At 41.0% G+C, this 55,319-nt stretch overlaps 2 protein-coding genes across 2 annotated transcripts; both read right to left on the bottom strand.

Annotated features, from left to right (window-relative positions):
* Nucleotides 1-10,084: 10,084 nt before the first annotated feature.
* YLPM1 (YLP motif containing 1) lies at nucleotides 10,085-45,671 on the bottom strand. The gene is made up of 21 exons (XM_058806569.1): nucleotides 44,643-45,671; nucleotides 39,277-39,513; nucleotides 38,183-38,377; nucleotides 36,258-37,000; nucleotides 31,902-34,214; nucleotides 29,458-29,563; nucleotides 26,722-26,965; nucleotides 25,464-25,556; nucleotides 24,930-25,104; nucleotides 24,635-24,780; nucleotides 24,098-24,252; nucleotides 23,414-23,476; nucleotides 23,010-23,129; nucleotides 22,533-22,709; nucleotides 22,235-22,318; nucleotides 21,924-22,007; nucleotides 20,389-20,475; nucleotides 17,358-17,409; nucleotides 12,442-12,572; nucleotides 10,838-11,017; nucleotides 10,085-10,486 (listed from the first exon to the last, which is right to left on the bottom strand). The coding sequence occupies exons 1-20, from the start codon at nucleotides 45,669-45,671 to the stop codon at nucleotides 10,871-10,873; spliced, it is 6,381 nt and encodes a 2,126-aa protein (XP_058662552.1). The 3' UTR covers nucleotides 10,085-10,486; nucleotides 10,838-10,870.
* A 4,425-nt stretch (nucleotides 45,672-50,096) lies between these two features.
* On the bottom strand, nucleotides 50,097-55,030 carry FCF1 (FCF1 rRNA-processing protein). The gene is made up of 8 exons (XM_058807415.1): nucleotides 54,988-55,030; nucleotides 54,838-54,905; nucleotides 54,629-54,700; nucleotides 54,222-54,370; nucleotides 53,742-53,814; nucleotides 53,308-53,395; nucleotides 52,764-52,858; nucleotides 50,097-50,683 (listed from the first exon to the last, which is right to left on the bottom strand). Exons 1-8 carry the CDS (start codon nucleotides 54,988-54,990, stop codon nucleotides 50,635-50,637), a joined length of 597 nt encoding a protein of 198 aa, XP_058663398.1. The 5' UTR covers nucleotides 54,991-55,030; the 3' UTR covers nucleotides 50,097-50,634.
* Between the last annotated feature and the right edge of the window lie 289 nt (nucleotides 55,031-55,319).

The following is a 55,319-nucleotide window of genomic DNA, read 5'->3' as shown; positions in this document are numbered from 1 at the left end:
TTAAACACTGTTCTTGTTTTTGCTAATCCAGTAAAACAGGCACTACAGATGACCTACTAAGCAACTCTTAATGACACAGCATAAAGTCCAACTAGCATGAACTGAAGTGGCAGCTTCCCTCCTGGTGTTTATTGCCTTCAGATTAGTTGTTTTACTAGATTTAAAAGGATAATTTTAAAATGTGCCAGTCTGTACCCAACAGCTCAATCTTTTAATCTTACTACAATCATAGAAAATAACCAGCTAAAACTAAGTGGTGAAGTGAAAAGGTGAGTATATGAAAACTACAAATGGAAGAAAAAAAACATGACACTTCAAGGAAGATATTTTACTGGATTTCCCAAAGCACATTGGTGTCACCCACAGCTTTACACAAAGAAATGACAAAAAATACTTTGCATTATTTAAAAAATACCTAACATGTACACATATAAACATGTATCTATACATCTCAATAGAAAACCTCTCCTCATTTGGTTCTCAGAGAGCAAACACAGAATATACCACAACTTAAGTAATTGTTTTTTATGTCTAGTTTCCAGATTATTAAGAAAATTAACCATAAAGAGAATAATAAAAGCCACAAAGAATTCATGCTCAAGGGAAAAGTGAGGCCAGCCCTATAGATCTCTGCATGTACTGAATCCCTATTATTGGCATTGCAACCTGTGTTGAAATAAGAACAATTACAAAGGTTCGTTTTAGATAAAATGCTTTAGGGATAGTACCTACAGTTACAAAGAGGTAGTGCTGTAAAATGGTGTTTTTCAAACCCAGAGTGCTTGCCCCTCTTGCACAATCATTATAAAGCTGAACTATCACCTGTTCATGTTTCCCAATGTCCGAGGCTGCAGCTGTGAGCCCACAGATCTTCAGTTTGTTGGAAGGCTGTGCCCATAAAAAGGCATTTCCTTCTGAGCACAGAACACCAGGTGCTTTTTACTTGGCAGTGCTCTTCAAATAACCTCTTGGGAAAGCACAAGCTCCAGTGTAGCACCCAGAGTCACCGCTGCTGTCAGAGCTCCACTGCTCTGTGACTTCAAACAAAACATTTTTTATTTGACTTCAAACAAACCACTTATTCTGCAGCTATCTAACCCCCGAGCTTCACAGCAATCACCTCCATTTCTGACTAAACTTCTAGTAAGCAATGTTATCCAAAAGACCAGGGCAATTCTTACAGGAACTGGAAGCATCAGGAAGTAAGAAACATCATCTTAGTAATGGTCTTGTCAGTGACAGCATTCATGGCACAGTTCTTGGCTGTAATGAAGTTGTAGCGGACCAGGCCAAGGAGGGAGTGTGTGATCTGGTGAGAAATGTTCTGCTTCAAAAACTTCACGTAGCTTTGATTATTTATTGAAATGTACAGGAGTGACAATACTATACTCACCCATGTGTCAGCATGCAACTGGAGACATGTCCATTAACACTGTATGACTTGCTTGTGTAAGCATCTTCCAAACTGCAGTGTAACCATGCTGCTGGCAATGTTTTCTGCATTTGAATAGTCATACTGACCAGGGAAACAAAATCCTTGCAGGTCCTGGGCTTACTCATAAAGATGACTGCACGTCATTTTTTAGAAAGGGCCACCTCATGCTAGGAGGAATTACCTTTGGATTGGTGTTACTTGACAAGCCACACTGGAGAAGATTGCAGTGGCACAGAGCATCTGTTTGGTGCAGAACAAATTGTTGTTGTGTGAACTCTTGAGTAGCTAAGACAAAACTACAGAATCATCTTTCTCTTGAGCTCCTGTAAGGCTGTTTCTGTAAAACTGCTTTGGGTATGTCAAGGAAGAAAAACAAGCAATTTCTTTCCTTTACACCCTCAGCAACACCAATGACTATCCCATTCCCTGGTATCTAGTGGTATTGATACACTCCAAACACCACATCACCCTTGGTGATGATTTGCCTCCAAATTTATTGCCAATGAAAAGCTAGTTTAGCTCTTCACTGTGTCATGAATCACAGGCCAACACTTACGTGGGAATACTCTAACTTGACAAATAACGAGTATGAAGGCCTCAGTCAGTAACCACAGTTATCAATACAAGATCTTACCTCTCTTAATATTACTGTGTGGCCTGTTATGTCAGCCACAGCCAACCATCCACCTCAGGGCCATCCAACTGCTTTTTTCTGCAGAGGCTGTTCTCTGGCAAATAGTGGCAGTAGTAGTCCTTTGCAGAGCAGCTTCTTATTGTAAACGATGCTGGAACCAGTGTGGGAGGTGTTCTTTGGGAGCATTGCACTGACATCTCCTGAAAGCAATATGTAGTGCCCCAAAGGCCCTTTTAGAAAAGTTTACTGTGCCTTGCATCATCCCTGAGACATAGTCATGATCCAAAGATCTTGCTGCTTCAGCAGTTCACAAAACAGCTCACCATTTGTCAAAGCGGCTCCTATAAGCCTTTTGTGCCAGTTCAATTGTCTTTATTCAGTCTATTATTGAATGGAATTCAGTCTATTATTGAATATGTTTGCAACCATTCAGTGACTTTTTCCACGGGAAATAAACCATAGAATTGCAAGTCCACACCCAAAACATAACATCTCTAGCACACTGAAAGCTAAAGCCGAGGAAGGATTCTCAGACTTAGGAAATAATAATTAAGAAATCTGGGGGAGAAGAAGGTAGAGAGGATAGAGAAATGCAAGCACTGTTGATGTAACTCAGATATCATGCAGGTGTAAAACAGAAATCTGTAGAAGTAATGAAGTAATGACAAGGTAAGTATGGCGTTCCAAAAAATCCGGTCCTACCTGGGAAAGCTCTACATGTGATAGCTCTAAATCCTGTTACAAATAAAGGAGCACTGAGAATTAACAGGGAGGAAGGTTTTGTGCAGATGCCTCTCCAATGTCTGTTTTTCCCCAATAAGATATTTAAACACAGCTGTAGCACTGGGAAAGTGTCCTGCCATGACAACTGATTTCTGCACTGATAAGACTGAGCACACAGTTATGTTATCAATACACTTGACCATAGCATGCCTTCAGACATTGGGCATGCCTCAGCACATGAATCCACATCCCACACAATTCCAAATGACAAGACACTCATCCACCATCCTGCATGAAGATGGAGCATTCCCCCAAATGCAAAATGGAAGAGGGAGATCCAAAACATCAGTAAAATAATTGCTTTAAAGGCATCTGAATATTCTTCTCAAGCTACATTTGAACCACATACACTGCAACAAGACTACCACAGGTAGGCTTTGGAGTAAAAATGAGGCTGTTTATGCCCAAGTTAACTTCAGGGCCATCCCTTCAGCCTTACAGCAGACTTTCTCTGGCTATTGAGAGAAGGGAAAGGAGATACAAATAGTTATATTCTTAATAAAGCAACATGTAGATTGCCAACTTCTTGGAAAAGAATATTCATGTTCCTCCCTAACTGTAAAGCACCTCCTGCAAACTGTGCAGCACTCATACTGCACATTGTGCAAACCTATTTGAACAGCTGGCATTACAGCTGCAAGTTTGTTCCATTGTGACAGATCTCCGTAGTGCCTCTGGATCCAGCTGAAGTTCTGAGTCTTCTTAGCAGAGAAAAGTTAGCAGGTTCTTCTACAAGAAGTATCCTTGGTGTTTTGGCTTGGATATTTATCCTTATTTTTCTTCACACCAAGAAGAAAAAATCCAAAACCAAAACCCACAAAAGATGCAATAAGAAACTCTGGAAGGCTTCAGAAGCATTATTTCTTACTACAATATATTTAAAGACTTAACACTCCAAAAGCAGGTATTAGAAAGTTAAAATCCATTTTCCATTAGAAGTCAAGCTTTGTAAAGGTTTTTAGGAGGATATATACGACCGTTCAATTTTGATGCCTCTTATTATAGCAGAAGAAAGATCTTGTTCCATGTTTATACTCAGCAGGTTCAATGAAGCACAAAATCTTGACTGTGACCTGCAAGAGGTACTCTACACAGTAGTACAATGTTAATCACTGATTTTTTTTTTCATAGAAAAGTAGCCTTTCCTTCATGAAGTAGAAGTTACTGGTTTATAACTGTATCAGGCAATATGAAACCAGAAAAATCAAATTATTCTGTAATCATAGCATGTTTTTTTCCCCCGATTTAATCCTAACATGAATTCAATGCTTTAGTGCCATCTGATTGTCATTACCTGAAAAATCTTGATTTCTGGGTGACTAATTGAGGAGATCTGGTATCAGACTAGTTGATCCGTCCACGCCTTCAAACAAAAGAATTAGGCAACTGTAGTTCAAGGGAAATAGGACCTCAAAGCATAGCAGTAAAGACTCATTACTTGCACAAGTTTTGAGCATCCACAGATGAATACATTGAAACAATGTGGGTGTTTGTCTGCAAGGTTTTCTGGCCTTCAAACAGTGATATAGTCTTCTCAAAAAACCAGAAGCCACATACATACAAAGGCTTGTACATGGGTCAGTAACAGCAGTCAAATAAAACTTTTATTACTATTTGCATCAAACTGACCAAAACAGAAAAAAAAACCAACCCTGAACTGCTGTTTAAGATATCTTGTCATCCACATACAGTGTATGTCACCACTGAAGTAATTTTCAATAGAAATATTTAGAGTTTCTGCAATTAAAGGCTATTTACACTCTGACATGGAAGAGTTGCTGCTCTGTTCCCTTCCTGTGCTAATCCCAGAGAATTAACATCTTACAAGATTTAAACACAAAACATTTTAGATTTCAAAGACTTTTTTCTTTCCTTTGGTAATGTTTCAGTTTACATGTAACCCTTCAAAAGCTTCTTCAAGACAAACTGCTTTCTAAATCTGCTTGCTCAACTATACTCTTGACCTGTAGGCAAAAAAATGGCAGGGATTAATTTAAGATTCTCCTCCATAAACATATATGCAGCCAGTAGCTAAATCAGACATCTCAGACAGTGGAGCTGCTAGCACATTCTACCCACACAAGACAGATTCCAGCTCTGATAATTAGAGTAAAAGTACATGAACTCTTTTTCCTTCTTTGGGTTTGGTTTCCCCCCCCCAAGGACCACTGCAGTTATAATTTCTCTCCAAAGACAGCAACATCACAGGAATTGATGATGACAACCTTGCAGTCTTCAGGTATTTTTAAGAGTACTAACTGTTCAAACAGTAACTTCATATAGGAATATACTGGTCCCAGCAGACAGTTCAGATGCCCTCCTAAAGCATAGCATGAGGAATTTCTGGTGTAAAGCTGAACATCCATTCATACAGGTGTACATTGACCAGCTATGGAAACAAAAGTTGTCCCTGTACACACATACAAGGGAAACAATATAGAGAAACACTTGACTGACAGACACTCCAGAGACAAGCTGTAGGGAGAGGTCTCCCCCCGCAAAAAGATTCAATCCAAGAGTTCCATGAGGTAGAAAAATCTTAGGAAAAAATGAAACCGTGACATTTTCACCAAGACAACTTTACATCTTTGGTTTTGCATATTGAAATACTAAATCCTACAATTCAAAGAGACTAGAGCCTTCTGTCAAGAAACCTGACACAGAATAGAAAATATAAGCAACTTCAAAACACTTTTGCCTCTCCATTTGCACTAACTTGCTGTGCCTTTGTTTGGTAACAGTACTTCAGCTTACCTGATTTAAGCAAAATTGTGAATAAAAATACATTCTTCTTCCAAAGAGTATTAATCAGCTAGAAGGTGATAATTTACCTGAATGGAATATTGTTGTTACTAATTTTCCAATTTACATTCAAGAGGAAGACGTAAGGCTCCAGGCTACAGATTCAGTACCATGCAAATTTGGAAGAGAAATCGCAGTTGCTGGAACACTCCAGAGGTAAGAATAAAACAAAGCAGTTTCATAATGAAGAAGTAAGTGATTAATCCTGAGCAGAAATAGTAAGTGTTCCTTGGAGTAAACAGTCCTTTAGTTTGTTGAAGGATTCTGACTCACGCATGTAGAAATAGATGAACAGAAGAGAAAACAATTCTGATTTAAGTTTTACAAGAGAATAAAGATGATTGTCCTAGAGGCTCAAAACCAGAAATGTGCCATTCATATTTTAAATTCTATGAAACTTTTGTTCTTTGTCTTCTCATTTCTCTTATGACAAGAAAACTAAGTATAACCACAGTTTAAGAATAGCTGATGCTGCAAGTGCACAGATCTCAAGTGAGATGGCCACCTCTGCTCCTCAAATTTTACCTCATAGTATGCAAGCTGTCCTGCTGCAGTTTGATCACAAATTGTCAGTGGACCTAAGATCAGAATTTAGAACTCATTTTCCAGAAGTTATCTGGGAAACAATAAACAGGAAGAGAGACATAACAGAAAGAAACCATGTATCTATTATTATTTAGCTTCCTGAGGATGCATGCCATGCAAACATTCCATAAGCAAAGAAAACGCAGTACTGTTTCTCCTTTCCAGTCCTTGAATGCTGAATTACAATACTCCTAGGAGAGTTCCAGGCCTTCAGTTCAGTCAGCTCACAGCTACCTAGCTGCATGCTGCCAGAGACAGCGTGAACTTCATAGCAAAAAAGCATCTTTTGCTTCCAAACCCAGCTCAACTACATTTCTTCAAATCCCAAGGTCTGTCCAGTATTGCATGGGTGGCAACAACATGAGATGGCACAGTCTGCTAAGGGAAATTGTCTCCTAAGGGCTCAAAAAATGATTCACCATGACAGCTGCATTTATATAAATGAACAAAATATTTTTTCTTCTGGTAATAATAAATTTGTTTAGATGACAGCAAGGTGTCCCACAAGCAGAATTACTTTATTCCTTTAAAAAGGATTCTCAAAGTGTCCTGATGATGTTGAAATCTCAAACTGGGAAAAACTGATTTTGGCTGGTGAGGTCATGCTCTTCTCTCTCATTTGAAAGCACACTACCAACAGACTATACTTCTGTAGGAATCACACTTTCTAATGTGACTTGCAACTTACAGTTCTATGATAATTTTTAACTATTCAACTGCATTAGACATGGGCTTTTTGGGGATAGGTTCATATTTGCTTCAGTGTAATGTCACAACTCTATTTTTCCGATTCAATCCTTTCAGAAAAGATTCTACTGAAATCTTCTCAGTATCCCCATGGTTACCTGAACAGTTGCTCAGAGATTAAAAGGCTTCTGAAAATATTTAAAACAACGCCTTACAAAGAGAAAAGAGCAGTGATGTATTCTATGTATCAACAGACAGGCAAGGAAAAACTAATGGACAGGGTTAACAAAGATGATTGAAGCAAAGTCCAAAAAATGCCAAACTCAACTTGATGTGTGAAAAGTAAAACTAACTTGTACCAATACCAATTCTTCCCTTCAAAAGACTCAGAACTAATAATGCAAAGTAAGTTATTTATCTTTGTTGATGTAAAAATTCAAGGAAAACAAAAAAGCAAATTTCTAGAACTGACCTGATACTCTCAGCTATTATTTTACTCTTTCTTACCATAATCAGACCATAACACTTAAAAAGCAATCCTACAGTAAAACACAAGGAGACTGAGGATGACAACTGTGCTCTATTCACATAGCACAGCATGTTGCACATTCCCTTGCAAAAAAACACATGTACTTATCTCATGAGACAGGGTAGCTTCAATATTAAAAAAGCAAACTGACTTGAAAAAAACCTGAAGTGTCATAAGAAACTATAATTCACAGAAAATACTGTTTTAACAGTCAACTTTGCTGAGAAGGTAGCAACTCCATTCTGCAGTAGCTGATATTTTTTTCAGAGCTGAATTTTTCAATATGATGCACAGAAACAGCTCAACTTAGAGTTAGCACAATTGCATGCATGGTCAAAGATTGATCATTACATGAGAGTGCTAGATGCATATCTTCCTATTTAGATACCAATGAAAGCTGAAATTCATTCTGCTCAGTGCTGTGAAGGGTTCTACTGACAATTTCAGCAAGCATAAGAGTAAGAGCTAAATCAGGATCAGGACAATGTATTCTGTACTTAAGGACTTCCCAGACAAAAGCAAAATCACTAATTACCAAACTCTGGTTAGAAGCCAAGCAAGGGATTAGCTAGCTATTCTCAATTCTGCCAGCATCAATGATGAATTTTTCCTTTTTGCTTGTTTTCTTCAGTCACTGAATGTCTGGAGTATGTAGAATCTGCTATAGGTTGTAGTTCTGGCGTAAGTTATTTTCTTTCAGAGCCACTTCCCATCAAGAAGTTGAAGAGTGGTCTGCTAAGCATTCAAACCAACTGAAACAAATGGCAAAGATTATGGATACATTGATATTTTTGTACTAAAGAAGAGGAAAACAACTGAACTTCAGGAAAACAACAAAACCCAAGCCTTTCAGACTTTTCTGGTCAAACAGTCCGACAACAGTCTACAATGGTATGTTTTCATAAGTGAATTTTGCTTTAAACTTCAAGACTGATATATTTTCTGCCAGTTCTTATCAGAGTAAAATATAATTTTATGAATATTCTCTGCTCATTTTTCTTTAGTTCTACATGCACCACAGAATAAACAGCATGACATAACCTCTCAGTATTATCTGCTAAAATAATATAAAAATTTGTAAAACCAGTAAAACATTATAACTTCTGACAGACACTATCCATTTGAATGCTCCAGAAGTACTCTTTAGTCTGAAAAGAAAAATGTTAGAAAAGGATCTGGGTACAGTTGTATTACCAAAAATATAGGCAAAATCACTATCAGTTCTTAAGAGTCAAGAAGCAGCATCAACTCATGGTGTGCCATGAGAACTTCAGTTTTGTTATGAAAAACTGAGTATAGACTGAAATCCATTTTACACATACCTGAGAGTAACTTCTCCAAAGTGAAGCTCACCTGATTTCCACAGCAATACACAGTACTCATTTCTTGTTAGCTATTAGTTTTCTTTTGCCAACAATTCTCCGTCACAATTCAAAGAGTACTTACTGAGCAACATTTTAGAAGCATATATGCTATGTAAAGTAAGTGTATGCAGAAGATGTACATTTAATACCTTCTATTTTAAAAATGCTGCATTCAGGGAGCTCAATTTTCTTGTATTAAACATATTCGGGGCATAATACAAGTTCAGCTATTCCCCTTGTTTACTGAAGAACTTTTAATCATGCACCACAGAGAAGGCTGAGAAGCAGCCAATAAACCAAAACATTAGAATGGTAAACAAACCCATCTATTACAACCATGCTCTCCTTTAACAACCTAAACTACACCATCACACCAGAACAAGCTGATTTACCAACCTAGATGCAAAGCACAATGTAATCACACAACAGAGAAGGAAAATTCAGGACTTCATTTTCTTTCCTCAGAAAGATCAGGAGGAAAATTCAATTCAATATTAAAACAGCAATTATTTTCAAATTTAAACATACTTCCTGATATGACATCGTAAATGCAAAGCATTTGCTTTGAAACCTGTGAGGACATAAGAAAGTTTTCATCAGCAAACTCAATGCTCTGCAGAAGCGATATCCCAGCATCTATGAAGAATCTGTACCACTTTTAGTAGTGTGGACTGTTACTCACTCATCTTTTTTTTCATCAAGCTTAACACATTTATCAAAGGTAAAGAAGGGTACAACTTCTGGTCTTTGTCACTTCTTTTAATGATGTATCTCTATGACTCAGTAGACTTATGAATGGAATTAAATACACTGATAGGGATTAGTGTTGAATAAAAGACATAAGAAGACCAAAACAAATTTTCTAGGCTGCCCCTCAGAAAACTCTATAGTACCTGTTTTCATATTGAGCATTAAAGACAAGTTTTTCATACACTGCTACCTTGAACATTACATAACCACCCAAGAGAATTCATACTCACGTAGTAACGAAAATTTGACATAACTGAGAAACTAGGATCCAAACATAATGATATTCCTGCTTTCCAGGAACATGAACTCCTAAAGGCCAGCAAGACCTGGGGTCTTAATGGATCTGTCTATGAGAAAAGAGCAGGTGAAAAACCTAGAAGACAGGACACATTCCAGAGTATCAGCACAGTATGTCTTCCAGGTAAGTATGGTTCTGAGCACTAACATGTGAACACAGACCACATTCAAAATGTCAAACAAAAACCATACTACATGGTCCACCAAGAACACTGAGTTTATAGTGAAATTTATTGTTCTGCTTCCTAATACAATAAGCTACAAGGTACATACAGTATAAAACGAGAACATCCACAGAGCAAAGGTGATAAACATTCTGTGATGGTACAGTGGAGGTAACATCTGTCTAATCCTTCCACTTTATCCCACAAAGAGCAGCTAAAACTACTGACCCTCCCCCTCCCTCCCTCCCCTTCAAAAATATTAAGAAGTAAACTTTCTCTCTCACTTAGGAGTAGTGGGATTCATTGAGTTTTTTGAGGGCACTGCCAGTTATCTGCCAGTATCTCAAGAAAATTGCTGAAATTAAAGTAACAAAGAAAAACTGTGAAGGTGGGAGTGACATGACCCATGCAAGATGCTCATGACACCTTGGTTCACTTCTCCGCAGAGAAAATGGCCTGTAAAGAAAGGAAAAGTTTGTTATGTCATGTAAACCAGCAATTAACATGGTTAGAATTAAGATATAATAAGCAACATCTGAACTCAACAGGACTAATAGGCACACAGCTAAACTACTCTAAATGGAACCACAAGCTTCCTGTAATAAGGCTGGGAGATCTGAGAGCTGATAATCCTTCCCCCTTTATTGTCAGGTGATGTACAGAAGGGTGCATGTCAACACAGGCACAGCTGACACCTACTATACAAAGTTCCAAATCAAATAACCTTGTCTGGGAGAACTCAGCCTCAACTCTTGAAAAACAGCAAGGCTACTAACATTGATGGAACAATGGAAGATGAATATTTACCTCAAAGGCACGAAAATCCACTTAACCACTTTTTCAGATATACTTGGTGCGGTTGAGGGCTCTCTCGGCAAGGTGACCACTTTCATCTGTTATCTTCTCCCAGTCAGTCTGTCCAACAACAAAACCGATGGCCCTTTTCCTGTCAGCATCTTTTTTTTCTTCTAGATCTGCCCATCGCACCTATGGAGAACATCCTATCAGTACAATAATCTTCCAAGAAATCCTGATATGAATCTAGGCTTTCCACTGCAAGTAAGAATATAAGAATGCTAATTTCTACTAATTTTCCTTAGAACAGGTAAGTATTATTTTTTTCTGATAGGTAAAGAGGGAAATTATTTTTAACTGAATGGACCAGGTGTTCTACGGAGCAGACAAAAGGTATAGATGATAAGCTTTTTCCATTTCAGTGCTATAGCTCTGAGAGTTGAAGTGTAACTACTACAATTATTTCTCTGTTCAAAGCAACACTTACTGCAGGAAGAATTATCCAAGACTCATTTACTGTTTTATTTTTATGGAAAATCTGTCTTTCAATTGCACAATGGAAACATCTAGAAGATGACTATGAAACTACAGAAAGACAGTGTTAAAGAGCAAGTCAGCAATGAATAAATGAATGGAGTTTTCTTCTCTAGCTTTCATGATATATTTCTATTTAAAATTCTCCACTATTTCTTTACACTAAGTAACTTTTTCATACGTATGTTATTTCCCCATCTTTACATCTCCTTATCTGCACTGCACCTCTTCGTGGCAATGCAGATCCCTTTAATTTATCCTGTTTAACATACACAGTGACACTCCCAAAACAAGACACCAATGGGAGGGAGCAACAGGAAGGAGGGAGGAAGAGGTGCAATGGAGAAACGCTCCAGGCCAGAAACTCAGCTGAAACACACCATTGCAGGACAATGAAAAACAGTAAGTGAAAAGCTCTTCTCTGCACACTGATTAGTCTCACTCAGGCCTCTGTGTTACTGGGAAACGTAGCCTTATCAATTATCTGCCAGCACCTCCCTATCCTCAATCTACCTGGATTTCCCCGGACATTCCTGCTGATAAGCAATGTCAGTTTTCTTCCACCATCATCTCCTCTGCTAGTGCCTTAAGTACCTCCATTTCTCTCAGACATGCTATCCAGTACTACCAGTTTTCTATTTGACATTACAGAGCAAATCAATACCCAAACACTGATAGCTAATTCAAATTACTGCTAGTGGCAAAAGCTGGCCTTTCTATTTTACAGAGAAGAAAAAAAAAACACATTACCTCCTTCTATTACATCTGTCATCTCCCTCTATGATTTTTCCCCTTTTTTCATAACAGAATTTAAACATGCAGCACTTGGTATTCAGATCATGTCACCCATAGTTAATCTGTATTATCTACAATTCCTAGCTCTGTTATAACTAATATGTTTACCTCTGGAAGACCCTACTTGCAGGCATAATTTCTTACAGAATCTAATGGAACAGCAAAATGAAAAGGGAGTCAATGAAATTCCCATATTCACAGACAATGAATGACTTGATATAAGTTCTCTTTCACAGAGACCATTAAAGGGTTATATACAGACAGTAAGTCATTTGAAAATTTATTACCCTTTTCTTTCCAGGTTCAGAAGCACGTGTATCATAGTCATCTGGAAGCTGCAGATAATCTTCTATTCTGCTGGCAATTGCTTCCCAGTCACGTTTTCTTTTAGCGCCAGTCCGCAATCCGTCCAGCTTGTCTGAGAACAAACACAGAGCCTCAGCGTTAAGGGAGATTATTTTTTCTATTATTCACACAAACAAGACAAGAGTGGAAAAGTTTTCAAAAGAATGAGCAGCAGAATTTGTACATCCAGCTTGTCTTGACAGGTGTAATGATGAGAGTTGAAATAAACTAAAGAAGACTCAACACAGTTTTCAAGTTTTATTGATCTTTCATGTTAACTGTGTGGCAATAACACCCAGTGTTGTTTTCTATATGAGGGAGAAAAGGTTTGCTCTTCCGGATCTACATGGAGTCTGCCCTTACAGGTACAATATAGCCAACAATAGCTGGGAACCACAGATCCATCTTTCTGTATTTGAACACAATACTAAAGCTGTAGCATTTTTTCCCAAATTTGGGGATCAATACTGTGTCATACATGGCATACATGCAGTTTCAGGGAACAAGTGGCAATTATATAACTTAATGCATCAAAGTCAAGTTTTTGAGATACTGTTTCTGCTAAACAAAACGCTCCTTGAAAAGCCTGATTCTCCCCTTTCTTTTTCTCTCCCCATAAGGCAAACCACTTAAAAAGTCTTCCAGGACTGGGAGAAAAATATCTCAGAATCTTTTCTTTAATGGTGTAAGAGGTCAGTCATGAATATTTGAACAGTACATTTGTCCAACAGTCCTCTTTTTCTTCTTTTTCTTATTGAACCGATACATGAGGAGAAACAATTCCGTTCCTAGGTTCTAAAATTTTGTTCCACTTTAGACACTTATTCTCAGTAAAGAAAACAACACCTTCTTGAAATTATGTGGCAAACTGTCTTTGGAAAGGAGATGAAACATTCATTGTAAGATTATGAACAACAAAGCATGAAAAGGAAAACCGGCTCTACAAGTCAAAGGAAATTCTGTTACTTCTGTCCATGTAAACTACCAATTTATAAGCCAACAATTCAAGTATGTGTAGAAGGAACACTAAGCTTGGCAATTACATTCATTAAACCATTACCAGTGATGTTAGAAATACTGTTTCAAAAGTCACTGTTGTAATTAAATTCACCCACAAAAGGCCTCAGAAATAGACCAGATACAAGGCAGCATTATTTTCTGGATAGCAGAAGATGATATTCAAAGGTATGTACTTAAAGAAACTCAGTTCAGAGATGAGTTTTTTACTTAATATGGGAGAGAGAAGAGTAACAATGGAGATAATGTGAGGCAATGGTACTGTAGACATGCTAGTATAATTTAAAGTCCATAAAGTTATTTCTCCCTCACATACCTCAAAACCTTTTAAAGACTCCACCTCTGCCCCATTTCCCTGGAACAGATACAGAACTTCTTCTAAAAAAACATTATAATCCCCCTGCTTCTTAAAATAGCCAACATTTAAGAAAAATGTTTGGAATATTTGTATCTATTACATCATTTAGTTAAGGTTCTTCTTTTGCTCTAAGTTAAATCTGCCAAATTTGATGCTCAATCTCCATAGAAAGGTGACACTCCCTCTAGAAGACAAAATTTATTTATACAATATTCCTCTATTACTCCAGCTACATTCAATCAGTGTAGATCATTTGTGGCATTAAGCATTTTCCAGAAAAAAATAACATTGAAGAGGAGATGAACAAACTCATTGAGGAGCATTTAGGAACATGAAAAAGTGAAAATGTAGGAGTTCTCTGTTGGCAAGTACCTGTAGACAGACATATTCCTGTTGGAAGGAAGCTATGATGCAAGCTCAGCTCATTACCAATGTGAAAGTAAGTTAAGTCTCCCACTCCCTGCTGCACATCAAACAACTGAAAACATTGCCAAGAAATGTGTAATGCCCAAATGTCAGTAGAGAGCTCAGAAGCTGTTCTGAATATGCAGTTCCTCTCTGTCCCTTTTTGTTACTGCTACACAGGATTTATTTTAAAAAGTTATGTCCTTCCATGTTTGAAGCTGGATTGCTTTTCCAGAGAGGTCTGCTTCCATCCATACTATTGCAGTTCAAGGTACATGTGTCATGCAGCAGATACTACACAAATGTCAAAAACCTGCCACAAAGGATTATTTCAGAATGTTCTTTTCTGAAAATGAGACAAGGTGTCATTTTGTAACACTGGTGCTTGTGATTATTTATGGCTGATGATTACTTAGTGTTAAACTACTGAACATCATTTTATCATTTCATGTTTAAAAACAACAAAGCAGAAGCATTTCTGAAAACCTGCGAAACTTAAAAACTCACCTGTAAAATTTTTAAAGTAACATCTGAAAGCAACTAATTTAATTAGCTCCTTCAAAACCTAAATAAATCAATCAGTTAAATTTTGCCCTTCTTACACAAAAGTCACAAAGTTTTATGTAGAATCCCATTTGTATTCCAAAGCAAATTTTACAACGGTATCAAAGTCTCAGGTACACCAGAGCCCATTTCTCCATTCCTGAAAGTTTGTAGAACTTGCCACTAAGCCACACCTTGAAACAGAGTATTGCACTAAACACTACAGTCAAATTTTTAAAATTAGAGCCCATTACTTTAAATTTCAATAAAAGAACCTTTGTGCACTATGCACTGAGAAGACCCATGAATAGACTTTCAGAATGAAATTGTGGCTGTGCACAGCATATAGGAAAGGATAAATCACACACATACCCAAGAGGAATATAAGAATAAAGTAAGTCTGTGCTAAAGCAAGAGCTCTGGGTCATATGTTTCGCAATTGTCCCAAGTCAGTGTTTGCAGTCAGAACTCAAAACTTTTCAGACATTTTCTGAGGTTTATTACAATCAGCAAGATCTTACTGTGCTCTTACTAGATGTAAACAACATCTACTCAAAAAGAAAACAAAAAAGGAAAACAAGACTCAGAGCATCATTTTTGGAGTCTGCACTTACGTCATTCTGCAAATGTTCACCCTCTGGGACTAAAGAAATAAACCTAATGGCCAGCTCCCAGGAAATAACTCAGTCTTGCAGTAACTAATGCACACCACAGCTTACATGCCTTTCCAGAAATAATTATAATTGATCATCTACAATGAAGCCTTATTGTTTACTAAATATAGTAACTCTTACTCACAGACTACAAGTGCTTCTAATGTACACCTTAAGCTAAATGTTCACTGTCCTGGCAGAGTAATTTTCCAAAGAAACTGTATTTTTTACATAGGAATGCCTGGCTTTTTTAAAACCTAAGTTCTGTCAGAATTTATTTTTAATCTATAGACTTACATATATATGAAACCGAATCTAAAGAGTAGTTATAAAAGTAAAATTGTAAATGTGGATTTAATAGAAAGCCCTTCTCAGCACCTGGATCTGTCTTGCAGTATGCTAACATCCAGTTTGTTAATGAAGTTTGTATGTTAAAGGATTATTTCAACAGCCTTGCACGTAACTTACTTCAGTATAAAAGTGACCCTGCTGCTTGCTCCCCATTTTACATTTAAGTGGAAACTATGTAAAAATCCTGTTTTTTACATGATGAAGTTTTCATTACGGAAGGAAAGAACACAGTTCTTAGCATGAATTTCAGAAATAATTGTACATTATTAAACAAATCACTGCTTATAACAAAAATACAGACCAATCCTACCTTAATTGTCTAGCTGCCTAGCTGCTTGGTATGCCAAAACCATAGAGTACAAGGTGCCTCTGCTTGTACTGCAGGTGCCACATCATCGATATAATCCACAACTATTTCTATGACTTAAAAGAGAGCACAGCAGGAGAAGAGATGGTGTAGCTAAGTCCTTAACAGCAAAAGGTGAAAGGCTGCTTTATGCAAACCAGACCTCCTAACTCTATTTCTATAGTGCAGTTGTGATTTTGGCTATTGGAAAGTTATGTACAGGGCTGTACCACACATGAAGAAGCAAACCACAAAATGTTAAGAAATATGTGTCCCATTAGCTATTTGTGACTTCTCAGGGACATGACACAAAAACAGCAGTTCTGAGCAGACTGCCTAGATAAAACCTTCATTTAGAACTTATACTGTTCAGTAAAAAAAACCCCATAACAAAACTGATCATAATGACCAGAAATCCCTTTCCATGAATAATCCTTTCACCATAGCTGTGGTGCATGCATTTCTGCCTGAAAGTTGCTTTTGACTTTGACAGGATCCTAATATCAGCACTATGAGAACAAAAAAGTACAGCAAAAATTGTGCCCTTATGCTCCTGGAAAGTCCATTTTACATACTACTAAGAAGAATTCTATTGCTCTCCTGGAACTGCAAAGCATAATGAACTTTAAACTTTTCAATGCCTAAGATGCTGAAAAGATGTACTGACACCTAATAATTCAGAACCAACTACCAAGCATGCCACTACTTTGTCCTCACAGACATGAATTTTGAAAAGTGAGAAGCATCTTCAATACAGTTCAGCTATGAGGCATGTCTCCAAGAATGCAAGAAGTTACTGATGACACTTAGGAAAAAAGGTATGCAATATGAAAAAGTACAGTGCGATATGAGTTGATTGTTGCTTATATAAAAATAATAAACACAGAAAGATGAAGAATATAAATACTGTTTTTTTCAAATTTGAAGACAAAATACTTTCCTTGACCAGATGGAACAACAATTAATGAATATATAAAACAGTGATGATTAGAAAGTAGTAAAGTCTCCTGCCTCTGGCAGAAGATGAATTCCTGTTCTGTACAGACACTTTTGCAGTTTCAGACACATGTATGAAATCAACGCATTTATTTGTCTTTGCGAGGAGGCACAGTAAAAACAAAAATTCAAGTCTTGCAAACATCATTAGATACCAACTATAAGAAACAGGAAAAAATAAATACCCACCTAGCTTTGCCTCAGAAGTGTCCATCTCCCATTTGCTTTTCGGAATGTAACCCTAAATCATACACAGAAAGAAGCTCGGAGGATTAGAGAGAGACACACATGCATATCACTTTTGAACTGGAAACAGCATTACAATGGGAGTTCAAGGTATTTCTTTTTGTAAGGCACAATTCCCATTATCAGATGGAGACCAATTACTTGGTATTTCAGAACTTCTGCATCCACTTGCCATTCAGTGATTTCAGTAGCCCTTGCAAATCATTACATGAGTGCTGCCCTCTGCAAACACAGAACTCCAGAATGAGTCTGACAGACAGCAAAGGCACACAAAAGTGTGCAGTTACTGTATTGTATTATTCCAGGTGGCAAAGTCACACAACTTTCAGGCATAAAGAATATTCAAAGCTTTACAAACACAAATGAAAAAGTTACCGTAAGTTTTTATGAACGCATTCCCAGATTTAGTACACACAAGCTTCACTTACTCCTTTTGAAGGGACATACTAAATTAATGTATGAGTGGTTAATCCACAATTAAACAATTTTTTTTTGTTTAAATGAGAGAATCTGCTGAGTCACTAGGATTTAAGTATTACTTTTAATTTTAAAATGGTACTCTTAGTGCAATGATTCTTATAAAACAATTTTGTCCTACAAATAATGTCACCATGTGTAATGATCTTTAGCCAGTTTATTCTTTGTAAATGAGCATAATGAAAATGAATTTGGCAAAAAGGTATTTATTTAAGTTAGCCTCTTGTTGTATTTTCTTTTTATATTCTTTGACAAATAAATTGTTACTAAGCAACCCTCATTTCAGCTGTTCAGTTTAGGTATAAAAGTACTTATGTTCCTCTGCAACCACATAAAAAAGCTCAAGGTAGTGAATGGAAGCCCTCCGAGAGAATTTAATTATTTTTTAGAATATTTTTTAATAGAGAGGGAAAAGAACTACTCTAGAAGATTTCAAGAAGAAAACAAACAATCCACAAACCAGTTTCATTACACTAACTTCTTTCTTGCTTTATTTATTGGTTGCTTCCACTGTGGTAAAAATATATGTGTATTTGTTAATACTATGTGTTACCAAATTCGTGTATTGCAGTAAATTCCAGAGAGCCACACTGCATTTGATTATATTCAGCAATGCCCTTAAAAAATCCTTGAATGACCTTTTTCTATCAAACATATATCAGTGACTTGAGGTTATCAGATCTCTGGATTTTCTTGGTTTTAATCAAATCTGTAATTAATGCAAACCAGAACAGTTTGTGCTGCAATGTTTTCTTGTAACAAATAAATAAACTTCATGTATATACATATGTTTATACATTTAAATCAAGTTGCACTTTAAAGCTTGCTCAAAGAGTTTACACCACAGCTAAAAGCCTGCATTAAATAAAGTGATGTGGGAAACACTGGTGAGAACACTAAGTTAAATGTATCAATAATTCATATCATCAAGCACAGAAAAGCAGGAATTGTCTGAATGCTACAAACAATCCTATGGGAGTTGATAATAGCAAGAAGAGTGACTTTGATGGTGTGAAATGGCCTATTGTGTGCTGAATCTATACAATATCCTGGTCCTCAAATAGGATAAGCAAAGATTCAGACTTTATCCTTTGGTACAAGACAGTTGGATATTTCAAAGATATCTGCCAGATGGCAGGAGCTTCAGACCTCCCTTTTCTTACAGGATTAAATGCAGCAAAATGAATTGCATAACCCTTATCAAATGCTCTCAAAAGGGCAAGAGATACCAAATACAGTGTCCTGTTCCACTTTCTGTCTGACATAATTCTCTGAGATTAGCCATCTGACTGAATTCAAGAGATTACCCAGAGCAGATAATGCTCTTTTTCATATCTTGTGCATCTGAATAGAACACATTCTTATATGCAGATTACTTTTTGCTTTCTCTTTGTCTCAAAGAAAAGGCCTATTGTTATAAGTGCTGTACATTAGGACACTCCCCAGAACCCATAAACACACACATACACACACAGATTTATGCACAGATGTCTCAAAAGCTAAAGAAAACTTTCTCTTTTAACTATAGCTCATAGAAATGGGACTAGCAGCCATATTCTTGTAAACATGAATGCATCTTTGCAATATTCTAACCACACTTTATGCAGTCTCATATTCTGCACCAAAGAATAATTTAGTAAAGAGAATAAATCAGTCATGTTGAAAAAAACAGATGTTTATTAGAATCCACTTTTCCTAAGCTTTTTAAAATTCTGATTTCAACTGCTTTCTGACCTGCCACTCCTGACGAATAGTAAATTTCCATCCAGGAAAAACACTTTGCTCAACTCAGACATTTTTGGTTACTTCCTGTTTATTGAACTTTAACTGCTTGGTTGTGGGCACCAAGATTTGAGACATTCAGCTCATCAAGCACAGACCAGTTGCAGCTCCAACACATACCAAGAAGTTACAGCAGGAAGCCTTTCGTAGCCTTTTAAACACATACCTAAAAAAGCCAGCCCCCAGGGCAATTCTGTAACCTTTATTTATCCAAGAGACCTAATGCCTCACCTTGGAAATACCACCTGACAAACAAAGTCAGTCAACCATGGCAGAAAAAGCAGTCTTCATAACTGTTATCATGTACTGTGACAGTTGAGGAGAGTTCTTTAGACACGTGAAAGGAAATAAGCTAAATTAATCTTTGCCCATTGTTCCCATCCCTCCACTTTGTGTCATTCTTAGATTATCTGGAAGACAGTACTATTATGTACTGCAATTTAAAACATCTCTATGAGGCATGTTAACATGCTCTGCAGACAATACTGTTTGTAGCACATACTCACATATTCTTAGAAATAAATTAGGAAGAAATAATAGGAATAGGATTTATCATTAAAATTCTCCTAGAAACGCTTAAGTAAAAAACTGATAGAAACATATGTGTTAAGACTGCACTGCTAAGAATGGCAATGGGTTGGCATTTGTAAGTCTGAGATTCTCTCTCAAACACATTAATGAACAATTTGTTAGGGATGGCTGATGTGTCTCCTACCAGTTCACTTTCTTCTTCCTCTGCTGTGTCCTTCTTTCCTTCTTCTTTCTGGTCTTCAATATTTGCATCAAAATCCTCCATCTCCACCTGTTCCAAAGCACATGCACAGACTTACAAGGCTCTGTCTGGATTTGAATTATCATCTTTTTAACACAGAAAGTAGAGATGTCCAAATTCAAATAGAAAAGAAAGGATTCATCTTTGAAAGTATGATGATGCAATATATAAGAATCCTGTGTCCATTCTGGCTTTCCTAAGAAGCATGTTCTCTTCTAGCAACAGAGTGACAAAGAATATTCTTTACAAAGATTTTCTGGGGAAAAGCAAAAATTGTTCATTCCTTCCTTCACACGCATTCCTTGCATTACCACTATCTGTGACACCAAGATACTTTCCTTGCTTCTCACACAATCACATTTAAAAACTTGCAATCTCAGAAAAAGTTCTTAAACTTGCCATCTCTATATACCTGGAATGGCTGCCTCTGCATAGAACATCTCTACTCTACTGAGCCTTTATCTTTTATGGTTTTTTTTAATCACAGAAAAGAATAATAGTAACCACAGAGTTCAGCATAACAAAATAGAAGAATGATGACATAACATCTAACTCTGCTCATCTAATGCAATACTTTCTGGGCTCCACAGCTGTACTGGGGACCCATGCATATACTCTGGAATATGTAGAACTCCCCACGTCTGTACAGTCCTTTACATAATTTGCAAAACCTTGTAAATCCCAGTCTGTCGTTCTCTGAACCTACTTTATTGTGGAACCTTTTGCTGTCCTCTTAAAGATTACTATTTTCCAGTACAAAGAATTTGGAGATGCAATAATAACTTGCTAACATTGTGACAACCTGCAAAGACTGTCTGTCTACTTCAGCAGTTCATCAGTTTCTATGGCTGTGTTAAGAGATGTTCTGACAGCAACAAGTGGTTCATTCAAAAAGACCACACAACTGAAACACTAATTTATCCCCACAGCTCCTGACAAAACTGCTAAAAAAGAATGCAACAATACAGTAGGCTGACACACCAAAGATGCATGTCATGGCAAACTGCAAATGAAGTGAAAAGGCAATTTTAGCCTTCTGCTACATGTGATTTATTTCTCCATTCTCTGCTTAACATCTGTATTTCTCAAAACAAAGACCGAGTTCAAATTTGTTTATTTCCTTATCTTACTTTCTCAAAATATGATCTAAATGATTCAGTAACCTGTAAAAAGTGCTGAGCTTCATCTAAGAGTGCAAAGTTTCTCTTTAATCTTCTTAATTGGTATTCAACAGCTGCTAAGAGCAAAGTGACTTCAACTCTTGCTCAAAGATGCCCAAGTCTGAGCTTCAAAAAGGTGATAAAAGGTAAAAATATACATTTATGTTTGGGGTAATGCATAATAACAAAATACACTTTCCTGACAGTGATTTTGGCTTTCTAAAGGGCCTTGCTGTGATCACATCTTTGTCAGCTTCATATTTTCAGTACAGTGACATTGACCTAATCTGCAGTTTTAACAAGCACAGAGATTCTCACCTCTTCGATAGCAGCATCCTGCAGCAGAGAACGAATGTCCAGGCGCATCATGTGGCGTGGTGCTGCCTCCCAGTGATCAGACATCTAACAAAACACACAAAAATGAAGCACCTCTAAAAATCTAACAGATTCATTGGAAAATTTCGTTCCTGATTGCTAACAGGATGTATCTGTACTTCAGTAATTTTAATCAATCCCATGAAATAACTACCAGTACTTCTTAGAGGAAAAGTGCAAGCATTATGTAGTCTATAGTTTTCAAACAGCAGCAGCCCCAAAAGCAGAATATGACTCCAGATGTATATAGTTACCCTGCTGATATCCTTTAGCTTGCGCCCATGAATATTCCTCTTGGAACACGTCTGGTTATCTGCACTCATTTCAGCTAAGTACACCTAGAAAGAAAATGACTGTTAAGTACTGTAAACCAATTTTTAGAGTTCTTTTCTACCTTGTAATACACTCTGCAGTTATACACTTAAAGAAAGGTCAATTTGTAACTGTAAACCACAGCATTTTTCCTGAATGTGGGAGACTTTTCCATTCAAAAGTTTAGAAACATCAGCATATGGCTGTCAGCAGGTTCAAATGCTATGCAGGCTCCATTACCTCAAACCCCTTTGTTTTTGCAGCACTCCAAAACTGTTCAAAGTGTCGCACTCTGTCATTGATAGCATCAAGGATAATGAAGGGAAAGAAGCCGTCGTCCAAGGTCTTTTTGAAAGTTTTAAACATGCTGGTACGATAGGTCTCCTCCATATCAGCCTCATATTCGTACTCCATCACCTTTTTACCAAGGACAAAAGCATTAAGAAAGAGGACATCTATAAAATGGCTAATATTCAACACCTGAATGGCATGACCACAAAGCACACTGGTGTGGGAAAAATACCTTTCAGATCAGTTTTTAAGAATTTGCTCATACCACCCTAATATACCACCCAATATAAGTTATATTGGCTTGTTTTGAAAAACAGCCCAGAGGCTTCTGCACTCTTCCCAACCCACAGACTGGAATTCTGATTGCCACTGTTTTTTCAGAATGTCTTGTTTCTTTGTCAAGAAAAATAACAGAATTAAGGTTACCTTCTTTTTAACTTTTTTCCCTGTATCTGGGTCTCTCTCCTCTTTCTCCACTTCAGTGATAAAGTAGTCATCCAGGCTGAGCACTCTTGGTGCAGGTCCTCCACATTCTACTTCCTTATCCTGGGAAGAAAGCAAAAAGAAAGTATATACCTTTGCTGTAAAAACTCCATTCTGCTACACTTCAAAATACTTTTGGTCAACAGCAGTTCCCTGCTCAATAGTAAAAACAAAAAGAGAGTAGTATCCCTCCTGCTTGCTAACACTGGTGGAGATTCACATAGCACATGAAGACATGGAACACAAAATAACACCAGACTTGAATTCTAGGCAAACACAAAGTAAACAGTAGAGGAAGCACATGTAAAAGACAAGCAACACTACACAGTGAGTGCCTTTTTACATACCCTGATGAGTTTTGCTACATGTGTCTTTCCACTGCCAGGTAACCCTCTCATGATGATCACAATCTGAAACAAAGATCATGTAAGCAGGTATGATACTGTACTAAATTTAACAGACTCTTTTGCAAATATTTTCTTCCGGATAATTATGTGCTGTGGGCTCACACTTTTGCATATCATCAGCACTCACTGTCTGTTTTAGAAACCAGGCTGTGAGAAATGGTAGTAGTTCCACATAATTCAGAGTTTTTGATGTTAGTCATGACAGCAGTTTAGGCTGCTTGCTATAGATCTGGTTCAGTTTCACTAACTTCTTTCATTCGACTGAATGAAACTTACCTAAATGTTTTATAGCCTAAATTGTGTTCTTTCTTATATAATACATGCATTGCCAAATCTCTGGGTAAAGACAAGTCTTTCCCCTGATACATCAAAAACCAAAGTGAAGACCTCAGAAGAGCTCAAAACACCTTAATATTACACACACATTTGCTTTGAGAGTTCCAATCAAGTTTACCTCTCCTGTGGACTCCTAATAGCTGTGCTACAACACTTTGCAAAGGAACCAAGCTAATTTCCAGAGCCTCCTCAAATGTACACTTGTTCCCAACATATTACACCCACCAGCACTTTATCTGAATACAGACCTTGTTCAAACTGATTGTTGCTTTCAGAATGTACACTCACCCTCTCTGGCCTGCTATCCCGTCCTGGTGGCTTTAAGATATCATCTACATTTTTAGATTCTGGCTTCCTTTCTACTCGTGGAGCAGGTGGTGGCTGACGAGGCATTGATGGAGCAGAAATAGGAATCCTTTCCTCAGGGTAATTTCTACGATCACCTTCAAATTCCAGTATTTGGACAGAAGAATTTTCTTAGTTCAGTAAAATAAAAAAATTAAGATGTTCTGAGCTGATTTAAACAGACTTTCATTATTTTAAGTTAAATTCACAGATATGTCCTCATAAATAATTAAAATTTCTATTCTTAAACCTATTGCAATCAAAGACAGTTTTTAGCAGAGTATATAACGGTTTCATTCATGATCTCAATGCCACTGAGAAACAAACCTAAATATCACCACCTAAAGAGATTTTCCTGCATTATATATTTTGAAAAAACAAATACTGCAAATCAATCTTCTACCAATTAATCTTCACCGCTGCATGTTCATTATTTTTTAATAATATTCTAGCAAGACTTTTAAGATAGAGAAACTGTACCTCCAAACATGGAAGGCCCATGATCATATGCTGGACGATCTGTCTTTCGTTCATATGGTGGTCTGTCAAAACCACCTCGCCTGGAGGATGGATGGTCTTTCTTGTCACGGTAAGACTGAGTCCTTGAAGGTGTGGTAGGAAGAACCCTGCCAAAAAAGTATTTTGTGCATTTTTGTGGATTTTCACTGTGGATTCCAGAGTGAAAGGAACATGTACCTCACAGGCAAAATGGACAGCCTGATACACAATACAGCCTCAACTGTATCAATGTCCATAGTGCTCCAAAGCCACGTACCTGTCGTCTCGGGGGTGCCGCTCCTTGTCAAACCTCTCTCGTTCGTAGTCCACAGAGCCTCGGTCTCTGTGCAATTCCCGCTCCCTCTTGAAATCCCGGTGATCTGTGCTGGAATTACCCTGACGCTCAAAATAAGGCTCACGGTCTCTTTCTCTATTGTAGCGACCTGGATGCTCTGGAGGGAGAAACCCATAGAAATCCAAACTACTGTTTTGGGAAAAGAAGGCAACAGGTAAGAGTGCAAGAAAAGTATATGGTATGTGAGCTAGGATGCACTTTATCAGACACTCTTTTCCAAACTGTACAAGAGACAACCATACCACGCAGTCCTACTTAATGTTACAAACTGAGTTTTTAAAGTGGCTAGGTTATTGACTCCTCTTGAAAATACAAACTGTTATTCTTATGGACCTCTGAAGAAAATAAAGTAGTTGAAGCGTAAACAAGAATTACTCAGTCTGAACAAGCTTTTAGCATTTTACAACTTTTCTAAGAGCTAACTAACTCTTTGAAAGCCAGCCAAGCACCTCCTACCTTTTTGAAATGTTTGCCTGTCTGGTAGAGGTTCTGGACGAAGGGTTACCCTCTCCCCATATGGAATCTGTTCCACTTTACTCGTGGTTATATCTGGTTGAAAATAAACAAAAGAATCCTAAAGTTTTAAAACACACGCTTGTATTTTCTTTCCTCTTCTTGAAAAGTAATCAGTCAATGGCACTAAAAGTGACTAGAACAAACTACCATAATTTCTTCTAATGGAAAATGCAAAAAGAGCTTTACATAAATAAACAGCACCATGGTTTTTAAAGGCTGAGTTTGTGTGTGTGTATGTAAACCACTCATCTTAACAATGGGACTGCCTTTTCAGGTGAGTTCAGGTAGCATGCAGTGTCAGAAAATTCTAAACATTAAAACGCTCTGTAAGTTTTAATAACTCACAGAGTTACTGTAAAGTCAAGAATAGTATCTGAAAGTCTCTCAACAATGACATTTTTTCAAATAGCTTTTAGTAAAACATCTACTTAACGGAACAGATACAGCTTCCAGTCCTGTTATGGTACTTTAGAGAGGGGGAAAAAACAGTCTTTAAATGACAACACACAATTTAGGAACTTCTTTATGACATGATTTCACTCCTGTTAAAGGAGGGAGATAAATTCTATTAAAAAGTAGTGTTGAATTTTAGCTTTGGTAAGTTCAGTAGTAAAAAACAGAGCCTCCAGTATTTACTTATGTGTTAAACAAGTGTATAGGGTACATGCCCTTCAGAACCAGACTCTGCCTCCTCCTCTGGGTAGAGGTACCTCACACCCATTATGCAGTATATAAATAATGCAAACACCAGCCACATTCTGTTTTAAATCACTAGTCACACCTAAGAACTCTAACCATTGGAAGTACCTTCTAGTCCAGTTATTTCCATACTCACCTACAAAGAGATTAAGGGAAAGTAACACTATCAACCTAAAAACAGCACATAATTTTGTACTTATTAGAAGCACCCATGGCTATACACCATTCATGGAATAGTAACCATAGAAAATACACTGTTCACCAACGTGAAATAGTTCTTTCTAAAAGCATCAAGAAAAACACTAAACTTAGAGTCATAACTGGTTAAAGGTTAGAGACTCCTTATAACTGCACTGATCAGCATTACATCATTAATGCACACAAGCCTACACATCAACTGCAGAACACGCATACTTTGCATGGCACACTCCTTTAAAAAAAAAAGGTCAGGAAGACTAATTAGCTCTTTGACATATATGAAATGCACTGTGATACCCACCTCGCCCGTGGCCATAATCCACCGTTTGCTGAATGATGGGTGCTTTGGGAACTGCTGGAATAACAGGAGAAAGGGACACTGGTACAGCTGGTGGCATGGAGGTGTGGACAGCAGGTACCTTCACGGGTGAGGAGACAGGGGGAGGCATCATGGACTCCTGCTTACACAGCTCGTACTCCATGTTGGCACCTTTATCTTCATTTGTGTCCCAGAGTCCGTGGAAAGAGTCCTCATCCCAGCGTTCCTGTTCCACAGTAGAAGGTGATGGTTTTAAAGACTGACCATGACTTGGGGTTGTAGTTGGAGTAGAAAGTGGAGCATGTGGCCTTGTCATGGGTGTAGTAGGCCTTGCCAGTGGGGCACTTGGTCTTGTCACAGGGGTGGGCTGTCTGAACAACACAGGAGGCTTTATAATAACAGCAGGAGAAGGTTTAATAGCTTGGGCTTCTACTGGTGCCTCTGAAGATTGCTGAGAAGAGATCTAGATGCAGAAAGCACTTTTAATGTAGATCTGCAAACTAACCTTCTCTCATCCTCAATATGTGCAATGGCAATCGGTAGTCAAACCACACACGTTTTCTAGTACCTCCATCAAGGTGCTACAGGTAGGAGGACTATTTTTTAAAACTGGTGGCCTGATTTAATTTTGCGTATGCTCACTATGTGAAGGCTTAAACACTGCTGATTTTCTTCAAAATAACTTTACCAATTTTAGCTCCAGTAGGCCTATCTCAGTTCAAAAGTGTCTACTGTTTATTTCCAAAGACTCCTGCTGTCTGCAAAGATTCCTGCCGTCTGTGTGAAGGCTGAAAATCTGAAAGTAGGGCAGCTTGGTGAGATGCAAAAGGATTGATAAGGCCAGTTTCTTTGTGGAAACCACTGGAAAAATTCAGAGAGCAGAAATACCTGGAAAACCTTAATAAAATAAATATCAGAAGATCATAAGAAATTGGAAGGTCTTGCCTAGTCGAAAACCAAACCAAACCAAATCCTTCATGAACCAAACATCCACAAGAAACCCCACACATTACAAGACTTTTCAGCATCAGAGCAGATGCCAAGTTACAGGCAGCCTTATTAGCAACATACAACAAAAATTGCAGGATGGTTGTAGATACAAAGCTGAGCTCTGTAATAACGACTCAAAGTCATGGCAGAAATGACTGGAAGGAAGAATTCCAAGAAAGACAAAAGTTGTTTAAAAACCTCTAGACAAGTGAAGTAGTCTGAGATACAAAATATCAAAATAGAGCAAAGTAACTTCCTAAAGGCATCAACATATCTGCAGTTCTTGGTAGCTAACCAGCTCCATTATTTTACTTTACAGACACTGTAAACAAGGAAGAGGACACCTAAGCAAAAAGAAAACTTGCAGTGCCTCATTCACTGCATAACACTTCCCTGGACGGAGGGACAAAAAAAGGTTGGTCTGGCTAAATGTCAGAGCCAGAAGACCTTATGGCTAAATTTATTGGTGTGAGTAACTTTGGGGTTAAGATGTGATGAAGAACAAAGATGGTGCATCAACTCAGACGTCTCCTCCAATACACATTTAACAAAACTGTTTACTCATTCTAGGAAGGATTTATAAACCTGAGTTAGCACGACTGCAGAAGTTCAGTTGATTTCTGAATTACCAAAAAAAACCAAATATAAGCATCTGAGAACAGTTCCCAGAACTGCACAGGAAATTAAGCAGTACAGGAGTAGTTGCATCACAACAGGATGGAGGTACACAAACATGAGTTTCCAGGCACTTCATGATATTCTAGAAGGTAATAAAAATTTCCAATTAAAACAGCAAACAGAAGGCTAATGCCCATGCTACATTGAAATATCTCAATTTCTGATGGATGTATCCTCAAGTTTTCCCGACTTCAAAGAGGAGATAGCTCCTGAAGTAGGAAAAGCAGTGCAAATTGAAAGAATTTAAGCAAGGAAAATCAGGGTCTTCTTGTGAATCTTACATCCCTGGGAGAGCTCACCTCTTTTTGCACATTATCCTACAGCAATCTAGACTGTTTTATGTGCAACCATCCCTGATGGGTCATACTCAGAAGACATGGTGGATTTTTAGGTGGAGAAGAAGGGATTACAAGGGTCCTCGCCCTTGATAAGTCACAGTTGTACTAATTACCAAAGAAGAATAGCCTTGCCTTTAATGGGCTCTGATTAATAAAGGTGTGATAGAAGGGATGGGTTGGCCAGTCAGGGAGAGCCTTGAGGAAGAGGATCTTGGAAAGGTAGAGGAGGCCTGAGGAAGTAGGAATGATCCAGAGAGACACAAAGAACAAAACAAGGAAGAGAGTTGCTGCTGCAAAAGATCTGCTGCAAGGTCAGTCTGGGTCTGATAGAGTTAGAGCCTGCTGTTGGAGCCTGCAGTCAGAGCAGTCACTCTGTCAGAGAAGCCAACAGCAGGAGTTTGCTGTGGTCAGTCAGGATGGCTAAGCTGTAAAGAAGAATAAACCAGGACCCTTTTCAGGTTTTAAATGAGAGTCTGTGTCTTGGCTCATTTCCACCCCTAATGAGAGATCTGCTGCAACAGACTGAGCAGAAAATGCTTTGGAAAATTTAAAGAAATGAAGAAGTTGTTTTGCCTCAACAGAAGATAGCTAAGGTTGTAAGATTGCTGGGGAAGCACTCCAGAGAGAAATTTGGCCATCAGTGTGTAGAACTGGCTCAACATACATAAACAGTAACTGCTACCAATATGTTATCAGTGTAAGATGAATTTACCTGAAAGGCACCTGGCCTTGTGCTTGTGTTCTGTGATCTTGGAGACTCTTGGGTGGAAATGTCAGGTTTGAACTCCTTCAACTTCTGTAGCTGTTCCTTTTGCTCCCTGCACATGCATCATTAGAAAATGTTATCAGTCTATAGCTTAAATGAAAAATAAAAGAAATCAATGCTCATGGTGAGAACACATATTACACTAGTACCAGAGACAAAACCAAAAGAAGAAAAGGACACAGCAGGGTTTATATGGGCAATGCTGTGAATCAGAAATCCCTGTTTCACATCTACCTAACTATGGAGGCATTTAGTGCATTAGCTGCACGCTTTTTGATCACAAGTTTCCTGAGACATGTAGTTATGCTTTTGTGCTTTGCCAGAGCCACTCCATTTGAACAGTAAAGAGAAAAGCTGGATTTTGGTTTCTGTCAACACCTTCAGCAAGCAAGAAACCCCTTGGAAACACATACCTAAGTGCTCTCAGTTACTTGCTCTGGTTCACATGGTAACAGGACTAAGGCCAACAAAGCACAAGAAATTCCAATATATTAAAAACCAAACAATGAGTCTAACTTTTGCTTCTTTGGTTTATATATCAAAATGCTATTTAATACACAACCAATACATAGTCTACAGAGCAGAGACCAGGTTCAGCTGTGAGTACTATAATCACTGGATTACAAAGTTCTAGTGAATATAATTTCCTTTCCCTTCAGTTTTTGTTAGCATTTTTAATCTAGGTTTTTCAATTGCTAATAACTCTGCATTGAAGCAGTTTTTAAATGACAACTAGGAATGGGATCCTTCTGTAGCAAGACATAACAGAAACCACCCTAACCAGTAATGCATCAATTGAGTGTTCAGCAGAAGGGGAACTTGGCTCAAAGAAAAGAATCCTCAGTGTTTTGTAAATACAAAAGAGTAAACTGAGCACTACACTAAATCACAAATACAGAACAGGCTACAGCTGAGACCATGCTGTTTTAAACACAATAAAAGCAAAGCCAGATGAAGGCTTTAGTTTTGGAGATGAAAGCAGTTATGTACCACACTACTGGTATAACTCTTCACTCAAAAAATCCCCATAAAAATTAATAAGTAATCTCCATAAAGTTGTTCCTACTGTTCAGACTTAAATCATCTGTCTATAAGAACCAAATGAGAAGTACCAGTGTAACTAATTTGAAGATCACCCTCATATTCTATTAAGAATCAGTATCATGTTTATATTTCCGCTTTTTACTGGCTTTGAAAGATGTATATGTAACTACTTTTTACATAAAATATTTTAGTGACTATGTTTAAATTATTTAAGCCCTAATAAATTTCTCTCGTAGTGATTCCCAGACTATGTTCCTTAGCCTAAGTGACTGGCTTGCAGCAAGTCACAATAAACAGCAAAACACATGCTGGGCAACTGAGGCAATGGGAAAGACAGGAAGCTGAAAATAATGTAACTCCAAACTTTCAGCAAATACTGCTTTACAACATGGATTTCACAGTTAGTAACACCATTGAAGTAATCTGATTGCAGTAAATTATTAAATTATTCAGAATAAAAGTTCTTCCTTTAAAAAACAAATTTTTCTTGCATTTTGGCATGCATCCAAGGCCTTCTGTATGGGACAGGTGTTCAGCAATCTTACAAATATGAAAACAAAACAGTCTGAAGAAAAGTGCAAAACATCTCTCTCATGAAATGGCTTGGGTTGGAAGGGACTTCAAAAATGATCTAGTTCCAGCCTTCCTTTCACTAGATCAGGTTGTTGAAAGCCTCATACAGCCCCATCTCTCCTATTACTAATTTCATAATAAACACTTATTAAAGCCTTAGGAATGCTAGTAGCTGCTTTCTAAAAATGCAGTCCTGATAAACTCTGGCATTCATATCTTCCTAACTGTTAGATCACTTCTTTTATGCTGATTCCCAGAACTTAAGATCAACCAAATTTGACAAAACTTTTCACCAACAATATCTGGTTTCAAATGAGGAGGTTCTGTAAAAAAACCAAACAAACAAGCAAAACCTATGTTTTAACTTAAAAGTGAGCAATATAAAAAAATAGGTCTTAAGAACCACATTAATGTATGTCTTGAGGGGTAAGTACTAAAAAGCAATTATCACTAAGCTCATCTGATACCACCAATAATACTGAAAAGCAATTATCCACAAGTTTGTTTGAAGATAACAAAAAGATTGGTCAGATAATGGGACACATCTCTCCCTGGAAAGGGACAATCACTTATTTAAGAAAAAAAGTCCATCTACAAAAACTGTGGTAAAGGTACTCCAAATAACTTCTTCCACATGAGCTCCTGCTATCATGCTGCAGGTCAAAGAAATGAAGCCATTACTTTTACTACTTTACTTATTGATTGATCCATTGATTCAAATGGATCCCACAGAACAGGATTCCTATTCAAAATCATAGAACCAAACAACTCACCGAAGCATTTTGAGCTCCTGGGCAGCCTTCAGAATTATCTCATGCTGTCTTTGGCTTAGGACCATCACTCCTCCCAAGGACTGGTCAGAGTCCAGGTTTGAATCTGCTCCCAGCATATCAGAGGAATGTGAAGGGGGAGGAAGGGATGTATCTGAGTGGTCATCCAGAGACCTCAGTCTCTCTCCATCATCTGGATACCACCTATCTGACAAGCGTTCTCTCTCCCAGTCAGTCCTTTCAGGAAGGTAGTCCTGCTTCTCCCGCCACGTGTCGTATCTCTCTGGATATTCTCGAATCCTAAGCTCGCCCCTGTCTCGGAGATCTCTGTCATAATGATCTCTGTTCCTATCGTCCCTCCACCTATCTTCACGATACCTGTCCAGAGGTGGAAGGGGTGGTAATGGTGGTAGAGGGGGGATATCCAGGTCACGATTCCCCATTTCTCTGTCATCCATATGTCTCATGTCCCAGTCTCTATCCCATTCTTTGTCTAAATCTTGATCATAAATATCTGAGGATCTTCCAATTCTATCTAGATCTCTCTCCAGTTCCCTTTCTCTTGGCCTTTTCCAGTCATCCCACCACGAATCTCGTCTGTCGTGATCAGATGATAAAGGAGGTAGTGGTGGTAGGGGAGACAATGGAGGCAGTGAATGGTGGGATTGCAACCTGTCATCTCTGTCATACACATGTACAGAATCATCCTGATAATCAGAGTTGTGATCTCTCCAGTATTGTTCTCTTTCCCACTCATCCAACTGCTCATGCTCCAAAGATGGGTCACCTTGACTATCTAAAGGAAATTCCTCCTGCATTGTATCATCTTCATGACCCCAAGAACCCCTGAATGTTTCATCTCGATGATATGGAGGCAATTTGTCAGGGTCATCTCCTAGGTGAATGGGTTTACCCATACTGCCTGTTTCAGATCTTCCTGCTTCCCTCTCATGGCTATCTCCCCTTCTGATGGGACACCTCTCCCGGCTACCTGCCCGCCTGCCCAGGTCCCTCTCCCGGCTCCCTGCCCGCCTGATGGGGACCCTCTCCCGGCTCCCTGCCCGCCTGACGGGGACCCTCTCGCGGCTACCCGCCCGCCGCATGGGCTCCCTCTCGCGGCTACCTGCCCGCCGCACGGGCTCTCTTTCCCGGCTAGAGGCGCGTCTCACCGGGCCTCTCTCCCTGCTTCCTGCCCGGCCCCTGTCCCAGCTGCCTGTCCGTCCAGGTGGCTCTCTGTCTCGGTTAGAGAATACTCTCTCATGGCTATCTGACCGTCCACCCGGCCCCCTCTCCCGGCTGCCTGACTGTCCATCTGGCATCCTCTCCCTGCTGCCTGACCGTCTATCTGGCATCCTCTCCCTGTTGTCTGCACTCCTGAATGCTCCCCTGCCACGGATGGATGGCTGCCTAGCCTGTCCTCTGCCTCTGTATACATATCCTCTACCACGGCCATCATCCATCCTGCCCATTCCCCGGCCATGGCCATCATCCATCCTGCCCATTCCCCAACCACCGTCCACCCTTCCCATTCCCCGGCCACCATCCATCCTTCCCATTCCCCGGCCACGGCTCATTCCCCAGCCACGGCCATCCCCTTGCCCTCTGCCACGGCCCCTTCCTCTGCTTCCTGGTCCCTTTCCTCTATCTTCATGCATGAATGGCCCTTTTCCTCTGCCTTCTGGTCCAGGCAGGCCCTGGGTGCTATCTGGAGCAGTCAACTGGATATCTGGTGTATCCAAATCCTCATTTCCTTCTGCAGAGGGTACTGTATTCTGGTTCTGAATAGGTGGGGTGGGTGCCTTGGACTCTTCTACTTGCTGGTTGGGATCATGTGAACTCCATGTCCACTTTTTAGGAGGGTCTGAAGTAGGTTCTTTGACTTCAGGTTTGGGTGCTTCCTGTTGAGTGTCTGTCAGGTCCTCATTTGGCTCAATGGGACCTGCACTCTGTGCGTCAGGAGTAGACTCAGTTCTGCTCACAGACTGCTGATCGCCAGCTGTGTCTGTAAAAGGCTCTTTGCTTTCTGACTGTGAGTCTATCTGCGTCTGCTGCTGCTGCTGCTGTCCCAAGTGAGGCCTGGGCCCCATCCACCGTGGACCACTAGGTCGGGAACCGTGTCCATGTGATGCATTTGCTGTATAAAATTGTCCTGCTGGTCCTCGTGGGATAGAGCCCCATCTGCTTGAAGACTGTCCATCTGTATTCTGTCGGTCAAAACGTGACCTGTATCCTTCTGAGCGCTGGGAGTCAAAACGAGGTCCTCTCTGCCTTGAGCCTTCAAACTTGTCATATCCTCTTCCTCGAGGCCCGTCAAATCTACAGATGATGCAACAGAAATTTTATTCAAATGAAGATGTCATATTAAAGTCCTATAGAATAATTTCACACAAAATAGAGAACTCATGTCTAGAGTCAAATTGCTTAGATGTCTGGGATTCACAGTTGTACATCACCAGATGAATCAGGAAGGCCAAAGCAAGGCCATCAGCCAGAAAAGAAAGGTCATAGAAAGTGTACCCCTTGGACAAACACAACTGGCAAACTGGTAAAAATGCATGAGGAAAAGACTCAGATACTCAACAACTTTTTTGCCTTAGTCTTCACTGACAACTCTACGCCTCCTGAGTGGATGGACTGCAAAACAGGGACTAGGGGTGCAAAGTCACTCCCACAAGAAAAGATCAGGTGATGACCTGAAGAACCTGAATATATGTAAGTCTATGTGACCTGATGAGATACATCCCAGAATACTCAGGGAATTTGCTACCATACTTGCCAAGCCATGATATCTAGAAATGGTCACAGTCAGTGAAGCACCTGGTGACTGTGAGAAGGAAAACACTGCACCTATTCTAAAAGAGGGTAGAAAGAAGGACCCTGGAAACTAACCTGTGAGTCTCACCTCTGTGCCTGGGAAGACCATCCCAGAAGCTAGGCCAAGGCACATGGAGGACAGGAAGGTCATTGGAGACAACCAGCACAGATTCATCAAGGGCAAGTTCTGCCTGATCAACCCAGTGGCCTTCTATGATGGAGTGAATAATGGATAAGGAAGGGGTATTGATGTCATCTGTCTGGACTTTTTTAAGGCCTTTTCCATGCACCCCCAAAACATCCTTCTTTCTAAATTGGAGAGAGGTGGATTTGATGGATGGGACTATTTGGTGGATGAGGAACTGGCAGGATGGTGACATCTAGAGGATAGGGGACAATGGCTCAATGTCCAGATGGAGATCAGTGACAGTGACAAGTGGTGTCCCTCAGATGACTGGGCACTGTTTTTTCAGCAAGTTTGCAGGGGACACCAAGCTGAGTGGTGTGGGTGACATGCCTGATGGACAGGATGCCATCCAGAGGTGCCTAGAAAAGGTTGAGAAATAGGCCCATGGGAACCTCATGTGGCCAAGTACAAGGTCCTGCAGCTGGGTCAGGGCAGCCCCTGGTCTCAGTATAGGCTGGGTGATGATGGGATCAAGAGCAGCCCTGCCAAGAAGGACTTGGGATTACTGTGGATGAAAAGCTGGACATAAACCAGAAATGTCTGCTCACAGCCCAGAAAGACAACCTGGGCCTATCATTGCATATCACTGAGCTCTAAACCAACACACATAAAAGACATGCACTAGCAAGTCATGAAAACACTCTGTTCAGAACTGTACATCCAACAAATCCACAGGAACTGAAACACTTTTTAAAAACTACCAGGAGGTAAAATTGATTCATTTATATAAAGCTCATGTACATTGCTAGCAATTCACAAATTATTATTCATGATTGATCACTTTGGAAGCAAAGAGAAGGGGAATAACCATGAAGATATTACTGTAAAGTCTAGCAGAGTGCACAAGGATAGAAACAATTGAGCAGAACATCACTGCCCTTTGATTCAGCAGACATCACACCAACCCATCTTGAACTAATCAGCAGATAGAACAGATGTTGTTTTTGCACCCTGGTATCATGTATTAAAGAAAAACAAGATCTTGGATTAAATTATATAGCAGGTATAAAATCAGCAAAGACATATAAAATATTTACAAAAGCTTTCCTATTTTCAAAGAAGGAGCATTGTGTCTTTGTGACTAAAAAGGGGCAGCATCCTCAAGCACTTTACCAAAAAAAAAAAAGCAAACTACTACTCTAGATTATGTTCAGGTGAAAGCCATCTATGTATCCTTGCTTTAAAAATATTAATACAGAGAGTATGGTGTACATACATTAAAAACAAAACCTCCACTGAAATACACACTTCCCACAACCTCAAAAAGATTTGAGAAAAAGATATATATTTCATTTCTTAATAAATCTCTGAAAATCTTGTAGCCTGGAATATGTATAGATCAACAAAAACTTTCTTACCTAGGGCCTCTAGGGCCTTCAAAACGTGCTGATCTGGGAGGATCTGGAAGCAATCCACCTGACCTCACCGGTTTATCTTGCACAACAGGCGTGTGTGTCGAAGACACTGCAGAAGTGCCTTTCAGTTCCCCACACTGCTGTTCAGATGAAATATTTACAGTTTGTTTACTAAGATGACCTTGAGATTTTCCATGGTCAGATGAGCCAAAGGATGAACCTACTTGAGAATGGTAAGGTGAATAGCTAGTTGAACTAGCTATTTTTGATGCATAGGTACCAGGGGTGGGAAGGAGAGCTGGCCTTGGTGCGTCAGTAGCTTGACTGCTTTGAGAACCAGATCCTGAAGGGACAGATGAATTGGATAACTGAGAAACAGAAGAGAGAGGTGGGGGAGCCAGTGGAGGTGTAGTTGAAGGTAAAGTTGGAGGCATAACAGGAATGCCACCTTGACCAGTTTGGGAATATGGAATAAATGGAGGTGGCAGTGACACATTTGCAGGATACTGATTCTTCAGATTTTGGAGTGAGGTCACTTTTTCCTGCAGATGTGACTGAGTAACCTTCATCTGTTCATCCCATGCTTTCCACTGCTTCTCATACTCTTGAAGCTGGTCTTTGTGAGGGTAGGTTTGAAGCTGATGCTGCCACTGCTGGTTCATTGATCGCTCCCAATCTTTATGAAGCTGCTGGAACTGTTTTTGCTGTGCCTCATAATGTCGCAGCTGCATGTCCACTGACATTGTCTGCAATGAGATGACAAGAATAGGTTCAAAATACCTTAGATAGTCAGTTACTCTCAGAGCCATGTATTTCAGTATCACTTGTACTATCACAATTTCTGATGACTTGGGTGCAAGGCTGAGGAAGAACTACACTGTAACAAAAACAAACACTAACAGTGACATCTAACGGCATTGTGAAAATTTATATATTTTATGACCATATACTATATCTATGTATAGAAGACTCCAACAGGACAGCTGAAGAAACCTATAATCTGTATAAACTGTTTTATTACTGCATCCTAACAATGGCTAAAGCTCAAATCAATCTTCACATATATACATTATGTGACTATTTCTCAAGGCTTCAGTTTTTGCTATTAACCTGCTCAGAATTCCCTCAGCTGTCTGCCATTATTTTTCTCTAAGCCTTTGCCAGATCTTATTTGCACAAATGAAGCTTCTTTCAAATTCTGTCCTTCATTATGTGAAGATATCAGGCTTCATTTTGCCTGAGATTTTTAAGGTTTACCCAAAGAGATTTAAAAGAAAAAACAAACCAACTTTGTAGGTTGGGCAGATAGCCCAACCTACAAAGAAATGTTTAATGTATGAACTCTACCAACTCAATAAGAGTTGACTCAACCCTCTAATACAATACTTAACTTCTACTTAAAAGCTTAAAGGTTACAATATTGGTTTCAACTGATTACTTGAGTTAAAAATAATGCGAGATACTGATTCTTAAAACTACATTTCCTGTCTATTTTTGTCATGTACATTTATAATTGTACATATTTATTTCTGTAAAAAAGAGCAGCTTCCAAATTGCTCTGTGCAATCATCTGTTTACATGACTTTGCTGAATTGTTTCTCCAGTAACAAAACACTCAAAGCTGAGTAAATTCAATATTGTGTTCAGCTTTGCTCCTCTATCACCTAGGTACATCCAAAAAAATCTCACAAGAAGTGTAAAATATTGTATTTCTCATCTGACTGAAGCTTCATCACCATCTGCCAATGTTTTTTTCATTCGGAAGTTGAGTGACAGTAGGGAAAATGGATATAAACTTCTACCCAAGCAGAAAAAGTAGCCAGACAAATGAGCCAACCATTACAAATTATTCAACTATGCATTTTTCAGCAGACTGTGAGTGCTGGGTCACCTAGGATGTATATCAAACCACCTCCTTAGTGTCTCACCTCTAAGTGTGGAGGCTGTTGCATGATCTGTTGATACTGCTGTACTATCTGCTGCAGCTGAGCATGCTTCTGCATTATTCTCTGATATTGGAACCCAACCCGCTGATGGGGGTGCTGCTGCCATTGAGCTGCTGCTGCTTGCAATTGCTGCAATCTCAAATCCTCCTCAGGGTCATCAGGAGGTTCAATATTGAGCTACAGAAAAAGGTAAATACTATAAACAAAGGAAAGTTGCATCTGTCAGAAAAAAATACACTTGGTCACTACACATCTTACAGGAACTTTCTCACTGTTCCTACTTTATCACTTTATTTCAGCCACCCACAGCTCTTGGAAGGCTGATTTTTACCCCACCTTTTCTAGATGTGAACACATATTTTCTTAATGTGAACAGTCTAATCTGAAGGTTAGGCTGATGGCAATTAAGTTATTCATGCATAAAGAAACTACCTACAGGAAAGAGCTTAATGAAAATCTGTTATCTGCTACTCACAGTAAATGTAATGAGAAACAGGTTTCTCACAATGAGGTAAAGTAACTCCAAGTGCATTATTTCTGCCACTTTGTAGGAACCTGCATGCTGTAAGTTAAAGTGGAGCACATACTGTTCAAACATCAATCATGACCTCCATCTATTATGCAGTAACTGTTACTGAGCATGCTGACTAAAAAAAAACTCTGTGCAAAATTCTTGGCTTTCAGACCAATTCTAACACACAGAGAGAAGGGGAGCCAGAATTCACCAAGTGCCAGTGAGAGATTAAGAAATAGTGTCTTAAACACAGCATTCCTCAAGAACTGAGTACCTACATGGTTTTGCACTTCAATATCATGAGGTGTTCTCACAGACAATGCTGTGGATGGTGCGGGGGACTCAGCTCAGACTGGTTTGGTGCACGTGTGGGTGAATATGTAATTTTATACACAAAAAGTGTATTTTCTAATTGGTGCAGCTTTAGCAAATGTTTTTTTTAAGACTGCTTCACAACATTTAGTTGTTACAAAGTATACAAGAGAATTTGATGGCATTAATTTTCCTGGGGTTTTGGCTCATCTAGGACACAAATGGAGTGGCATCGCTTTACAAAGCCTACCTGAGGTTCAGTGGATGTAAGAGAAGACTCCTCTTCTTTGGATGCTGGAGGCAGGGATTCATTAAGAGCAGGATGTTCAGACTGCTGATTTGAAGCACTCATTTTCTCTTCTTCAGACTTTGCTCTCTGCTCATCCTTCACTACGGGGCTTTTCATCTGCTGCTGTCCCTGAGCATGGGCCTTTGCCCTTTGCTGCAGGCTAAGCAGGTGCTGCTGGTACCAGTATTGCTGCTGTTCCTGTAATAGATACACATTTTCTAAGTTTCACAAGAAAAACAATAGAAAATCATTAATGTTAGCCATTAGAATCATACTGTAGAAAAGTTTTTAAAACTGTTGTGAGGAAAAACTCACTTCTTCAGGAACAGTATTGCAATGGATGTCAGAAAATTAAATCAAAATTCATAAACCATTGTGTGATGCATAGAACCCACAATAGAATTTATTTTTTTACCCCAACAAGCTTACTATTCTCTAACTATAGCAAACAATACTAACAAAAATCTGGAGCACAGGCAATAATAAGCAAAATTACTACAGACATGCTATAAGTACCATGTCTATTGGTTTTAGAGCTTTTTATAACTAAGAACTACAGTAAAGAGAAAAAGAAGGAAATGTACAGAAGAGATTAAGAGGATGAACAGGGAACACAGCTATCAAGTAGACTGAAAATAGCAGCTGACAAATTGTGGTGAAGATGTCTGAACAAAGCTATGGAAAGAAAAAGAAGAATCAGAACCAGTATATAGTGAAGATTATGTATAATCTGAACTCATTAATTCTGACTCATTCAACAGCTGAAGAGGGAAGTCAATATGGTTCCATCCCAAAAAAATTTATCCATTTAATAAATAATAAGCTTTCAGTCTTAAATATTTCAGGGTAGAATTAAGAGTACTCAAGCCAGATGACAGAAGCTTCAAAAAGTAAGCTACCACTAACATAAAGAACAAAAGACTAGAGATAAGTATCTCAACACTTAAGCAGTAGTGTCTTCAAGAGGCATGAATAAGAACCAACAGTTCTGTATCTCTTCCAATATGAGAAATATCAGTCATCAAATTAATAGAAAGACATCTGTGGGAGGCTACTCTTCACCTGACATGGTCTTGTGCCACCAGAGTCCCTACTAGAGATCTCTCTGAGGGCTAAAATTTTGTGGATTCAAGTCATAGCTCAGAAAAATCTACATATTTTGAAAATAAATACACCATTTACAGCTAAGGCAGCTTCTGTATCCTAGGAAAGTATTACTATACCCTTGATTTTTAAGTTGTTCTCTTAACATCTGCTTTTAGTCACCATCAAAGACAGAATGATAAAGTACTCTAAGTTTTGGTCTAACCTAGTGCAACCATTCTTGTGCTCTCAATTTCATTACCTCTGAGAATCTGTGACTGATCTCCATCCTTTATACCTTCTGTTCTTCCTTTCCACCCAAGCATGCACAGTTAAGAAAAAAAAACCTATATCAAGCCCAGTCAGAAAAGAATCCAAAAGATGCAGGGATTTCAAAATAAAAGCGTGACAACATCAAAGCAGCAAGTGCTGTCTGTTGAGATTTCTCAAAAGTGAATCACTGCCCATCTTAAACAGGTTTAGAAGAAGAGTAACTTTCTGCTAGAAACCTACCTCATGCTCAGATCAGAAATGATGTTTTCTCTTGGTAGGAAACACAAATATGGAGCTGCATTTTTAAAAAAAATACTTCTGTAACTTGGAAATGAGGTCAATGAAATGAGAGACTATGCTTCACAGACTTTAAATTGATCATGCAATTATTCCTGCCAAGAATCTTTTTAACAAGAATATGTCTCAGAAGAGTTCCATAGTTTTGGGTGGAAGATATGCATTCACACTGCAGCACAGACTGTCAGAAACATTCAACAACCTGCTGAAATAAGTGCAGCTCAAGGGAGGAACATACTTTGCCAGCTATACAAAGCCTGATTCAATTATCTATCTCAAAAGGCACTCACTATAAGGTGATTTGTCATCATGGTGCTAGATGCTATGATGGGTGAGCACATATTCTACTGCCACAAAATTGTTGTCTCCACACATCCATCTTGTTTCCTCCTCGTTCCACCAACTGGACATAGGGCTAGAACTCATAACATGACATGGGCTTTCCAGAGCTATGGTAATATAACTATCTATTATTTTCAGCAGATGAGTCTGGGACAGCTATTACTGTGCTATCTGGAAAGTATAAGAAAAACAGAAAGGTAGATCTTTACAGCTTAGTTGTAGCAGCTAGTGTAGAAAATTTTTCATTGATGAAGAATTCAGTTATTGAGTGCTCACCTCCTCACAATGACTTGTCATTCAACTGGACTTGTCATCTTTCAACTCCAATTATAATCCTTTAGCCCAAGGAAAACACGAGCATCAACAGAGGCCTTTTCCCATCTCTGGCTGACCAAGAGACAATGCCTGTTGCATTTTACAGGAACATGAAACCAGCAATATCAGCTCCTGGCCACAGGACATAGCACCAAATACGTTAATGTGAAGTCCACACCAAAGGACTACTCCAAAGCTAATACAGGTGACCCTAGGCCATAACATAATACCTGCTTTGGGGGACACTATGTCCTTTCCAGGTGAAAACTGCAAAAGAATGGTTCAGCACCCTCTACAAAACAAAGGGGCTGTTTAAAGAGAGCAGCAGTCCGTTAAATGGTGAGGTGGTAAAGCTGAGGTAGCTTTAACAGATGTAGATAAATGCATATTTATGGGTACAGATGTACCCATGCATCCTTGGAGTAGGAAGAGCATTGCCAGCAGGTTGAGGAAGGTGATCCTGCCCCTCTGCTCAGTCCTAGTGAGGCCACAGCTGGAGAGTTGTGTCCAGTTCTGGGCTCCTCAACACAAGAAGACTTGGAGCTCCTGGAAGAAGTCCAGTGGAGGGCAATGAAGATGCCAAGAGAGTGGAGCATCTCTCTCTAATAAGAACAGGCTGAGGGAGCTGGGACTGTTGAGCCATGAGAAGACAACTGAGAGGGGACCTTGTCAATGTGCAGAAGTATCTGAAGGGAGGGTGGCTAGAGGAAGGATCCAGACTCTTCTTGGTGGTACCAAGGAACAAGGAAAGAGGCAATGGGCAGAAACTGATGCAGAGGAAGTTCCACCTGAATATGAGAAAGAACTTTTTTACATGCAGGTGACTGAGCACTGTAACAGATTGCCCTGAGACACTGTGGAGTCTCTCACTGAAGATATTCAAGAACTGTTTGGAATACACAACTCTGTGCCATGTGCTCTGGGATGAACCTCCTTGAGCAGGGAGGTTGAACCAGATGACCCCCTGTGCTCCCTTCCAACCTTACCCAGTCTGTGATGCGATAAACAAATAGCAGAACACATTACCCAAGTCTCAGATGGAACATTAAGGAAATACCACAGTTATTTTAACCAGATTTGATAAGAATCCAGCAATTTAATCCAACTATATACCCATGGAAGAAACTACACTAAGCTCACGATACTGTCAAGGCAAAGAACAGTATCTTAGACTGGAAAGGTAAATAATAAAACACCAACTCATGGCAAATTGTGTAACATCTTCTGAGTTAAGAGAAAAATACTGAAATATTTGTTTGCAGCCACTGTTACTGTGGGATGAGGAACAGAAATAATTGCTCTCAATTGCCAGTTTAAACAACAGCTTAATAGGATACTACAAATGACAAATTACAGTTTCTTCACGTGGCTTTTCAGAATACTAAAAGGCATGAAAGCCTTAGCTTTTCCTATTCCTTATAGTGTAAAAACTTGTTACTCCAAATCCTGTCCCATTTTACAGCCTAAGATAGCCAAAAATGTATCAGTCTGTTATAACAAAGTTATGACCAGGAAAATATCATATTCCTTTTGAATTAACACTGAACTTGAATGAGAGCAAGCAAACTACTCAAGATAGAAGCTGTTTGTATAAACACTCATAAATCAGACAACATAAACTTCAGCAGTATTCTGCTGCTTCCATGTGTGCATACAATAAAGCATTATTTGCAACTCTTCTGGAGATATTTCATCAATATTTTATGATTGAGCTCAATAATTTAAGAAGCCAACAAGCTGACTCAATGCCATATAAGCACCACTTTCTACACATGACTTTTTGAGGTTTTGGTTTTGTCATTAAAAAATTAAATCTTGTTGTTATCACTGTAAAAGATCAATTAGTACTGTCCAAAACCTTCACAAAAGTAAGTGAAATGAACTGAAAGCACTACTTTGCCAGGCAGTAATTAGTTATATGGTACAAATGTAAAAACGGCATATCCCAGCAATCAGCAAATTCAAAGTGCCAGTGACTTCAACATGACACAATAGGACTTTTGCAAACCTAGCTTTAAATAGATTTAAATAAAGGAATTTCAAAGAATGCAGCTCAATTTTGTTCTTGCAGGTGGATGCCAATAAGATAACTCTAAACCCATGCAAAAGCCTCAGTGAATCTGCCTGACCATGTACACAGCTGAGGGCCTCACAACACTCGTGCCTTGCTGTGCATGCTGAACTTCAAGCTTGGATTGTCCCTGACAGCGCAGATGAACGGGTCCCATCAAGTTCACTGGAACTGGTCTCATTTAGGAAGTGAAGCACACAAACATTTTGCAGCATTTTGGCCCTAGCGTACACATCAAAATCACACAGCTATAACATTTTTCACTTAAAGGCATTTCAGAGCATTTCCCTCCAATGCCCTATGCAATTTTGTACTGGAAGATCAAGCACGTGTAGCACAAAATGCGGATTAAGTGTAAGTAGAGGGCAAGTAGGTACTGCAACAGAAACATTTTTGCAGCTTTAGCTGTGTGTGATAAGACTAAAACAGTCACCATTCTACACTGATCAGGCAGACAACTGCAACTCAACACCTTAAAAAAACTATAATAAAGAAATCACTGAAGACAAGTGACATCCCGCAATGTGCAACAGGGAAACCGACTGCTGCATCTCACAAGTGGCCAGACAAAGCCAACAGGGGTTAGGGGCGGGTCACACACATGCTGTACTCTGGAATACATTCTCCAGAGACCAAAGCACGCTCAAGAAAATTAAAGCCAATCAGGATTTACATTTTTCCCTAAACAATTTTTCTCGGGAAATGACAATTTGTTACATCCCTACCAACCTATCAACACCACTGGACAAATCAGCCTTTATGAAGGTTCCCCTGAGCTGTGCCATTGCCACACTTCCACGGATTGCGTCCAACTCCTTTCAATAGTATGCAAATACGGTGTGTTTATTAACTGCCCTTACTCGGGGACCTTTGTAACACTCAGTACCCAGCGGCTCCTCGCCACCGCTGCCCTGGCGAGTCCCCGCTGCCCGCCGGCCGGCCTTACCTGGGGAGTCATGGTGGAGGGGTCCGGCTGCTCCGCGCCCCCGCCCTCCTTGGCGGCACCTGGCGCTGCCTCCGGCGGGGCAGCGGCGGGCGGGGGCAGGGACGTCTGGGGCGGGGGGAAATGAGCCTGCGATGGCTTCACCGGGGGAGGGACGGAGGGGGCCAGGGCGGGCTGGGAAGGAGAGGCCTGGGAGGAGAGCAGGTAGGGCTGGGCATGTGCCATGTAGCCCTGGGCAGGAGGCGGCAGGTAGGGCTGGGAGGCGGTGGCCGTCGGGGGCTCCAGGTAGGAGGGCGGGGGCTCGGAGAAGGAGGGGGGCGGCTGGGAGGGCTGCGCCCGGGGCAGGTAGGGCTGGAGCGGCGGGGACTGCGCGGGGGGCGGCTGGGCGGGGGGCAGGTAAGGCTCGCTCTGGGGCGGCGGCAGGTAGGGCTGGGCGGGGGGCAGGTACGGCTGGGCGCCGGGCTGCGGGGACTGCGGCGGCGAGGACAGCTCCATGTCCATGGGCACCGGCTCGGCGGGCACCGGCTCGCCCCAGTCGCCGTGCCCGCCCGGCGGCTCCTGCCCGTCGCGGTCCCGGGCCGCGGGGGGCGGCTTGCGCGGCGGCGGCTCACGGTGGCCGTACTGCTTCTGGTAGCTGCGGACCGGCGGCGGCACCGGCGGCACCGGCGGCTGCTGCTGCCAGTCGGTGAAGGAGCCGGGCAGCGGCGGCGGCGGCAGCCCCGGCGGGGGCGGGCCCGGCGGCGGCGGGGGACCCAAGAGTACGGACTGCAGCTGCTTCTGGTGCATCTGCTGGAGCTGCTGCAGCTGGGCCAGGTGCTGCTCCTGCAGGCTCAGGAACCCCGAGGAACCGGCGGGCGGCGGCGCGGCAGCGGGGGGCGCGGGCCCCGGCGGCGGGTAGCTGGGGAGCGGCATCGGCGGAACGGCGGGAGGCGGCACGCTGGGGGGAGGGATGGGCAGCGGCGGGGGCGGGATGGAGGTGGGGGGCGGCGGGTAGTGCCCGGCCGCCCCGTACAAGCCCCAGGCCGGGTACATGGCGGAGCGCGGAGCGGACACAGGCCGCGGCGGCGGGCGGCGCACGGCGCCTGCGCGGGGAGGCCCCACCCCCGCCGGGCAGTCGAGCGTGAGCGCCGCGCCAGAGCGCCCCGCGGAGCGGGTGGCAGCGCCGCCTGGCGGACAGCTGCCCGCAGCGCGGGTGAGGCGAGCTCGGAGAGACAGACAGACAGACTGACAGATCGCGCCCGCCCCGCTCCCCGGGGCAGGAGGCGGGACGGAGCTGGCCACACACGGGAGCCGCTACGGGCCCGACGCCGGGGCTTCCGATGTGTGTAGGGTGCCGCCAGGAGCTCCGCAAGCTAGGCTGTGTATAGCGGGCCCGGCGCTCCCGAGGGCCGTGGTGTCCCTGGGGCGGCGGCATCGGTGCCCTCGGTTACCTGCGCTGAAGCACGATTTAAACGTACAAATACGTTCTGCAGGCACTTAGCAATGACTTATGGCAAGTGCTGAACGCCTGTGGCAGGGCAGAGGTGTGTGTGTGTGAATTCCAGTAGCTGGGCCTGGTGGAGCCTGGCAGCTCCAGGTCCGCAGCACAGCACCCCGGCGGTGCCCCCGCTCCGCGTCCTCTGCAAGCACAGGAACCCTGCGCAATTTTTGTTATGTTCACTCTCTAGTTCATATCTGCTGAATTAAGGATCCCTTGCCAGTGGAGAAAGGCGTGGAGAAAAGGTCCTAAGACTTTTCAGTCAGGAGAAATATCAAGAAAATCACATTGTTCGGTAGAGAAGAAACTTTATCCTCTCTGGTGGAAAAGCTGGACTTCATGTTCATTTCTTGCTAAATTTCAGGAAATCCACAGAAGAGATACATTATGAATCTGTAAGAAAATATTTGACTAATTCAACTGAGATGCAAAACTTTAAGAAAACTATCTTAATACTTCTAGAACTGCCTTTTCTATTCTTTAGTATCCCTTCTTTTCATTTAGAGGTGATTATTGATCCTTTTCTGTTTAGGATGGTCTGTTTAGATTTCTCTTGCGGTGAATATGACTTTCAGATAGCATTTGTATTTTTAACATCTACTGTTCATTATATACCTATACTTAGCATTTATATACCTGAGTTCTATGGGCCAGTTTACTCACTAAGCTTTTGAAACCCTGTCCTTCCAATATAGGGAATTCCTGTTGCAAACATCCTTTAATTTATCCTCCTGATCTATTCACTCCATGTAAGTTCTCTTGTGATCAGCTTACTAACAGTTATTTCCTGCAGGCAGGTTTCTCCTACTATTTTTGCTGTTTGTTGTAGTTACTCAATATTGTCAAGAGACTTGTTACTTCCCTTATGAGGGAATATGTGTACCTGAACACTTTCAGGGCAATTGCTTTCCAGCCTACATTGTGGAAGCCAAAATGTAACTTCCAAATAACTTTACAGATACTTATTCAATATTCAAATTGGTTTATGTTGCAGTACAGTTGACTCCCACCAGACAAGATAAACTACCCAATCTACCAAAAAAGCAACCCTCTTAAGTTCACATTATGCCCTCTGATTCTTCCATTCAGAATATTTTTATTGTTTTATTCTGTTCAGTCTGTAATATTAATGGGTGTCATCATGTTGGTTTGGGTTATTTTTTTTTAATAGCTCATGTTCTTCCTGCTTCTAAACACTATTATACCACATTTAGTTACCCCTCAATTAAGCAGTGTCACATCTTGGATCAGCAGCTTAAATTTCTTCACCTGGTAAGGCTGCAGTAATCTTAAACCTGGTGGCTCCAGAAAGGAGTAGAAATTATTTTCTACCATTCTTTGCATATATTCAGATTTTCTTTATGTGGTGCTCCTGTATGTTCTCTGTCTTCTGAAGCTATGGAAACCTGCTACAGCAGGAGACAGGATGTTAGCAGGGAGGCTGAATTCTCTAATTACACTGCAAGCACCTGATATCTAAGTCCTGTGAGGTTTAAACCTACTGCCAGAGTTGAGTCAGGAAGGAATTTCTCTTCTGGTTTGGACTGACAGAGTTCTCCATTTGTGGGAACATCAAAATATTCTAGTTTACCAACCTCTTTCCTGTGATAATGGTCTTTCCTCCTCTGACACACTGTAAATTGGATCAGACGCTGGGATGCCATTGTGTGTGTGGAGTAAACATTTTCCTCTGAACCTGTTTGGTAAACAGGTTGTCTGACATTGCAGGAGAAGTACCTGATCATTCAGGTGGTCCTCTCCTGTCTAATTTATCTTCTGACCAGGCTCTTTGAGTTAATAGCCAAGTTTTTTGTCTTACCAATTATACTCAATTAATGAAAATTTCCTAATGGGTGTGCTCACTGCCAATACTTTCTTCTGCTCATCCTCCAACCCTCCTAACACATCTCTAGCAATTGCCTTACACCTATTCCAGATTCCTCCTCCTTTTACTAAAACAAGGCAGAGTAAAAGATTTCAGTAAATAAGCACATTAGGTTGATCCCTACCCACCGTTTGTACTAAATACATATATGTTCATGAAGTCCCTGCAAAAGGCATTCTGCTGGCAGGTATATGTTCCCCAAATTCATCAGGCTGCTATGCCTTTGACCTCTTCTGTGCCAGAAAGACTATTTTCAAATGTTACCCTAAGTGCCCATTCCTTTCTTCTTTCTTCTCCAGTCCCCTTCCATTTAGGTTAATTCAAGTGAAGTTATTTGCACTGGAACAATTCTAGTTAACTACTGACTGAAAGAAGTCTTTCAAAACTAGAATTATTCTGAAAAGCAATTTACAGAGATGTAATACTACAACTGTTTCTCAGTCCTCACTTGACTAAACATGGGCTTCAATTGTTCATGACAATACTTGATCATTAGCTTAAAGAAATATGGATTGGATTGAGAGAACAAAACTAAGGATATAATTTTTGAAACGTACGTATTATATACTAACTGTAAAATCTCTCCATTGTTGGTACTTTCTTCCTGGCTAGAGGTGGAGAAAATTAATTTTGATTGTGATAGCCTGGGAGGGGCTAAATTTTCAAAGTGTCAGTATGCTGTTATTTCAGGGATGTTTAATAGGGGAGCCTGCAACAAGCACAGGGATAGCACAAGAGGAAGGTCTGATGTGTTCCCCAAGTTTCCTGCAGTATGGTGCAGTCAAGGAAGTTACCAGGATGTCAGAGCATTTCCCAGAGATAGGAAATTATCTTCGCTGCATGCTGTCCAGCATACACACAGCTAAGTTTAGCTATTATAGAGTTGTTAAGGTTGGAGGAGACCTCCAAGGTCATTGAGTCCAACCATCAACACAGCAGTGCCAAATCCACCACTAAACCACGTCTCTAAGCACCACATCCACACTTTAACACTTCCAGGCCCAGTGATTCTAGCATTTCCCTAGGCAATCTGCTCCAATGCTTGACCACCTTTTCAGTGAAGCATTTTTTCCCAATATCCAATCTTCTCATGGCACAACTTGAGGCCATATCCTCTCATCCTGTTATCAGGGAGAAGAGACTGATGCCCACCTGATTATACCCTCCTTTCTGGTAGTTGAAGAGTGATAAGGCCTCCCCTGAGCCTTCCTTTCTCCGGACTAAACGCCAGCTTCCTCAGTTGCTTCTCATCAGACTTGTGCTCCAGGCCCTTCCCCAGCTCCACTGACCTTCTCTGGACATGCTCCAGCACATCACTGTCCTGTCTTGTAATGAGGGAACTGAACACAGGACTCAAGGTGCAGCCTCACCAGCACCAAGTACAGGGGGAGGATTTCCTCCCTAGTCCTGCTGGCCACACTCTGATACAGGCAAGGATGCTCTTGGCCTTTGTGGCCACCTCTGCAGCCAAACCAGTGTAAGGGACTACAGGATAAAGCTCTTAAGGTTTGGAAATTTTCTTAATTATACCAAGAATATAAATTTTCAGTCTTCTCCTGTACTACAGATCCAGCATTTTGGCCAGGAAGTGTGCTTTGGCATGTTGGCTCCTGGTGACCCTCTCCTCACCACACAGCAGATATTGAAGAACAAATTATATTGCTAAGAATGAAGGAACCGTGGAGGAGATATGAGAATGCTGAGTTATGGCTTTGAAATACTTTCCCCCTACATTTCTTCATGTGGTTTAATAATTTTTTTTCCCTCCCTCCCTGACCACTTCCTTCCCTACAGCAAATTCTGCAGATCTCTGGAAGACTTTATCTGCAACTATTGCTCCACAATGACTGTGCTCCCAGCCCACATTAATACCTTTGCCCATCAGACACTTTCCTTCTAGCCCCTGATACATAACAAAAGTGATAAAGCTTTGAGGTGCATAGGACCCAAACAAACAGGAGTGAAAGACTTGTCCCAACCCAACCCTGCCCTGCCCTGCACCACTCTAAATGTAAGGAAAGGACTGGGCTGCCAGCTAACCAAGGACAGAAAGAGCAGTCTGAGAGAACACTTAAACTTCATTCTCTGTGCAGTTGAATAAAAGCCTATTAATTCTGAATTAAAATCTAGACTGCTTTTCCAGAGAAAGCCACCAACTGGTGCAGATCTGATGTCTTTTTTGCAGAATGCAGATGCTGATTTGACTGAACAGGTGTGAGGTAGCTTCCCAAAGGAATACCTGTCTCAGGTATACTCCAGGTGCAGCAGTAAGAAACTTAAAATCTCTTGTGGTTTCATTCTCAGAGTTGCATCATCAATATTTAATTCAGAATGCTGAAATCATGTTTTCCAATGGTCCTGATGCAGAGCTAGGCACATTCTTGGTCCTGCTGCCCTCTCTTTCCCATATGCTTCTCCCAGCTGTAGGTAATCAGACCAAGGCAGAGAATGGATGAATAAAACCAGACTCTTCAAAATAGCTTTTTCTTAGAAAAACAAGGTTAAGAAGTTGGTTTTGTGTCATCCACAGTCCTATGAGCAGAGTTCCAACAAAAGAAGAAAGGAGGAGGGTAGAATCAGAAGGACCCTTGTCCTGGCTCACAGTCCGGGCATTGATGGCTTGACTGGACAGGTTAGAATCGGGGAGCTCCATAATCATCTGGCATCCTCTCAATATTGTACCTGAGAAAGAAGCAAAACTTATGAAGACAGCCTACTCCACATCACTCCCCTCCCCACTGTGGTGGTGAATCTACCCCCTCTTCCTCAGGGCTGCACTGCCACCTCAGGGATCCCTGCTAGGCCTTGGCCTTTGTGTAGTGAGTTACCTGGTGAAGCATCCCTTGAGCATACCAGGAAGCCTTGCATGACTCCCAGCACTGACTGTACTGGGAACTCCTGTTGCTGGTCTATGGTGAAGGATGAGATTGCCAGTCATCCTCTGACAATCCTATCTAAGTCATGGCCTGAGTGGAATGGTACCAATGCTACCAGAGTTTTGGAAATTCTAGTAGTTACCAATCTGGATTATGGCCAAGGTGTAAAATTTATGCCTGACTAAAAGCAATCATCTTGTGACCCTATAAGCAGTGGTCTTAAGTGAGGCCCTTAGAGCTTTCCTGGACTGCTATGGGCTGCACCAGCACCTCTTCCTGAGCAGGAAGCCTCAAGGTCTCAAGGCTGAGATGGCTGAAGGACCATCACTCAAGCCCTGCCAGTTGAGAAATGCAGAAACATTCCATGTTTTTCACTGAAGCTGGGAGGAATTTTTAACTGGTACCTTTATACATTTACCTACATGTCTATGTCAATGTGCAAGCATGTGAATTAGTTGAAATACTTTTTACTGAGTATAGTATGAATATTGCTTCCTGAAAATATAATTAAGTCACTGTTATAATTGTAGTAAACCCTACTGAATCACTTTATAAATGTTAAATTAGTCAATGATTAAGTGCTTTCAAAATCTAATTAAGACAGAGACTGTTGACCAAGTCTGGGACTAAGATTGAATGCAGCTGCACCTGGACTCCATCAGGAGTTTGAAAAGCAATCCAAATGACTGGGAGGGTTGTCCTTTGCACTTCGTGTCTCCATGCACAACCTTCTAAAGTGATTTTAAGTCAATTTTCCTCTGTATGTTTCATCAGTAATAGAAGGAATGTTGCCATTAAACTCAGTTAAAGTCACAGTGCTACAATCTTATATTAAAAGCTGTTTTTGCTAGTGTACCTTTGACAGTGATTCTTCAAGTGGACTAAAGCATTCATTTGTGACACCCATGCAGGTACAGGCTTACAGGTAAACTGAATAGTCAGTTGTTGCATTTCTATCTGCAGCTCAGATAGAAAAGAAAAATATTACTTCTGAAAGTAAAAAGTCTTCAAAAGGTTGCTGTTATTCTTCGCCGTAAACTCAGCATCAGGCATCTCAAAAACTCACCATCTCCAGAGAAAAGAAAAACCCTGCAGTTTTGTAAGATCTGATTTAGGATTTAAGAGCATATCACCACAGAAAATAAATTTTTTAGACACTCAACTTATAATTTACAGAATCATTTAGATTGGAAAAGACCTCCAAGATCACTGAGTCCAGCCTTTGGCAGAATGTCACCTTGAGAATTAGACCATGGCACTAAGTGCCATGTACAGTTATTTCTTGAACACCCCCAGGGATGGTGACTCCATCACCATCCTTGGTAGCATTTTCCAAAATGGCCACAGTGAATAAGGAGAAAAGGTGTTTTGAAAGAAAAATCTTTTGAGCCACATTTTCTAATTATAGATCAGTTAAAACTTTACATATCTATAGCAATCAAGCTCCTAATTTCCAACATGCTGCAATAGTACCCTTCTGAGTTGGTTTGATTTTTAGTTAAGAAGCAAATTCAGTCTCTTAGCTGAGGGTACACAAAGCTACCAAATGAAATAGGGAACAGGAATGTTTCTTTTCTTCAAGAACCTGTAGAATATGTTTGCCTGGTAGTCCTGCTATTGCTGTTGAGCAAAACTGATCTATGGAAACACTGGACTCAAGGGAACTACTTCTTCAGGTAAAGACAAGTGAACATGTAGACTGCAATAAAAATGGGTCTGTGACCAGCCTCTTCCCAGCAGTAGCTGTACTTCAACTTCTCTGTAAACACCAGGCCTTTACTGCAGCCTGCACTATAGACAGTGAAGGAGAGAAGTATGTGGTGACAAAGTCCCTGTCAGACAAGGACTTCACTGGGCAGGATTCCTCCCTGTCAGGGGGCCCTTACCTGTGCCTGGAAATATACATTATGGGCACTCCAGGGATTTTTCGTATTCTCCGCTTGAGCTCTTTATCCACTGTGGCCACAATGTAACATTTGTGCTGCAAAAAACCAGAAGGCAAGTCAGATTCAACACCAGTGAACCCCAGAAAGGAGTCATGGCTGACCGAACGTTCCTATTCAGTGAGCTCACTGAACAAAAGGAGGCTGAGAGTCCTTAGCAAGGCATTACCAGGGCTTGTACAGAATTCCACAGCAGACTAATAACATCCTTCTGCCCATCAAAATAGACTCAAGAAATCTCTGAAACTTGTCCAGCCTTTCAAGCTGACAGCTTTCCCATCCTAACTGCTTCCTGATGCTCTCCTATACAACAAGAATGCTCAGGGAAGATAATACCTTGCATCAAATAAGTTGTTTTAGAACTAAAAATGCCCCTTGCTGAGATTTTATAGTTACTCTGTGGGAAATGTAAGTCAGTCAGTAATTAGGAGGGTTCAGGAATTTTTAGTTTGTTAGCACAGTACAGAAAATGTCAGGAGGGGAATACCTGAGTGACCCTCTGCACCAAGCAGTCGTCGGCGTAGGTTCCTTTGTGCATACATGGCAAGCGTTCAAAGCGAGGGTCCTTGGCAATTCTGTGGGGACATAAAAAGCAGCATCACAGCGATCAGACCAGAGCACAGTAGCACAGCATGGAGGAACAAGAACACCCCTTTCTGTGATATACAGAACACTGTTCTCAAAATAAGGGATGAAGGGATGGAGTAAAAGGTAGACAAAGTTCAAGTGAAATGACCTGCAAAAAAAAATAATGCAATTTGTCTAGTTATTATAAGTTAAGTATTTCTTAGTACCAAGTTCAGGACCCTGCAACAGCCTAACCACCCTCTAGTGCAGGAGCACCAGTCACACCATGTGTTTTTCATTTATTTATATTAGAGCATTAAATTCTAGAAACAGAGAAGAACACCCTGCACCTACCTTAATGCCACACGGTACTTCTGTCCTAACTTTTCAATTTCACCCATTACACAATCTGTGATACATGGAATACCTAAATGCAAAAAAAGCCCGCATTAAAACAAAGCAGTATTTATTCCCACACCCCTACGTACTGCCCCACATGCCCTAGAAACATCATGGAACTCTATAATGTATTACTTACAGGGACAACTGATAATGTTGCAAGGTGATAAAATGTAGAGCCACCAAGTTTAACCATGCCATGGTAATTTTAGATTTTTAAGCTAACTCTACCTTTGTTGAGATTAGCATTTTAAAACTGTTACTTGACTGAAACCAGAGGCATTGCCAGGGTTACCACATCTCCATGACTATAGCACATATTCTTTCTGCAAGATTTCTGTTATTCTGAGTCAGGGGCATGAGGCTGACAAAGCACATTACGAGCAGACTGGCACTGTGTGGTCTGAAGAAGCTGTGAGTGGTGCAGAAACTCACACTTGGCATAGAGACAGTCCATCATCGACTGCACTAGGTCCAGTTTGGCCTTGATGGAGAAGTTGATGAAGTTAGTGTCAACCAGGATGTGGTAAGGGGGGCCCAGCTGTGTATTATATTGGAAGAACAAGCAAGAGGGATGCTGGGGCCTGCCAGGAAGACAAAGAATTCAAATCAGTTAATTGCACTTAACATCACATCCAACCCTACAACTTGCATAGAATGGAAGAAGGGTAATGAGCAGAAAAACCCATCAGGCCTCCTGCTGCCTCCCAAGTACAATCCTTCGTTTTGGGGCACCACTTTTTCTTCTGACAGTATCGCTCAAACACCCTCAGCTCCAGCCTGCAGGGTGGCCGCCCTCCCTCCTTCCTCCTCTCCGTCCCCAGCGCCTCGGCAGCACTTACACCTCCCGCTCTTTGATGGCACTCGGGTCCTCCTTCTTCTTCACAGGGGCTTTTGCGCGGTCCTTCTCTTTACTGCAAAGGAACACAGGCATTACTGGGGTACAGCGATAGGGAAGAGCTACCGGCGGCCGAGTTACCTGGGCCGGGACCTCCTCCCGAGCGGGACACGAGGGCGCTCCGGGCCCGGGCCCAGCCGCAGCCGCACTCACAGGCGCTCGTCCCGGAGGCTGATCATGCGCTTCATGACCGCGTACTTCCGCGCCTTCTTCTGCTTCCCCTGCAAGGACACGGACACACAGCCGCGATCAGCTAAGGAGAGATTCGATCCCAGCCCCAGCCCGACCCCGCTCCCGGCTCACCATGCTGACCCTGCCGGTCCCGCCGCCGCCGCGTCCCTGGTGCGTCACCGGCCCCGCCCCGGAGCGCGTCACCTCCGGCTGCCAGCGCCGGGCAGCGGCGGCGCGGGGCGGCGACAGCGGGCTCGCGGCCGCCGTCGGAGAGCAGGTAACAGCGGTGTCGCGTTCCCTCCCCGCCGCGGGGAACGGGCCCCCGGAGCGGGGAGCTGCAGCCGCAGCCCTGCCGCCCGCCGTGACGGGCGTCCCCCGGGGCGACGGCCCCGCTGCCGGCCCCGAGCACCCGCGGTCGGCCTGGTACAGCCGCGGCGGGGTCCCGGCGCGGGATGGCTCCGGGA

The sequence above is a fragment of the Ammospiza caudacuta genome, chromosome 6 (genome assembly GCF_027887145.1).
Source record: "Ammospiza caudacuta isolate bAmmCau1 chromosome 6, bAmmCau1.pri, whole genome shotgun sequence".
Taxonomy (NCBI): domain Eukaryota; kingdom Metazoa; phylum Chordata; class Aves; order Passeriformes; family Passerellidae; genus Ammospiza; species Ammospiza caudacuta.
Note: the sequence above shows the minus strand (reverse complement) of the source record. Positions and strands in the feature narration are given on the sequence as shown.

Coding starts and splice junctions, on each gene's coding strand:
- YLPM1 (XM_058806569.1), bottom strand. CDS start 45,671: ATGTACCCGGCCTGGGGCTTGTACGGGGCGGCCGGGCACTACCCGCCG. Junction 22,008..22,234: donor AGCTAAAGGATATCAGCAGG/GTAACTATATAC, acceptor GTGTTTTGTTAG/ATGTCTGATCACTGGGAGGC. Junction 20,476..21,923: donor AGGATGCTGCTATCGAAGAG/GTGAGAATCTCT, acceptor GCTTTGGAACAG/GTGGAGATGGAGGATTTTGA.
- FCF1 (XM_058807415.1), bottom strand. Junction 54,371..54,628: donor GCCATCAAAGAGCGGGAGGT/GTAAGTGCTGCC, acceptor TCTTCCTGGCAG/GCCCCAGCATCCCTCTTGCT. Junction 52,859..53,307: donor TGGTGCAGAGGGTCACTCAG/GTATTCCCCTCC, acceptor GGTTTTTTGCAG/CACAAATGTTACATTGTGGC.